A 72,089-nucleotide genomic window follows, 5' to 3' on the forward strand; every position below is an offset into this window, starting at 1 on the left:
GTGTCCCGATGAAAATGGTACCTCACATGTGTGGGTGTACCTACCTGGCCGCCAAGGGGAAAGCCGAAAGCACAAGTAACCCCAAGTCGGTTTTCAGACTGGAATTTGAGACGCTCTGCTGACCGGCACAACATACAGATATGGGCCTGGGTGTCCAAGCCACCGGGTAAAACAGGGAACCCCATGCATTTACGAAAAGAGGACACCAGTGGGAATCCGCAGAGGTAGGATATGCCCAAATCGCCCCAGAATGTATTACCCAGACACCCCCTCAAAGTCCGAAATGTGGTGAAAAAAATGCATTTTCTGCACATTTTGCACGGCTCACCCATCGAAACACGCCCCCAACAACACATCGCCCACTGTCCCACGTTCCCACACGTGTCCAGATGAAAACAGTTCCTCACATATGTGGGTGCACCTACCTGGCCGCCAAAGGGAAAGCCTAAAACACAAGTAACCCCAAGTCTGTTTTCAGACAGGAATTTGAGACGCTCTGCCGACCGGCACAACATACAGATATGGGCCTCGGGTGTCCAAGCCACAGGAGAAAACAGGGAACCCTATGCATTTCCGAAAAGAGGACACCAGTGGGAATCTGCAGAGGTATGATATGACCAAATCGCCCCAGAATGTATTACCCAGACACCCCCGCAAAGTCCGAAATGTGGTGAAAAAACACATTTTCTGCACATTTCGCTCAGCTTACCCATCGAAACATGCCCCCCCACAACACATGGCCTACCGTCCCGTGTTACCACGGGTGTCCCGATGAAAACAGTACCTCACATGTGTGGGTGCACTGACCTGGCCGCCAAGGGGAAAGCCTAAAACACAAGTAACCCCAAGTCTGTTTTCAGACCGGAATTTGAGACGCTCTGCCGATCGGCACAACATACAGATATGGGCCTGGGTGTCCAAGCCACCGGGTAAAACAGGGAACCCTATGCATTTCTGAAAAGAGGACACCCGTGGGAATCTGCAGAGGTATGATATGCCAAATCGCCCCAGAATTTATTACCCAGACTCCCCCGCAAAGTCCGAAATGTGGGGAAAAAAGTGAATTTTCTGCACATTTCGCTCGGCTCACCCATCGAAACATGCCCCCAACAACACATGGCCTACCGTCCTGCGTACCCACAGGTGTCCCGATGAAAATGGTACCTCACATGTGTGGGTGTACCTACCTGGCCGCCAAGGGGAAAGCCGAAAACACAAGTAACCCCAAGTCTGTTTTCAGACTGGAATTTGAGACGCTCTGTTGACCGGCACAACATACAGATATGGGCCTGGGTGTCCAAGCCACCGGGTAAAACAGGGAACCCCATGCATTTACGAAAAGAGGACACCAGTGGGAATCCGCAGAGGTATGATATGCCCAATCGCCCCAGAATTTATTACCCAGACACCCCCTCAAAGTCCGAAATGTGGTGAAAAAAACGCATTTTCTGCACATTTTGCTCGGCTCACCCATCGAAACACGCCCCCAACAACACATGGCCCACTGTCCCACGTTCCCACACGTGTCCAGATGAAAACAGTTCCTCACATATGTGGGTGCACCTACCTGGCCGCCAAAGGGAAAGCCTAAAACACAAGTAACCCCAAGTCTGTTTTCAGACCGGAATTTGAGACACTCTGCCGACCGGCACAACATACAGATATGGGTCTCGGGTGTCCAAGCCACAGGAGAAACCAGGGAACCCTATGCATTTCCGAAAAGAGGACACCAGTGGGAATCTGCAGAGGTATGATATGCCCAAATCAGCCCAGAATTTATTACCCAGACACCCCCTCAAAGTCCGAAATGTGGGAAAAAATGCATTTTACGCACATTTTGCTCGGCTCACCCATCGAAACACGCCCCCAACAACACATGGCCTACCGTCCCGTGTTCCCACAGGTGTCCCGATGAAAATGGTACCTCTGATGTGTGGGTGCACCTAGCTAGCCGCCAAGGGGAAAGCCTAAAACACAAGTAACCCCAAGTCTGTTTTCAGACCAGAATTTGAGACGCTATGCCGACCGGCACAACTTACAGATATGGGCCTCAGGAGTCCAAGCTACCGTGGAAAACAGGGAACCCCATGCATTTCCAAAAAGAGGACACCCGTGGGAATCCGCAGAGGTATGATATGCCCAAATTACCCCAGAATTTATTACCCAGACACCCCCTCAAAAACCGAAATTTGGAAAAAAACGCATTTTCTGCACATTTTGCTCAGCTCACCCATAGAAACACACCCCCAACAACACATGGCCCACCGTCCCGCGTTCCCACAGGTGTCCCGATGAAAACAGTACCTCACATGTGTGGGTGCACCTAGCTGGCCACCAAGGGGAAAGCCTAAAACACAAGTAACCCCAAGTCTGTTTTCAGACCGGAATTTGAGAAGCTCTGCGGACCGGCACAACATACAAATATGGGCCTCAGGTGTCCAAGCCACCGGGGAAAACAGGGAACCCCATGCATTTCCGAAAAGAGGACACCAGTGGGAATCTGCAGAGGTATGATATGCCCAAATTGCCCCAGAATTTATTACCCAGACACCCCCGCAAAGTCCGAAATGTGGTGAAAAAACACATTTTCTGCACATTTCGCTCGGCTTACCCATCGAAACACGCCCCCAGCAACACGTGGCCTACCGTCCAGCGTTCCCACAGGTGTCCCGATGAAAACGTTACCTCACATGTGTGGGTGCACCTACCTGGCCCCCATGAGGAAAGCCTAAAACACAAGTAACCCCAAGTCTGTTTTCAGACCGGAATTTGAGACGCTCTGCCGACCAGCACAACATACAGATATGCGCCTCGGGTCTCCAAGCCACCGGGTAAAACAGGGAATCCCATGCATTTCTGAAAAGAGGACACCCGTGAAAATCGGCAGAGGTATGATATGCCCAAATCACCCCAGATTTTATTACCAAGACACCCCCTCAAATTCCGAAATGTGGGAAAAAAACGCATTTTACGCACATTTCGCTCGGCTCACCCATCGAAACATGCCCCCAACAACACATGGCCTACCGTCCCGCGTTCACACAAGTGTCCCGATGAAAACGGTACCTCACATGTGTGGGTGCACCTACCTGGCCGCCAAGGGGAAAGCCTAAAACACAAGTAACCCCAAGTCTGTTTTCAGACCGGAATTTGAGACGCTCTGCTCACTGGCACAACATACAGATATGGGCCTGGGTGTCCAAGCCACCGGGTAAAACAGGAAACCCCATGCATTTCTGAAAAGAGGACACCCGTGGGAATCTGCAGAGGTATGATATGCCCAAATCAACCCAGAATTTATTACCCATTTCCCTCAAAGTCCGAAATGTGGGAAAAAACGCATTTTACGCACATTTCGCTCGGCTCACCCATCGAAACATGCCCCCAACAACACATGGCCTACCGTCCCGTGTTCCCACAGGTGTCCCGATGAAAATGGTACCTCTGATGTGTGGGTGCACCTAGCTGGCCGCCAAGGGGAAAGCCTAAAACACAAGTAACCCCAAGTCTGTTTTCAGACCAGAATTTGCGACGCTATGCCGACCGGCACAACATACAGATATGGGCCTCAGGTGTCCAAGCTACCGGGGAAAACAGGGAACCCCATGCATTTCCAAAAAGAGGACACCCGTGGGAATCCGCAGAGGTATGATATGCCCAAATTGCCCCAGAATCTATTACCCAGACACCCCTGCAAAGTCCGAAATGTGGGGAAAAAACGCATTTTCCGCACATTTCGCTCGGCTCACCCATCGAAACACGCCCCCAGCAACACGTGGCCTACCGTCCAGCGTTCCCAAAGGTGTCCCGATGAAAACGTTACCTCACATGTGTGGGTGCACCTACCTGGCCCCCAAGAGGAAAGCCTAAAACACAAGTAACCCCAAGTCTGTTTTCAGACCGGAATTTGAGACGCTCTGCCGACCAGCACAACATACAGATATGGGCCTCGGGTCTCCAAGCCACCGGGTAAAACAGGGAATCCCATGCATTTCTGAAAAGAGGACACCCGTGAGAATCGGCAGAGGTATGATATGCCCAAATCACCCCAGAATTTATTACCCAGACACCCCCTCAAATTCCGAAATGTGGGAAAAAAACACATTTTACGCACATTTCGCTCGGCTCACCCATCGAAACACGCCCCCAACAACACATGGCCTACCGTCCCGCGTTCCCACAGGTGTCCCAATGAAAATGGCACCTCACATGTATGGGTGCACCTACCTGGCCGCCAAGGGGAAAGCCTAAAACACAAGTAACCCCAAGTCTGTTTTCCGTCCGGAATGTGAGACGCTCTGCCGACCGGCACAACATACAGATATGGGCCTCGGGTGTCCAAGCCACCGGGGAAAACAGGGAACCCCATGCATTTCCGAAAAGAGAACACTCGTGGGAATCCACAGAGGTATGATAGGACCAAATTTCCCCAGAATGTATTACCCAGACACCCCCGCAAAGTCCGAAATGTGGGGAAAAAAATGCATTTTCCGCACATTTTGCTCGGCTCACCCATCGAAACACGCCCCCAACAACACATGTCCTACCGTCCCGCGTTCCCACAGGTGTCCCGATGAAAATGGTACCTCACATGTGTGGGTGCACCTACCTGGCTGCCAAGGGGAAGGCCTAAAACACAAATAACCCCAAGTCTGTTTTCAGACCGGAATTTGAGACGCTCTGCCGACCGGCACAACATAGAGATATGGACCTCGGGTGTCCAAGCCACCGGGTAAAACAGGGAACCCTATGCATTTCTGAAAAGAGGACACCCGTGGGAATCTGCAGAGGTATGATATGCCAAATCGCCCCAGAATTTATTACCCAGACTCCCCCGCAAAGTCGGAAATGTGGGGAAAAAAGTGAATTTTCTGCACATTTCGCTCGGCTCACCCATCGAAACATGCCCCCAACAACACATGGACTACCGTCCTGCGTTCCCACAGGTGTCCCGATGAAAATGGTACCTCACATGTGTGGGTGTACCTACCTGGCCGCCAAGGGGAAAGCCGAAAGCACAAGTAACCCCAAGTCGGTTTTCAGACTGGAATTTGAGACGCTCTGCTGACCGGCACAACATACAGATATGGGCCTGGGTGTCCAAGCCACCGGGTAAAACAGGGAACCCCATGCATTTACGAAAAGAGGACACCAGTGGGAATCCGCAGAGGTAGGATATGCCCAAATCGCCCCAGAATGTATTACCCAGACACCCCCTCAAAGTCCGAAATGTGGTGAAAAAAATGCATTTTCTGCACATTTTGCACGGCTCACCCATCGAAACACGCCCCCAACAACACATCGCCCACTGTCCCACGTTCCCACACGTGTCCAGATGAAAACAGTTCCTCACATATGTGGGTGCACCTACCTGGCCGCCAAAGGGAAAGCCTAAAACACAAGTAACCCCAAGTCTGTTTTCAGACAGGAATTTGAGACGCTCTGCCGACCGGCACAACATACAGATATGGGCCTCGGGTGTCCAAGCCACAGGAGAAAACAGGGAACCCTATGCATTTCCGAAAAGAGGACACCAGTGGGAATCTGCAGAGGTATGATATGACCAAATCGCCCCAGAATGTATTACCCAGACACCCCCGCAAAGTCCGAAATGTGGTGAAAAAAAACATTTTCTGCACATTTCGCTCGGCTTACCCATCGAAACATGCCCCCCACAACACATGGCCTACCGTCCCGTGTTCCCACGGGTGTCCCAATGAAAACAGTACCTCACATGTGTGGGTGCACTGACCTGGCCGCCAAGGGGAAAGCCTAAAACACAAGAAACCCCAAGTCTGTTTTCAGACCGGAATTTGAGACGCTCTGCCGATCGGCACAACATACAGATATGGGCCTGGGTGTCCAAGCCACCGGGTAAAACAGGGAACCCTATGCATTTCTGAAAAGAGGACACCCGTGGGAATCTGCAGAGGTATGATATGCCAAATCGCCCCAGAATTTATTACCCAGACTCCCCCGCAAAGTCCGAAATGTGGGGAAAAAAGTGAATTTTCTGCACATTTCGCTCGGCTCACCCATCGAAACATGCCCCCAACAACACATGGCCTACCGTCCTGCGTACCCACAGGTGTCCCGATGAAAATGGTACCTCACATGTGTGGGTGTACCTACCTGGCCGCCAAGGGGAAAGCCGAAAACACAAGTAACCCCAAGTCTGTTTTCAGACTGGAATTTGAGACGCTCTGTTGACCGGCACAACATACAGATATGGGCCTGGGTGTCCAAGCCACCGGGTAAAACAGGGAACCCCATGCATTTACGAAAAGAGGACACCAGTGGGAATCCGCAGAGGTATGATATGCCCAATCGCCCCAGAATTTATTACCCAGACACCCCCTCAAAGTCCGAAATGTGGTGAAAAAAACGCATTTTCTGCACATTTTGCTCGGCTCACCCATCGAAACACGCCCCCAACAACACATGGCCCACTGTCCCACGTTCCCACACGTGTCCAGATGAAAACAGTTCCTCACATATGTGGGTGCACCTACCTGGCCGCCAAAGGGAAAGCCTAAAACACAAGTAACCCCAAGTCTGTTTTCAGACCGGAATTTGAGACACTCTGCCGACCGGCACAACATACAGATATGGGTCTCGGGTGTCCAAGCCACAGGAGAAACCAGGGAACCCTATGCATTTCCGAAAAGAGGACACCAGTGGGAATCTGCAGAGGTATGATATGCCCAAATCAGCCCAGAATTTATTACCCAGACACCCCCTCAAAGTCCGAAATGTGGGAAAAAACGCATTTTACGCACATTTTGCTCAGCTCACCCATCGAAACACGCCCCCAACAACACATGGCCTACCGTCCCGTGTTCCCACAGGTGTCCCGATGAAAATGGTACCTCTGATGTGTGGGTGCACCTAGCTAGCCGCCAAGGGGAAAGCCTAAAACACAAGTAACCCCAAGTCTGTTTTCAGACCAGAATTTGAGACGCTATGCCGACCGGCACAACTTACAGATATGGGCCTCAGGAGTCCAAGCTACCGTGGAAAACAGGGAACCCCATGCATTTCCAAAAAGAGGACACCCGTGGGAATCCGCAGAGATATGATATGCCCAAATTACCCCAGAATTTATTACCCAGACACCCCCTCAAAATCCGAAATTTGGAAAAAAACGCATTTTCTGCACATTTTGCTCAGCTCACCCATAGAAACACACCCCCAACAACACATGGCCCACCGTCCCGCGTTCCCACAGGTGTCCCGATGAAAACAGTACCTCACATGTGTGGGTGCACCTAGCTGGCCACCAAGGGGAAAGCCTAAAACACAAGTAACCCCAAGTCTGTTTTCAGACCGGAATTTGAGAAGCTCTGCGGACCGGCACAACATACAAATATGGGCCTCAGGTGTCCAAGCCACCGGGGAAAACAGGGAACCCCATGCATTTCCGAAAAGAGGACACCAGTGGGAATCCGCAGAGGTATGATATGCCCAAATTGCCCCAGAATTTATTACCCAGACACCCCCGCAAAGTCCGAAATGTGGTGAAAAAACACATTTTCTGCACATTTCGCTCGGCTTACCCATCGAAACACGCCCCCAGCAACACGTGGCCTACCGTCCAGCGTTCCCACAGGTGTCCCGATGAAAACGTTACCTCACATGTGTGGGTGCACCTACCTGGCCCCCATGAGGAAAGCCTAAAACACAAGTAACCCCAAGTCTGTTTTCAGACCGGAATTTGAGACGCTCTGCCGACCAGCACAACATACAGATATGTGCCTCGGGTCTCCAAGCCACCGGGTAAAACAGGGAATCCCATGCATTTCTGAAAAGAGGACACCCGTGAAAATCGGCAGAGGTATGATATGCCCAAATCACCCCAGATTTTATTACCAAGACACCCCCTCAAATTCCGAAATGTGGGAAAAAAACGCATTTTACGCACATTTCGCTCGGCTCACCCATCGAAACATGCCCCCAACAACACATGGCCTACCGTCCCGCGTTCACACAAGTGTCCCGATGAAAACGGTACCTCACATGTGTGGGTGCACCTACCTGGCCGCCAAGGGGAAAGCCTAAAACACAAGTAACCCCAAGTCTGTTTTCAGACCGGAATTTGAGACGCTCTGCTCACTGGCACAACATACAGATATGGGCCTGGGTGTCCAAGCCACCGGGTAAAACAGGAAACCCCATGCATTTCTGAAAAGAGGACACCCGTGGGAATCCGCAGAGGTATGATATGCCCAAATCGCCCCAGAATGTATTACCCAGACACCCCCGCAAAGTCCTAAATGTGGGGAAAAAAGCGCATTTTCCGCACATTTCACTCGGCTCACCCATCGAAACACGCCCCCACCAACACATGGCCTACCGTCCCGTGTTCCCACGGGTGTCCCGATGAAAACAGTACCTTACATGTGTGGGTGCACCGACCTGGCCGCCAAGGGGAAAGACTAAAACACAAGTAACCCCAAGTCTGTTTTCAGATCGGAATTTGAGACGCTCTGCTGACCGGCACAACATACAGATATGGGTCTCGGGTGTCCAAGCCACAGGAGAAACCAGGGAACCCTATGCATTTCCGAAAAGAGGACACCAGTGGGAATCTGCAGAGGTATGATATGCCCAAATCGCCCCAGAATTTATTACCCAGACACCCCTGCAAAGTCCGAAATGTGGGGAAAAAACGCATTTTCCGCACATTTCGCTCGGCTCACCCATCGAAACACGCCCCCAGCAACACGTGGCCTACCGTCCAGCGTTCCCAAAGGTGTCCCGATGAAAACGTTACCTCACATGTGTGGGTGCACCTACCTGGCCCCCAAGAGGAAAGCCTAAAACACAAGTAACCCCAAGTCTGTTTTCAGACCGGAATTTGAGACGCTCTGCCGACCAGCACAACATACAGATATGGGCCTCGGGTCTCCAAGCCACCGGGTAAAACAGGGAATCCCATGCATTTCTGAAAAGAGGACACCCGTGAGAATCGGCAGAGGTATGATATGCCCAAATCACCCCAGAATTTATTACCCAGACACCCCCTCAAATTCCGAAATGTGGGAAAAAAACGCATTTTACGCACATTTCGCTCGGCTCACCCATCGAAACACGCCCCCAACAACACATGGCCTACCGTCCCGCGTTCCCACAGGTGTCCCAATGAAAATGGCACCTCACATGTATGGGTGCACCTACCTGGCCGCCAAGGGGAAAGCCTAAAACACAAGTAACCCCAAGTCTGTTTTCAGTCCGGAATTTGAGACGCTCTGCCGACCGGCACAACATACAGATATGGGCCTCGGGTGTCCAAGCCACCGGGGAAAACAGGGAACCCCATGCATTTCCGAAAAGAGGACACTCGTGGGAATCCGCAGAGGTATGATAGGAACAAATTTCCCCAGAATTTATTACCCAGACACCCCCGCAAAGTCCGAAATGTGGGGAAAAAAATGCATTTTCCGCACATTTTGCTCGGCTCTTCCATCGAAACACGCCCCCAACAACACATGTCCTACCGTCCCGCGTTCCCACAGGTGTCCCGATGAAAATGGTACCTCACATGTGTGGGTGTACCTACCTGGCCACCAAGGGGAAAGCCGAAAACACAAGTAACCCCAAGTCTGTTTTCAGACTGGAATTTGAGACGCTCTGCCGATCGGCACAACATACAGATATGGGCCTGGGTGTCCAAGCCACCGGGTAAAACAGGGAACCCTATGCATTTCTGAAAAGAAGACACCCGTGGGAATCTGCAGAGGTATGATATGCCAAATCGCCCCAGAATTTATTACCCAGACTCCCCCGCAAAGTCCGAAATGTGGTGAAAAAAACGCATTTTCTGCACATTTTGCTCGGCTCACCCATCGAAACACGCCCCCAACAACACATGGCCCACTGTCCCACGTTCCCACACGTGTCCAGATGAAAACAGTTCCTTACATATGTGGGTGCACCTACCTGGCAGCCAAAAGGAAAGCCTAAAACACAAATAACCCCAAGTCTGTTTTCAGACCGGAATTTGAGACGCTCTGCCGACCGGCACAACATACAGATATGGGCCTCGGGTGTCCAAGCCACAGGAGAAAACAGGGAACTCTATGCATTTCCGAAAAGAGGACACCAGTGGGAATCTGCAGAGGTATGATATGACCAAATCGCCCCAGAATGTATTACCCAGACACCCCCGCAAAGTCCGAAATGTGGTGAAAAAACACATTTTCTGCACATTTCGCTCGGCTTACCCATCGAAACATGCCCCCAACAACACATGGCCTACCGTCCCATGTTCCCACGGGTGTCCCGATGAAAACAGTAGCTCACATGTGTGGGTGCACCGACCTGGCCGCCAAGGGGAAAGACTAAAACACAAGCAACCCCAAGTCTGTTTTCAGACCGGAATTTGAGACGCTCTGCCGACCGGCACAACATACAGATATGGGCCTCGGGTGTCCAAGCCACCGGGGAAAACAGGAAACCCCATGCATTTCTGAAAAGAGGACACCCGTGGGAATCCGCAGAGATATGATATGCCAAATCGCCCCTGAATTTATTACCCAGACACCCCTGCAAAGTCCGAAATGTGGGGAAAAAAACGCATTTTCCACACATTTCACTCGGCTCACCCATCGAAACACGCCCCCAGCAACTCGTGGCCTACCGTCCAGTGTTCCCACAGGTGTCCCGATGAAAACGGTACCTCACATGTGTGGGTGCACCTACCTGGCCCCCAAGGGGAAAGCCTAAAACACAAGTAACCCCAAGTCTGTTTTCAGACTGGAATTTGAGACGCTCTGCCGACCAGCACAACATACAGATATGGGCCTCGGGTGTCCAAGCCACCGGGTAAAACAGGGAATCCCATGCATTTCTGAAAAGAGGACACCCGTGGGAATCGGCAGAGGTATGATATGCCCAAATCACCCCAGAATTTATTACCCGGACACCCCCTCAAAATCCAAAATGTGGAAAAAAACGCATTTTCTGCATATTTTGCTCAGCTCACCCATCGAAACACGCCCCCAACAACACATGGCCCACCGTCCCGCGTTCCCACAGGTGTCCCGATGAAAACAGTACCTCACATGTGTGGGTGAACCTACCTGGCCGCCAAGGGGAAAGCCTAAAACACAAGTAACCCCAAGTCTGTTTTCAGACCGGAATTTGAGACGCTCTGCCGACCGGCACAACATACAGATATGGGCCTCGGGTGTCCAAGCCACAGGAGAAAACAGGGAACCCTATGCATTTCCAAAAAGAGGACACCAGTGGGAATCTGCAGAGGTATGATATGCCCAAATCGCCCCAGAATTATTACCCAGACACCCCCGCAAAGTCTGAAACTTGGTGAAAAAACACATTTTCTGCACATTTCACTTGGCTTACCCATCGAAACACGCCCCCAACAACACATGGCCTACCGTCCCGCGATCCCACAGGTGTCCCTATGAAAATGGTACCTCACATGTGTGGGTGCACCTAGCTGGCCACCAAGGGGAAAGCCTAAAACACAAGTAACCCCAAGTCTGTTTTCAGACCGGAATTTGAGAAGCTCTGCGGACCGGCACAACATACAAATATGGGCCTCAGGTGTCCAAGCCACCGGGGAAAACAGGGAACCCCATGCATTTCCGAAAAGAGGACACCAGTGGGAATCCGCAGAGGTATGATATGCCCAAATTGCCCCAGAATTTATTACCCAGACACCCCCGCAAAGTATGAAATGTGGGGAAAAAATGCATTTTCCGCACATTTCGCTCAGCTCACCCATCGAAACACGCCCCCAGCAACACGTGGCCTACCGTCCAGCGTTCCCACAGGTGTCCCGATGAAAACGTTACCTCACATGTGTGGGTGCACCTACCTGGCCCCCATGAGGAAAGCCTAAAACACAAGTAACCCCAAGTCTGTTTTCAGACCAGAATTTGAGACGCTCTGCCGACCAGCACAACATACAGATATGCGCCTCGGGTGTCCAAGCCACCGGGGAAAACAGGGAACCCCATGCATTTCCGAAAAGAGGACACTCGTGGGAATCCGCAGAGGTATGATAGGAACAAATTTCCCCAGAATTTATTACCCAGACACCCCCGCAAAGTCCGAAATGTGGGGAAAAAAATGCATTTTCCGCACATTTTGCTCGGCTCTTCCATCGAAACACGCCCCCAACAACACATGTCCTACCGTCCCGCGTTCCCACAGGTGTCCCGATGAAAATGGTACCTCACATGTGTGGGTGTACCTACCTGGCCACCAAGGGGAAAGCCGAAAACACAAGTAACCCCAAGTCTGTTTTCAGACTGGAATTTGAGACGCTCTGCCGATCGGCACAACATACAGATATGGGCCTGGGTGTCCAAGCCACCGGGTAAAACAGGGAACCCTATGCATTTCTGAAAAGAAGACACCCGTGGGAATCTGCAGAGGTGTGATATGCCAAATCGCCCCAGAATTTATTACCCAGACTCCCCCGCAAAGTCCGAAATGTGGTGAAAAAAACGCATTTTCTGCACATTTTGCTCGGCTCACCCATCGAAACACGCCCCCAACAACACATGGCCCACTGTCCCACGTTCCCACACGTGTCCAGATGAAAACAGTTCCTTACATATGTGGGTGCACCTACCTGGCCGCCAAAGGGAAAGCCTAAAACACAAATAACCCCAAGTCTGTTTTCAGACCGGAATTTGAGACGCTCTGCCGACCGGCACAACATACAGATATGGGCCTCGGGTGTCCAAGCCACAGGAGAAAACAGGGAACTCTATGCATTTCCGAAAAGAGGACACCAGTGGGAATCTGCAGAGGTATGATATGACCAAATCGCCCCAGAATGTATTACCCAGACACCCCCGCAAAGTCCGAAATGTGGTGAAAAAACACATTTTCTGCACATTTCGCTCGGCTTACCCATCGAAACATGCCCCCAACAACACATGGCCTACCGTCCCATGTTCCCACGGGTGTCCCGATGAAAACAGTACCTCACATGTGTGGGTGCACCGACCTGGCCGCCAAGGGGAAAGACTAAAACACAAGCAACCCCAAGTCTGTTTTCAGACCGGAATTTGAGACGCTCTGCCGACCGGCACAACATATAGATATGGGCCTCGGGTGTCCAAGCCACCGGGGAAAACAGGAAACCCCATGCATTTCTGAAAAGAGGACACCCGTGGGAATCCGCAGAGATATGATATGCCAAATCGCCCCTGAATTTATTACCCAGACACCCCTGCAAAGTCCAAAATGTGGGGAAAAAAACGCATTTTCCACACATTTCGCTCGGCTCACCCATCGAAACACGCCCCCAGCAACTCGTGGCCTACCGTCCAGTGTTCCCACAGGTGTCCCGATGAAAACGGTACCTCACATGTGTGGGTGCACCTACCTGGCCCCCAAGGGGAAAGCCTAAAACACAAGTAACCCCAAGTCTGTTTTCAGACTGGAATTTGAGACGCTCTGCCGACCAGCACAACATACAGATATGGGCCTCGGGTGTCCAAGCCACCGGGTAAAACAGGGAATCCCATGCATTTCTGAAAAGAGGACACCCGTGGGAATCGGCAGAGGTATGATATGCCCAAATCACCCCAGAATTTATTACCCGGACACCCCCTCAAAATCCGAAATGTGGAAAAAAACGCATTTTCTGCATATTTTGCTCAGCTCACCCATCGAAACACGCCCCCAACAACACATGGCCCACCGTCCCGCGTTCCCACAGGTGTCCCGATGAAAACAGTACCTCACATGTGTGGGTGAACCTACCTGGCCGCCAAGGGGAAAGCCTAAAACACAAGTAACCCCAAGTCTGTTTTCAGACCGGAATTTGAGACGCTCTGCCGACCGGCACAACATACAGATATGGGCCTCGGGTGTCCAAGCCACAGGAGAAAACAGGGAACCCTATGCATTTCCAAAAAGAGGACACCAGTGGGAATCTGCAGAGGTATGATATGCCCAAATCGCCCCAGAATTATTACCCAGACACCCCCGCAAAGTCTGAAACTTGGTGAAAAAACACATTTTCTGCACATTTCACTTGGCTTACCCATCGAAACACGCCCCCAACAACACATGGCCTACCGTCCCGCGATCCCACAGGTGTCCCTATGAAAATGGTACCTCACATGTGTGGGTGCACCTAGCTGGCCACCAAGGGGAAAGCCTAAAACACAAGTAACCCCAAGTCTGTTTTCAGACCGGAATTTGAGAAGCTCTGCGGACCGGCACAACATACAAATATGGGCCTCAGGTGTCCAAGCCACCGAGGAAAACAGGGAACCCCATGCATTTCCGAAAAGAGGACACCAGTGGGAATCCGCAGAGGTATGATATGCCCAAATTGCCCCAGAATTTATTACCCAGACACCCCCGCAAAGTATGAAATGTGGGGAAAAAATGCATTTTCCGCACATTTCGCTCAGCTCACCCATCGAAACACGCCCCCAGCAACACGTGGCCTACCGTCCAGCGTTCCCACAGGTGTCCCGATGAAAACGTTACCTCACATGTGTGGGTGCACCTACCTGGCCCCCATGAGGAAAGCCTAAAACACAAGTAACCCCAAGTCTGTTTTCAGACCAGAATTTGAGACGCTCTGCCGACCAGCACAACATACAGATATGCGCCTCGGGTGTCCAAGCCACCGGGGAAAACAGGGAACCCCATGCATTTCCGAAAAGAGGACACTCGTGGGAATCCGCAGAGGTATGATAGGAACAAATTTCCCCAGAATTTATTACCCAGACACCCCCGCAAAGTCCGAAATGTGGGGAAAAAAATGCATTTTCCGCACATTTTGCTCGGCTCTTCCATCGAAACACGCCCCCAACAACACATGTCCTACCGTCCCGCGTTCCCACAGGTGTCCCGATGAAAATGGTACCTCACATGTGTGGGTGTACCTACCTGGCCACCAAGGGGAAAGCCGAAAACACAAGTAACCCCAAGTCTGTTTTCAGACTGGAATTTGAGACGCTCTGCCGATCGGCACAACATACAGATATGGGCCTGGGTGTCCAAGCCACCGGGTAAAACAGGGAACCCTATGCATTTCTGAAAAGAAGACACCCGTGGGAATCTGCAGAGGTATGATATGCCAAATCGCCCCAGAATTTATTACCCAGACTCCCCCGCAAAGTCCGAAATGTGGTGAAAAAAACGCATTTTCTGCACATTTTGCTCGGCTCACCCATCGAAACACGCCCCCAACAACACATGGCCCACTGTCCCACGTTCCCACACGTGTCCAGATGAAAACAGTTCCTTACATATGTGGGTGCACCTACCTGGCCGCCAAAGGGAAAGCCTAAAACACAAATAACCCCAAGTCTGTTTTCAGACCGGAATTTGAGACGCTCTGCCGACCGGCACAACATACAGATATGGGCCTCGGGTGTCCAAGCCACAGGAGAAAACAGGGAACTCTATGCATTTCCGAAAAGAGGACACCAGTGGGAATCTGCAGAGGTATGATATGACCAAATCGCCCCAGAATGTATTACCCAGACACCCCCGCAAAGTCCGAAATGTGGTGAAAAAACACATTTTCTGCACATTTCGCTCGGCTTACCCATCGAAACATGCCCCCAACAACACATGGCCTACCGTCCCATGTTCCCACGGGTGTCCCGATGAAAACAGTACCTCACATGTGTGGGTGCACCGACCTGGCCGCCAAGGGGAAAGACTAAAACACAAGCAACCCCAAGTCTGTTTTCAGACCGGAATTTGAGACGCTCTGCCGACCGGCACAACATACAGATATGGGCCTCGGGTGTCCAAGCCACCGGGGAAAACAGGGAACCCCATGCATTTCTGAAAAGAGGACACCCGTGGGAATCCGCAGAGATATGATATGCCAAATCGCCCCTGAATTTATTACCCAGACACCCCTGCAAAGTCCAAAATGTGGGGAAAAAAACGCATTTTCCACACATTTCGCTCGGCTCACCCATCGAAACACGCCCCCAGCAACTCGTGGCCTACCGTCCAGTGTTCCCACAGGTGTCCCGATGAAAACGGTACCTCACATGTGTGGGTGCACCTACCTGGCCCCCAAGGGGAAAGCCTAAAACACAAGTAACCCCAAGTCTGTTTTCAGACTGGAATTTGAGACGCTCTGCCGACCAGCACAACATACAGATATGGGCCTCGGGTGTCCAAGCCACCGGGTAAAACAGGGAATCCCATGCATTTCTGAAAAGAGGACACCCGTGGGAATCGGCAGAGGTATGATATGCCCAAATCACCCCAGAATTTATTACCCGGACACCCCCTCAAAATCCGAAATGTGGAAAAAAACGCATTTTCTGCATATTTTGCTCAGCTCACCCATCGAAACACGCCCCCAACAACACATGGCCCACCGTCCCGCGTTCCCACAGGTGTCCCGATGAAAACAGTACCTCACATGTGTGGGTGAACCTACCTGGCCGCCAAGGGGAAAGCCTAAAACACAAGTAACCCCAAGTCTGTTTTCAGACCGGAATTTGAGACGCTCTGCCGACCGGCACAACATACAGATATGGGCCTCGGGTGTCCAAGCCACAGGAGAAAACAGGGAACCCTATGCATTTCCAAAAAGAGGACACCAGTGGGAATCTGCAGAGGTATGATATGCCCAAATCGCCCCAGAATTATTACCCAGACACCCCCGCAAAGTCTGAAACTTGGTGAAAAAACACATTTTCTGCACATTTCACTTGGCTTACCCATCGAAACACGCCTCCAACAACACATGGCCTACCGTCCCGCGATCCCACAGGTGTCCCTATGAAAATGGTACCTCACATGTGTGGGTGCACCTAGCTCGCCACCAAGGGGAAAGCCTAAAACACAAGTAACCCCAAGTCTGTTTTCAGACCGGAATTTGAGAAGCTCTGCGGACCGGCACAACATACAAATATGGGCCTCAGGTGTCCAAGCCACCGGGGAAAACAGGGAACCCCATGCATTTCCGAAAAGAGGACACCAGTGGGAATCCGCAGAGGTATGATATGCCCAAATTGCCCCAGAATTTATTACCCAGACACCCCCGCAAAATATGAAATATGGGGAAAAAATGCATTTTCCGCACATTTCGCTCAGCTCACCCATCGAAACACGCCCCCAGCAACACGTGGCCTACCGTCCAGCGTTCCCACAGGTGTCCCGATGAAAACGTTACCTCACATGTGTGGGTGCACCTACCTGGCCCCCATGAGGAAAGCCTAAAACACAAGTAACCCCAAGTCTGTTTTCAGACCAGAATTTGAGACGCTCTGCCGACCAGCACAACATACAGATATGCGCCTCGGGTCTCCAAGCCACCGGGTAAAACAGGGAATCCCATGCATTTCTGAAAAGAGGACACCCGTGAGAATCGGCAGAGGTATGATATGCCCAAATCACCCCAGACTTTATTACCAAGACACCCCCTCAAATTCCGAAATGTGGGAAAAAAACGCATTTTACGCACATTTCGCTCGGCTCACCCATCGAAACATGCCCCCAACAACACATGGCCTACCGTCCCGCATTTACACAGGTGTCCCGATGAAAACGGTACCTCACATGTGTGGGTGCACCTACCTGGCCGCCAAGGGGAAAGCCTAAAACACAAGTAACCCCAAGTCTGTTTTCAGACCGGAATTTGAGACGCTCTGCCGACCGGCACAACATACAGATATGGGCCTCGGGTGTCCAAGCCACAGGAGAAAACAGGGAACCCTATGCATTTCCGAAAAGAGGACACCAGTGGGAATCTGCAGAGGTATGATATGACCAAATCGCCCCAGAATGTATTACCCAGACACCCCCGCAAAGTCCGAAATGTGTGGAAAAAAGCGCATTTTCCGCACATTTCACTCGGCTCACCCATCGAAACACGCCCCCACCAACACATGGCCTACCGTCCCGTGTTCCCACGGGTGTCCCGATGAAAACAGTACCTTACATGTGCGGGTGCACCGACCTGGCCGCCAAGGGGAAAGACTAAAACACAAGTAACCCCAAGTCTGTTTTCAGACCGGAATTTGAGACGCTCTGCTGACCGGCACAACATACAGATATGGGCCTCGGGTGTCCAAGCCACAGGAGAAACCAGGGAACCCTATGCATTTCCGAAAAGAGGACACCAGTGAGAATCTGCAGAGGTATGATATGCCCAAATCACCCCAGAATTTATTACCCAGACACCCCCTCAAAGTCCGAAATGTGGGAAAAAAACACATTTTACGCACATTTCGCTCGGCTCACCCATCGAAACACGCCCCCAACAACACATGGCCTACCGTCCCGTGTTCCCACAGGTGTCCCGATGAAAATGGTACCTCTGATGTGTGGGTGCACCTAGCTGGCCGCCAAGGGGAAAGCCTAAAACACAAGTAACCCCAAGTCTGTTTTCAGACCAGAATTTGAGACTCTCTGCCGACCGGCACAACATACAGATATGGGCCTCAGGTGTCCAAGCTACCGGGGAAAACAGGGAACCCCATGCATTTCCAAAAAGAGGACACCGGTAAGGAATCCGCAGAGGTATGATATGCCCAAATTGCCCCTGAATTTTTTACCCAGACACTCCCGCAAAGTCCGAAATGTGGGGAAAAAACGCATTTTCCGCACATTTCGCTCAGCTCACCCATCGAAACACGCCCCCAGCAACACGTGGCCTACCGTCCAGCATTCCCAAAGGTGTCTCGATGAAAACGTTACCTCACATGTGTGGGTGCACCTACCTGGCCCCCAAGAGGAAAGCCTAAAACACAAGTAACCCCAAGTCTGTTTTCAGACCGGAATTTGAGACGCTCTGCCGACCAGCACAACATACAGATATGGGCCTCGGGTCTCCAAGCCACCGGGTAAAACAGGGAATCCCATGCATTTCTGAAAAGAGGACACCCGTGAGAATCGGCAGAGGTATGATATGCCCAAATCACCCCAGACTTTATTACCAAGACACCCCCTCAAATTCCGAAATGTGGGAAAAAAACGCATTTTACGCACATTTCGCTCGGCTCACCCATCGAAACATGCCCCCAACAACACATGGCCTACCGTCCCGCATTTACACAGGTGTCCCGATGAAAACGGTACCTCACATGTGTGGGTGCACCTACCTGGCCGCCAAGGGGAAAGCCTAAAACACAAGTAACCCCAAGTCTGTTTTCAGACCGGAATTTGAGACGCTCTGCCGACCGGCACAACATACAGATATGGGCCTCGGGTGTCCAAGCCACAGGAGAAAACAGGGAACCCTATGCATTTCCGAAAAGAGGACACCAGTGGGAATCTGCAGAGGTATGATATGACCAAATCGCCCCAGAATGTATTACCCAGACACCCCCGCAAAGTCCGAAATGTGTGGAAAAAAGCGCATTTTCCGCACATTTCACTCGGCTCACCCATCGAAACACGCCCCCACCAACACATGGCCTACCGTCCCGTGTTCCCACGGGTGTCCCGATGAAAACAGTACCTTACATGTGCGGGTGCACCGACCTGGCCGCCAAGGGGAAAGACTAAAACACAAGTAACCCCAAGTCTGTTTTCAGACCGGAATTTGAGACGCTCTGCTGACCGGCACAACATACAGATATGGGCCTCGGGTGTCCAAGCCACAGGAGAAACCAGGGAACCCTATGCATTTCCGAAAAGAGGACACCAGTGAGAATCTGCAGAGGTATGATATGCCCAAATCACCCCAGAATTTATTACCCAGACACCCCCTCAAAGTCCGAAATGTGGGAAAAAAACACATTTTACGCACATTTCGCTCGGCTCACCCATCGAAACACGCCCCCAACAACACATGGCCTACCGTCCCGTGTTCCCACAGGTGTCCCGATGAAAATGGTACCTCTGATGTGTGGGTGCACCTAGCTGGCCGCCAAGGGGAAAGCCTAAAACACAAGTAACCCCAAGTCTGTTTTCAGACCAGAATTTGAGACTCTCTGCCGACCGGCACAACATACAGATATGGGCCTCAGGTGTCCAAGCTACCGGGGAAAACAGGGAACCCCATGCATTTCCAAAAAGAGGACACCGGTAAGGAATCCGCAGAGGTATGATATGCCCAAATTGCCCCTGAATTTTTTACCCAGACACTCCCGCAAAGTCCGAAATGTGGGGAAAAAACGCATTTTCCGCACATTTCGCTCAGCTCACCCATCGAAACACGCCCCCAGCAACACGTGGCCTACCGTCCAGCATTCCCAAAGGTGTCTCGATGAAAACGTTACCTCACATGTGTGGGTGCACCTACCTGGCCCCCAAGAGGAAAGCCTAAAACACAAGTAACCCCAAGTCTGTTTTCAGACCGGAATTTGAGACGCTCTGCCGACCAGCACAACATACAGATATGGGCCTCGGGTCTCCAAGCCACCGGGTAAAACAGGGAATCCCATGCATTTCTGAAAAGAGGACACCCGTGAGAATCGGCAGAGGTATGATATGCCCAAATCACCCCAGAATTTATTACCCAGACACCCCCTCAAATTCCGAAATGTGGGAAAAAAACGCATTTTACGCACATTTCGCTCGGCTCACCCATCGAAACACGCCCCCAACAACACATGGCCTACCGTCCCGCGTTCCCACAGGTGTCCCAATGAAAATGGCACCTCACATGTAAGGGTGCACCTACCTGGCCGCCAAGAGGAAAGCCTAAAACACAAGTAACCCCAAGTCTGTTTTCAGACCGGAATTTGAGACGCTCTGCCGACCGGCACAACATACAGATATGGGCCTCGGGTGGCCAAGCCACAGGAGAAAACAGGGAACCCTATGCATTTCCGAAAAGAGGACACCAGTGGGAATCTGCAGAGGTATGATATGCCCAAATCGCCCCAGAATAATAACCCAGACACCCCCGCAAAGTCTGAAATGTGGTGAAAAAACACATTTTCTGCACATTTCGCTTGGCTTACCCATTGAAACACGCCCCCAACAACACATGGCCTACCGTCCCGCGTTCCCACAGGTGTCCCTATGAAAATGGTACCTCACATGTGTGGGTGCACCTAGCTGGCCACCAAGGGGAAAGCCTAAAACACAAGTAACCCCAAGTCTGTTTTCAGACCGGAATTTGAGAAGCTCTGCGGACCGGCACAACATACAAAAATGGGCCTCAGGTGTCCAAGCCACCGGGGAAAACAGGGAACCCCATGCATTTCCGAAAAGAGGACACCAGTGGGAATCCGCAGAGGTATGATATGCCCAAATTGCCCCAGAATTTATTACCCAGACACCCCCGCAAAGTCTGAAATGTGGGGAAAAAACGCATTTTCCGCACATTTCGCTCAGCTCACCCATCGAAACACGCCCCCAGCAACATGTGGCCTACCGTCCAGCGTTCCCACAGGTGTCCCGATGAAAACGTTACCTCACATGTGTGGGTGCACCTACCTGGCCCCCATGAGGAAAGCCTAAAACACAAGTAACCCCAAGTCTGTTTTCAGACCGGAATTCGAGACGCTCTGCCGACCAGCACAACATACAGATATGCGCCTCGGGTGCCCAAGCCACCGGGGAAAACAGGGAACCCCATGCATTTCCGAAAAGAGGACACTCGTGGGAATCCGCAGAGGTATGATAGGACCAAATTGCCCCAGAATTTATTACCCAGACATCCCCGCAAAGTCCGAAATGTGGGGAAAAAAATGCATTTTCCGCATATTTTGCTCGGCTCACCCATCGAAACAAGCCCCCAACAACACATGGCCTACCGTCCCGCGTTCCCACAGGTGTCCCGATGAAAATGGTACCTCACATGTGTGGGTGCACCTACCTGGCTGCCAAGGGGAAGGCCTAAAACACAAGTAACCCCAAGTCTGTTTTCAGACCGGAATTTGAGACGCTCTGCCGACCGGCACAGCATACAGATATGGGCCTCGGGTGTCCAAGCCACAGGAGAAAACAGGGAACCCTATGCATTTCCGAAAAGAGGACACCAGTGGGAATCTGCAGAGGTATGATATGCCCAAATCGCCCCAGAATTATAACCCAGACACCCCCGCAAAGTCTGAAATGTGGTGGAAAAACACATTTTCTGCACATTTCGCTTGGCTTACCCATCGAAACACGCCCCCAACAACACATGGTCTACCGTCCCGCGTTCCCACAGGTGTCCCTATGAAAATGGTACCTCACATGTGTGGGTGCACCTAGCTGGCCACCAAGGGGAAAGCCTAAAACACAAGTAACCCCAAGTCTGTTTTCAGACCGGAATTTGAGAAGCTCTGCGGACCGGCACAACATACAAATATGGGCCTCAGGTGTCCAAGCCACTGGGGAAAACAGGGAGCCCCATGCATTTCCGAAAAGAGGACACCAGTGGGAATCCGCAGAGGTATGATATGCCCAAATTGCCCCAGAATTTATTACCCAGACACCCCCGCAAAGTCTGAAATGTGGGGAAAAAACGCATTTTCCGCACATTTCGCTCAGCTCACCCATCGAAACACGCCCCCAGCAACACGTGGCCTACCGTCCCGCGTTCCCACAGGTGTCCCGATGAAAACGTTACCTCACATGTGTGGGTGCACCTACCTGGCCCCCATGAGGAAAGCCTAAAACACAAGTAACCCCAAGTCTGTTTTCAGACCGGAATTCGAGACGCTCTGCCGACCAGCACAACATACAGATATGCGCCTCGGGTGTCCAAGCCACCGGGGAAAACAGGGAACCCCATGCATTTCTGAAAAGAGGACACTCGTGGGAATCCGCAGAGGTATGATAGGACCAAATTGCCCCAGAATTTATTACCCAGACATCCCCGCAAAGTCCGAAATGTGGGGAAAAAAATGCATTTTCCGCATATTTTGCTCGGCTCACCCATCGAAACACGCCCCCAACAACACATGGCCTACCGTCCCGCATTCCCACAGGTGTCCCGATGAAAATGGTACCTCACATGTGTGGGTGCACCTACCTGGCTGCCAAGGGGAAGGCCTAAAACACAAGTAACCCCAAGTCTGTTTTCAGACCGGAATTTGAGACGCTCTGCCGACCGGCACAACATAGAGATATGGACCTCGGGTGTCCAAGCTACCGGGGAGAACAGGGAACCCTATGCATTTCCAAAAAGAGGACACTCGTGGGAATCTGCAGAGGTATGATATGCCCAAATCGCCCCAGAATTTATTACCCAAACACCCCCGCAAAGTCCGAAATGTGGTGAAAAAAACACATTTTCTGCACATTTTGCTCGGCTCACCCATCGAAACACGCCCCCAACAACACATGGCCTACCGTCCCGTGTTCCCACAGGTGTCCCGATGAAAACAGTACCTCACATGTGTGGTTGCACTGACCTGGCCGCCAAGGGGAAAGCCTAAAACACAAGTAACCCCAAGTCTGTTTTCAGACCGGAATTTGAGACGCTCTGCCGATCGGCACAACATACAGATATGGGCCTGGGTGTCCAAGCCACTGGGTAAAACAGGGAACCCTATGCATTTCTGAAAAGAGGACACCCGTGGGAATCTGCAGAGGTATGATATGTCCAATCTCCCCAGAATGTATTACCCAGACACCCCCTCAAAGTCCGAAATGTGGTGAAAAAAACGCATTTTCTGCACATTTCGCTCGGCTCACCCATCGAAACATGCCCCCAACAACACATGGCCTACCGTCCTGCGTTCCCACAGGTGTCCCGATGAAAATGGTACCTCACATGCGTGGGTGTACCTACCTTGCCGCCAAGGGGAAAGCCGAAAACACAAGTAACCCCAAGTCTGTTTTCAGACTGGAATTTGAGACGCTCTGCTGACCGGCACAACATACAGATATGGGCCTGGGTGTCCAAGCCACCGGGTAAAACAGGGAACCCCATGCATTTACGAAAAGAGGACACCAGTGGGAATCCGCAGAGGTATGATATGTCCAATCTCCCCAGAATGTATTACCCAGACACCCCCTCAAAGTCCGAAATGTGGTGAAAAAAACGCATTTTCTGCACATTTTGCTCGGCTCACCCATCGAAACACGCCCCCAACAACACATGGCCCACTGTCCCACGTTCCCACACGTGTCCAGATGAAAACAGTTCCTCACATATGTGGGTGCACCTACCTGGCCGCCAAAGGGAAAGCCTAAAACACAAGTAACCCCAAGTCTGTTTTCAGACCGGAATTTGAGACGCTCTGCCGACCGGCACAACATACAGATATGGGCCTCGGGTGTCCAAGCCACAGGAGAAAACAGGGAACCCTATGCATTTCCGAAAAGAGGACACCAGTGGGAATCTGCAGAGGTATGATATGACCAAACGCCCCAGAATGTATTACCCAGACACCCCCGCAAAGTCCGAAATGTGGTGAAAAAACACATTTTCTGCACATTTCGCTCGGCTTACCCATCGAAACATGCCCCCAACAACACATGGCCTACCGTCCCGTGTTCCCACGGGTGTCCAGATGAAAACAGTTCCTCACATATGTGGGACCACCTACCTGGCCGCCAAAGGGAAAGCCTAAAACACAAGCAACCCCAAGTCTGTTTTCAGACCGGAATTTGAGACGCTCTGCCGACCGGCACAACATACAGATATGGGCCTCGGGTGTCCAAGCCACCGGGGAAAACAGGAAACCCCATGCATTTCTGAAAAGAGGACACCCGTGGGAATCGGCAGAGGTATGATATGCCCAAATCACCCCAGAATTTATTACCCGGACACCCCCTCAAAATCCGAAATGTGGAAAGAAACGCATTTTCTGCACATTTTGCTCAGCTCACCCATCGAAACATGCCCCCAACAACACATGGCCCACCGTCCCGCGTTCCCACAGGTGTCCCGATGAAAACAGTACCTCACATGTGTGGGTGAACCTACCTGGCCGCCAAGGGGAAAGCCTAAAACACAAGTAACCCCAAGTCTGTTTTCAGACCGGAATTTGAGAGCTCTGCCGACCGGCACAACATACAGATATGGGCCTCGGGTGTCCAAGCCACAGGAGAAAACAGGGAACCCTATGCATTTCCAAAAAGAGGACACCAGTGGGAATCTGCAGAGGTATGATATGCCCAAATCGCCCCAGAATTATTACCCAGACACCCCCGCAAAGTCTGAAATGTGGTGAAAAAACAAATTTTCTGCACATTTCGCTTGGCTTATCCATCGAAACACGCCCCCAACAACACATGGCCTACCGTCCCGCGTTCCCATAGGTGTCCCTATGAAAATGGTACCTCACATGTGTGGGTGCACCTAGCTGGCCACCAAGGGGAAAGCCTAAAACACAAGTAACCCCAAGTCTGTTTTCAGACCGGAATTTGAGAAGCTCTGCGGACCGGCACAACATACAAATATGGGCCTCAGGTGTCCAAGCCACCGGGGAAAACAGGGAACCCCATGCATTTCTGAAAAGAGGACACCAGTGGGAATCCGCAGAGGTATGATATGCCCAAATTGCCCCAGAATTTATTACCCAGACACCCCCGCAAAGTATGAAATGTGGGGAAAAAACACATTTTCCGCACATTTCGCTCAGCTCACCCATCGAAACACGCCCCCAGCAACACGTGGCCTACCGTCCAGCGTTCCCACAGGTGTCCCGATGAAAACGTTACCTCACATGTGTGGGTGCACCTACCTGGCCCCCATGAGGAAAGCCTAAAACACAAGTAACCCCAAGTCTGTTTTCAGACCAGAATTTGAGACGCTCTGCCGACCAGCACAACATACAGATATGCGCCTCGGGTCTCCAAGCCACCGGGTAAAACAGGGAATCCCATGCATTTCTGAAAAGAGGACACCCGTGAAAATCGGCAGAGGTATGATATGCCCAAATCACCCCAGACTTTATTACCAAGACACCCCCTCAAATTCCGAAATGTGGTGAAAAAACACTTTTTCCTCACATTTCGCTCGGCTTACCCATCGAAACATGCCCCCAACAACACATGGCCTACCGTCCCGTGTTCCCACGGGTGTCCAGATGAAAACAGTTCCTCATATATGTGGGTGCACCTACCTGGCCGCCAAAGGGAAAGCCTAAAACACAAGCAACCCCAAGTCTGTTTTCAGACCGGAATTTGAGACGCTCTGCCGACCGGCACAACATACAGATATGGGCCTCGGGTGTCCAAGCCACCGGGGAAAACAGGAAACCCCATGCATTTCTGAAAAGAGGACACCCGTGGGAATCCGCAGAGATATGATGTGCCAAATCGCCCCTGAATTTATTACCCAGACACCCCTGCAAAGTCCGAAATGTGGGGAAAAAAAACTCATTTTCCGCACATTTCGCTCGGCTCACCCATCGAAACACGCCCCCAGCAACTCGTGGCCTACCGTCCAGTGTTCCCACAGGTGTCCCGATGAAAACAGTACCTCACATGTGTGGGTGCACCTACCTGGCCCCCAAGGGGAAAGCCTAAAACACAAGTAACCCCAAGTCTGTTTTCAGACTGGAATTTGAGACGCTCTGCCGACCAGCACAACATACAGATATGGGCCTCGGGTGTCCAAGCCACCGGGTAAAACAGGGAATCCCATGCATTTCTGAAAAGAGGACACCCGTGGGAATCGGCAGAGGTATGATATGCCCAAATCACCCCAGAATTTATTACCCGCACACCCCCTCAAAATCCGAAATGTGGAAAGAAACGCATTTTCTGCACATTTTGCTCAGCTCACCCATCGAAACACGCCCCCAACAACACATGGCCCACCGTCCCGCGTTCCCACAGGTGTCCCGATGAAAACAGTACCTCACATGTGTGGGTGAACCTACCTGGCCGCCAAGGGGAAAGCCTAAAACACAAGTAACCCCAAGTCTGTTTTCAGACCGGAATTTGAGACGCTCTGCCGACCGGCACAACATACAGATATGGGCCTCGGGTGTCCAAGCCACAGGAGAAAACAGGGAACCCTATGCATTTCCAAAAAGAGGACACCAGTGGGAATCTGCAGAGGTATGATATGCCCAAATCGCCCCAGAATTATTACCCAGTCACCCCCGCAAAGTCTGAAACGTGGTGAAAAAACACATTTTCTGCACCTTTCACTTGGCTTACCCATCGAAACACGCCCCCAACAACACATGGCCTACCGTCCCGCGTTCCCACAGGTGTCCCTATGAAAATGGTACCTCACATGTGTGGGTGCACCTAGCTGGCCACCAAGGGGAAAGCCTAAAACACAAGTAACCCCAAGTCTGTTTTCAGACCGGAATTTGAGAAGCTCTGCGGACCGGCACAACATACAAATATGGGCCTCAGGTGTCCAAGCCACCGGGGAAAACAGGGAACCCCATGCATTTCCGAAAAGAGGACACCAGTGGGAATCCGCAGAGGTATGATATGCCCAAATTGCCCCAGAATTTATTACCCAGACACCCCCGCAAAGTATGAAATGTGGGGGAAAAACGCATTTTCCGTACATTTCGCTCAGCTCACCCATCGAAACACGCCCCCAGCAACACGTGGCCTACTGTCCAGCGTTCCCACAGGTGTCCCGATGAAAACGTTACCTCACATGTGTGGGTGCACCTACCTGGCCCCCAAGAGGAAAGCCTAAAACACAAGTAACCCCAAGTCTGTTTTCAGACCGGAATTTGAGACGCTCTGCCGACCAGCACAACATACAGATATGCGCCTCGGGTCTCCAAGCCACCGGGTAAAACAGGGAATCCCATGCATTTCTGAAAAGAGGACACCCGTGAGAATCGGCAGAGGTATGATATGCCCAAATCACCCCAGACTTTATTACCAAGACACCCCCTCAAATTCCGAAATGTGGGAAAAAAACGCATTTTACGCACATTTCGCTCGGCTCACCCATCGAAACATGCCCCCAACAACACATGGCTTACTGTCCCGCGTTCACACAGGTGTCCCGATGAAAACGGTACCTCACATGTGTGGGTGCACCTACCTGGCCGCCAAGGGGAAAGCCTAAAACACAAGTAACCCCAAGTCTGTTTTCAGACCGGAATTTGAGACGCTCTGCCGACCGGCACAACATACAGATATGGGCCTCGGGTGTCCAAGCCACAGGAGAAAACAGGGAACCCTATGCATTTCCGAAAAGAGGACACCAGTGGGAATCTGCAGAGGTATGATATGACCAAATCGCCCCAGAATGTATTACCCAGACACCCCCGCAAAGTCCGAAACGTGTGGAAAAAAGCGCATTTTCCGCACATTTCACTCGGCTCACCCATCGAAACACGCCCCCACCAACACATGGCCTACCGTACCGTGTTCCCACGGGTGTCCCAATGAAAACAGTACCTTACAAGTGTGGGTGCACCGACCTGGCCGCCAAGGGGAAAGACTTAAACACAAGTAACCCCAAGTCTGTTTTCAGACCGGAATTTGAGACGCTCTGCTGACCGGCACAACATACAGATATGGGCCTCGGGTGTCCAAGCCACAGGAGAAACCAGGGAACCCTATGCATTTCCGAAAAGAGGACACCAGTGAGAATCTGCAGAGGTATGATATGCCCAAATCACTCCAGAATTTATTACCCAGACACCCCCTCAAAGTCCGAAATGTGGGAAAAAAACACATTTTACGCACATTTCGCTCGGCTCACCCATCGAAACACGCCCCCAACAACACATGGCCTACCGTCCCGTGTTCCCACAGGTGTCCCGATGAAAATGGTACCTCTGATGTGTGGGTGCACCTAGCTGGCCGCCAAGGGGAAAGCCTAAAACACAAGTAACCCCAAGTCTGTTTTCAGACCAGAATTTGAGACGCTCTGCCGACCGGCACAACATACAGATATGGGCCTCAGGTGTCCAAGCTACCGGGGAAAACAGGGAACCCCATGCATTTCCAAAAAGAGGACACCCGTAAGGAATCCGCAGAGGTATGATATGCCCAAATTGCCCCAGAATTTTTTACCCAGACACCCCCGCAAAGTCCGAAATGTGGGGAAAAAACGCATTTTCCGCACATTTCGCTCAGCTCACCCATCGAAACACGCCCCCAGCAACACGTGGCCTACCGTCCAACGTTCCCAAAGGTGTCTCGATGAATATGTTACCTCACATGTGTGGGTGCACCTACCTGGCCCCCAAGAGGAAAGCCTAAAACACTAGTAACCCCAAGTCTGTTTTCAGACCGGAATTTGAGACGCTCTGCCGACCAGCACAACATACAGATATGGGCCTCGGGTCTCCAAGCCACCGGGTAAAACAGGGAATCCCATGCATTTCTGAAAAGAGGACACCCGTGAGAATCGGCAGAGGTATGATATGCCCAAATCACCCCAGAATTTATTACCCAGACACCCCCTCAAATTCCGAAATGTGGGAAAAAAACGCATTTTACGCACATTTCGCTCGGCTCACCCATCGAAACACGCCCCCAACAACACATGGCCTACCGTCCCGCGTTCCCACAGGTGTCCCAATGAAAATGACACCTCACATGTATGGGTGCACCTACCTGGCCGCCAAGGGGAAAGCCTAAAACACAAGTAACCCCAAGTCTGTTTTCAGACCGGAATTTGAGACGCTCTGCCGACCGGCACAACATACAGATATGGGCCTCGGGTGTCCAAGCCACCGGGGAAAACAGGGAACCCCATGCATTTCTGAAAAGAGGACACCCGAGGAAATCCGCAGAGGTATGATATGCCCAAATTGCCCCAGAATCTATTACCCAGACACCTCCGCAAAGTCCGAAATGTGGGGAAAAAACGCATTTTCCGCACATTTCGCTCGGCTCACCCATCGAAACACGCCCCCAGCAACACGTGGCCTACCGTCCAGCGTTCCCACAGGTGTCCCAATGAAAATGGTACCTCACATGTGTGGGTGCACCTACCTGGCCGCCAAGGGGAAAGCCTAAAACACGAGTAACCCCAAGTCTGTTTTCAGACCGGAATTTGAGACGCTCTGCCGACCGGCCCAACGTACAGATATGGGCCTCGGGTGTCCAAGCCACCGGGTAAAACAGGGAATCCCATGCATTTCTGAAAAGAGGACACCCATGAGAATCGGCAGAGGTATGATATGCCCAAATCACCCCAGAATTTATTACCCAGACACCCCCTCAAATTCCGAAATGTGGGAAAAAAATGCATTTTACGCACATTTCGCTCGGCTCACCCATCGAAACATGCCCCCAACAACACATGGCCTACCGTCCCGCGTTCACACAGGTGTCCCAATGAAAACTGTACCTCACATGTGTGGGTGCACCTACCTGGCCGCCAAGGGGAAAGCCTAAAACACAAGTAACCCCAAGTCTGTTTTCAGACTGGAATTTGAGACGCTCTGCTGACTGGCACAACATACAGCTATTGGCCTGGGTGTCCAAGCCACCAGGTAAAACAGGGAACCCCATGCATTTCCGAAAAGAGGACACCCCTGGGAATCTGCAGAGGTATGATATGTCCAAATTGCCCCAGAATTTGTTACCCAGACACCCCCGAAAAGTCCGAAATGTAGTGAAAAAACACATTTTCTGCATATTTCGCTTGGGTCACCCATCGAAACAGGCCCCCAACAACACATGGCCTACCGTCCCGTGTTCCCACAGGTGTCCCGATGAAAATGGCACCTCACATGTGTGGGTGCACCTACCTGGCCATCAAGGGGAAAGCCTAAAACACAAGTAAAACCAAGTCTGTTTTCAGACCGGAATTTGAGACGCTCTGCCGACCAACACAACATACAGATATGGGCCTCGGGTGTCCAAGCCACCGGGGAAAACAGGGAACCACATGCATTTCTGAAAAGAGGACAACTGTGGGAATCTGCAGAGGTATGATATGCCAAATCGCCCCAGAATGTATTACCCAGACTTCACCGCAAAATCCGAAATGTGGGGAAAAAACGCATTTTCCGCACATTTTGCTCGGCTTACCCATCGAACCACGCCCCCAACAACACATGGCCTACCGTCCTGCGTTCCCACAGGTGTCCCGATGAAAATGGTACCTCACATGTGTGGTTGCACCTACCTGACTGCCAAGGGGAAGGCCTAAAACACAAGTAACCCCAAGTCTGTTTTCAGACCGGAATTTGAGACGCTCTGCCGACCGGCACAACATACAGATATGGAACTCGGGTGTCCAAGCCACCGGGGAAAACAGGGAACCCTATGCATTTCCAAAAAGAGGACACACGTGGGAATCGGCAGAGGTATGATATGCCCAAATTGCCCCAGAATTTATTACCCAGACACCCCCGCAAAGTCCTAAATGTGGGGAAAAAAATGCATTTTCCGCACATTTTGCTCGGCTCACCCATCAAAACACGCCCCCAGCAACAAGTGGCCTACCGTCCCGCGTTCCCACAGGTGTCCCTATGAAAATGGTACCTCACATGTGTGGGTGCACCTAGCTGGCCACCAAGGGGAAAGCCTAAAACACAAGTAATCCCAAGTCTGTTTTCAGACCGGAATTTGAGAAGCTCTGCGGACCGGCACAACATACAAATATGGGCCTCAGGTGTCCAAGCCACCGGGGAAAACAGGGAACCCCATGCATTTCCGAAAAGAGGACACCCGTGGGAATCGGCAGTGGTATGATATGCCCAAATCGCCCCAGAATTTATTACCCAGACACCCCTGCAAAGTCCGAAATGTGGTGAAAAAACACATTTTCTGCACATTTCGCTCGGCTCACCCATCAAAACACGCCCCCAGCAACACGTGGCCTACCTTCCCATGTTCCCACGGGTGTCCCGATGAAAACAGTACCTCACATGTGTGGGTGCACCAACCTGGCCACCAAGGGGAAAGACTAAAACACAAGTAACCCCAAGTCTGTTTTCAGACTGGAATTTGAGAAGCTCTGCCAACTGGCACAATATACAGATATGGACCTCGGGTGTCAAAGCCACTGGGGAAAACAGGGAACCCCATGCATTTCCGAAAAGAGGACACCCATGGGAATCTGCAGAGGTATTATATGCCCAAATTGCCCCAGAATTTATTACCGAGACATGCCCGCAAAGATCGAAATGTGGGAAAAAAACTGAATTTTCCGCACATTTCACTCGGCTCACCCATCGAAACACGCCCCCAGCAACACATGGCCTACCGTCCCGCGTTCCCACAGATATCCCTATGAAAATGGTACCTCACATGTGTGGGTGCACCTACCTGGCCGCCAAGGGGAAAGCCTAAAACACAAGTAACCCCAAGTGTGTTTTCAGACCGGAATTTGAGACGCTCTGCCGACCGGCACAACATACAGATATGGGCCTCGAGTGTCCAAGCCACCGAGGAAAACAGAGAACCCCATGCATTTATGAAAAGAAGACACCCGTGGGAATCCGCAGAGGTATGATATGCCCAAATCAACCTATGAATTTATTACCCAGACACCCCCGCAAACTCGGAAATGTGGAAAAAAACACATTTTCCGCACATTTTGCTCGGCTCACCCATTGAAACACACTCCCAACAACACATGGCCTACCGTCCCGCGTTCCCAAAGGTGTCCCGATGAAAATGGTACCTCAAATGTGTGGGTGCACCTACCTGGCCGCCAAGGGGTCAAGCCTAAAACACAAGTAACCCCAAGTCTGTTTTCAGACCGGAATTTGAGACGCTCTGCCGACCGGCACAACATACAGATGTGGGCCTTGGGTGTCCAAGCCACAGGGGAAAACAGGGAACCCTATGCATTTCCGAAAAGAGGACACCCGTGGGAATCTGCAGAGGTATGATATGCCCAAACCGCCCCAGAATTTATTACCCTAACACCCCCGCAAATTCCAAAATGTGGTGAAAAAAACACATTTCGCTCGGCTCACCCATCGAAACACGCCCCCAACAACACATGGCCTACCGTCCCGTGTTCCCACAGGTGTCCCGATGAAAACAGTACCTCACATGTGTGGGTGCACTGACCTGGCCGCCAAGGGGAAAACCTAAAACACAAGTAACCTCAAGTCTGTTTTCAGACTGGAATTTGAGACGATCTGCCGACCGGCACAACATATAGATATGGGCCTGGGTGTCCAAGCCACCGGGTAAAACAGGGAACCCCATGCATTTCCAAAAAGAGGACACCCCTGGGAATCCGCAGAGGTATGATATGTCCAAATTGTCCCAGAATTTATTACCCAGACACCCCCGCAAAGTCCAAAATGTGGGAAAAAAAAGCATTTTCCGCACATTTCACTCGGCTCACCTATCATAACACGCCCCCAGCAAATCATGGCCTACCGTCCCGTGTTCCCACAGGTGTCCCGATGAAAATGGTACCTCACATGTGTGGGTGCACCTACCTGGCCGCCAAGGGTAAAGCCTAAAACACAAGTAACCCCAAGTCTGTTTTCAGACCGGAATTTGAGACGCTCTGCCGACCGGCCCAACATACAGATATGGGACTCGGGTGTCCAAGCCACCGGGGAATGCAGAGAACCCCATGCATTTCTGAAAAGAGGACACCCGTGGGAATCCGCAGAGGTATGATATGCCCAAATCGCCCCAGAATGTATTACCCAGACACCCCCGCAAAGTCCGAAATGTAGTGAAAAAACACATTGTCTGCATATTTTACTCGGCTTACCCATCGAAACACACCCCCAACAACACATGGCCTACTGTCCCGTGTTCCCACGGGTGTCCTGATGAAAACGGTACCTCACATGTGTGGGTGCACCTACCTGGCCCCAAGGGGAAAGCCTAAAAGACAAGTAACCCCAAGTCTGTTTTCAGACTGGAATTTGAGACGCTCTGCCGACCAGCACAACATACAGATATGGGCCTCGGGTGTCCAAGCCACCGGGTAAAACAGGGAATCCCATGCATTTCTGAAAAGAGGACAGCTGTGGGAATCAGCAGAGATATGATATGCCCAAATCACCCCAGAATTTATGACCCAGGCACCCCTTCAAAGTCCGAATAATGTGGAAAAAAACGCATTTTCTGCACATTTCACTCGGCTCACCCTGCGAAACATGCCCCCAACAACACATGGCCCACCGTCCTGCGTTCCCACAGGTGTCCCGGTGAAAATGGTACCTCACATGTGTGGGTGTACCTACCTGGCCGCCAAGGGGAAAGCCGAAAACACAAGTAACCCGAAGTCTGTTTTCAGACTGGAATTTGAGACGCTCTGCTGACCGGCACAACATACAGATATGGGCCTGGGTGTCCAAGCCACAGGAGAAAACAGGGAACCCTATGCATTTACGAAAAGAGGACACCAGTGGGAATCCGCAGAGGTATGATATGCCCAAATCGCCCCAGAATTTATTACCCAGACATCCCCGCAAAGTCCGAAATGTGATGAAAAAACACATTTTCTGCACATTTCGCTCGGCTTACCCATCGAAACATGCCCCCAACAACACATGGCCTACCGTCCCGTGTTCCCACGGGTGTCCCGATGAAAACAGTACCTCACATGTGTGGGTGCACCGACCTGGCCGCCAAGGGGAAAGACTAAAACACAAGCAACCCCAAGTCTGTTTTCAGACCGGAATTTGAGACGCTCTGCCGACCGGCACAACATACAGATATGGGCCTCGAGTGTCCAAGCCACCGGGGAAAACAGGAAACCCCATGCATTTCTGAAAAAAGGACACCCGTGGGAATCCGCAGAGATATGATATGCCAAATCGCCCCTGAATTTATTACCCAGACACCCCTGCAAAGTCCGAAATGTGGGGAAAAAAACGCATTTTCCGCACATTTCGCTTGGCTCACCCATCGAAACATGCCCCCAGCAACACGTGGCCTACCGTCCAGTTTTCCCACAGGTGTCCTGATGAAAACGGTACCTCACATGTGTGGGTGCACCTACCTGGCCCCCAAGGGGAAAGCCTAAAACACAAGTAACCCCAAGTCTGTTTTCAGACTGGAATTTGAGATGCTCTGCCGACCAGCACAATATACAGATATGGGCCTCGGGTGTCCAAGCCACCGGGTAAAACAGGGAATCCCATGCATTTCTGAAAAGAGGACACCCGTGGGAATCGGCAGAGGTATGATATGCCCAAATCACCCCAGAATTTATTACCCAGACACCCCCTCAAAATCCGAAATGTGGAAAAAAACGCATTTTCTGCACATTTTGCTCAGCTCACCCATCGAAACACGCCCACAACAACACATGGCCCAGCGTCCCGCGTTCCCACAGGTGTCCCAATGAAAACAGTACCTCACATGTGTGGGTGAACCTACCTGGCCGCCAAGGGGAAAGCCTAAAACACAAGTAACCCCAAGTCTGTTTTCAGACCGGAATTTGAGACGCTCTGCCGACCGGCACAACATACAGATATGGGCCTCGGGTGTCCAAGCCACAGGAGAAAACAGGGAACCCTATGCATTTCCAAAAAGAGGACACCAAGGGGAATCTGCAGAGGTATGATATGCCCAAATCGCCTCAGAATTATTACCCAGACACCCCCGCAAAGTCCGAAATGTGGTGAAAAAACACATTTTCTGCACATTTCGCTTGGTTTACCCATCGAAACACGCCCCCAACAACACATGGCCTACTGTCCCGGGTTCCCACAGGTGTCCCTATGAAAATGGTACCTCACATGTGTGGGTGCACCTAGCTGGCCACCAAGGGGAAAGCCTAAAACACAAGTAACCCCAACTCTGTTTTCAGACCGGAATTTGAGAAGCTCTGCGGACCGGTACAACATACAAATATGGGCCTCAGGTGTCCAAGCCACCGGGGAAAACAGGGAACCCCATGCATTTCCGAAAAGAGGACACCCGTGGGAATCCGCAGAGGTATGATATGCCCAAATTGCCCCAGAATTTATTACCCAGACACCCCCGCAAAGTCTGAAATGTGGGGAAAAAACGCATTTTCCGCACATTTCGCTCGGCTCACCCATCGAAACACGCCCCCAGCAACACGTGGCGTACCGTCCAGCGTTCCCACAGGTGTCCCGATGAAAACGTTACCTCACATGTGTGGGTGCACCTACCTGGCCCCCAAGAGGAAAGCCTAAAACACAAGTAACCCCAAGTCTGTTTTCAGACCGGAATTTGAGACGCTCTGCCGACCAGCACAACATACAGATATGGGCCTCGGGTCTCCAAGCCACCGGGTAAAACAGGGAATCCAATGCATTTCTGAAAAGAGGACACCCGTGGGAATCTGCAGAGGTATGATATGCCAAATCGCCCCAGAATGTATTACCCAGACACTCCCGCAAAGTCCGAAATGTGGTGAAAAAACGCATTTTCCGCACATTTCGCTCGGCACACCCATCGAAACACGCCCCCAGCAACACGTGGCCTACCGTCCAGCGTTCCCACAGGTGTCCCGATGAAAACAGTACCTCACATGTGTGGGTGCACCTACCTGGCCGCCAAGGGGAAAGCCTAAAACACAAGTAACCCCAAGTCTGTTTTCAGACCGGAATTTGAGACGCTCTGCCGACCGGCACAGCATACAGATATGGGCCTCGGGTGTCCAAGCCACAGGAGAAAACAGGGAACCCTATGCATTTCCGAAAAGAGGACACCAGTGGGAATCTGCAGAGGTATGATATGCCCAAATCGCCCCAGAATTATAACCCGGACACCCCCGCAAAGTCTGAAATGTGGTGAAAAAACACATTTTCTGCACATTTCGCTTGGCTTACCCATCGAAACACGCCCCCAACAACACATGGCCTACCGTCCCGCGTTCCCACAGGTGTCCCTATGAAAATGGTACCTCACATGTGTGGGTGCACCTAGCTGGCCACCAAGGGGAAAGCCTAAAACACAAGTAACCCCAAGTCTGTTTTCAGACCGGAATTTGAGAAGCTCTGCGGACCGGCACAACATACAAATATGGGCCTCAGGTGTCCAAGCCACCGGGGAAAACAGGGAACCCCATGCATTTCCGAAAAGAGGACACCAGTGGGAATCCGCAGAGGTATGATATGCCCAAATTGCCCCAGAATTTATTACCCAGACACCCCCGCAAAGTCTGAAATGTGGGGAAAAAACGCATTTTCCGCACATTTCGCTCAGCTCACCCATCGAAACACGCCCCCAGCAACACGTGGCCTACCGTCCAGCGTTCCCACAGGTGTCCCGATGAAAACGTTACCTCACATGTGTGGGTGCACCTACCTGGCCCCCATGAGGAAAGCCTAAAACACAAGTAACCCCAAGTCTGTTTTCAGACCGGAATTCGAGACGCTCTGCCGACCAGCACAACATACAGATATGCGCCTCGGGTGTCCAAGCCACCGGGGAAAACAGGGAACCCCATGCATTTCCGAAAAGAGGACACTCGTGGGAATCCGCAGAGGTATGATAGGACCAAATTGCCCCAGAATTTATTACCCAGACATCCCCGCAAAGTCCGAAATGTGGGGAAAAAAATGCATTTTCCGCATATTTTGCTCGGCTCACCCATCGAAACACGCCCCCAACAACACATGGCCTACCGTCCCGCGTTCCCACAGGTGTCCCGATGAAAATGGTACCTCACATGTGTGGGTGCACCTACCTGGCTGCCAAGGGGAAGGCCTAAAACACAAGTAACCCCAAGTCTGTTTTCAGACCGGAATTTGAGACGCTCTGCCGACCGGCACAACATAGAGATATGGACCTCGGGTGTCCAAGCCACCGGGGAGAACAGGGAACCCTATGCATTTCCAAAAAGAGGACACTCGTGGGAATCTGCAGAGGTATGATATGCCCAAATCGCCCCAGAATTTATTACCCAAACACCCCCGCAAAGTCCGAAATGTGGTGAAAAAAACACATTTTCTGCACATTTCGCTCGGCTCACCCATCGAAACATGCCCCCAACAACACATGGCCTACCGTCCTGTGTTCCCACAGGTGTCCCGATGAAAATGGTACCTCACATGTGTGGGTGTACCTACCTTGCCGCCAAGGGGAAAGCCGAAAACACAAGTAACCCCAAGTCTGTTTTCAGACTGGAATTTGAGACGCTCTGCTGACCGGCACAACATACAGATATGGGCCTGGGTGTCCAAGCCACCGGGTAAAACAGGGAACCCCATGCATTTACGAAAAGAGGACACCAGTGGGAATCCGCAGAGGTATGATATGCCCAATCTCCCCAGAATTTATTACCCAGACACCCCCTCAAAGTCCGAAATGTGGTGAAAAAAACGCATTTTCTGCACATTTTGCTCGGCTCACCCATCGAAACACGCCCCCAACAACACATGGCCTACCGTCCTGCGTTCCCACAGGTGTCCTGATGAAAATGGTACCTCACATGTGTGGGTGTACCTACCTGGCCGCCAAGGGGAAAGCCGAAAACACAAGTAACCCCAAGTCTGTTTTCAGACTGGAATTTGAGACGCTCTGCTGACCGGCACAACATACAGATATGGGCCTGGGTGTCCAAGCCACCGGGTAAAACAGGGAACCCCATGCATTTACGAAAAGAGGACACCAGTGGGAATCCGCAGAGGTATTATATGCCCAATCTCCCCAGAATTTATTACCCAGACACCCCCTCAAAGTCCGAAATGTGGTGAAAAAAACGCATTTTCTGCACATTTTGCTCGGCTCACCCATCGAAACACGCCCCCAACAACACATGGCCCACTGTCCCACGTTCCCACACGTGTCCAGATGAAAACAGTTCCTCACATATGTGGGTGCACCTACCTGGCCGCCAAAGGGAAAGCCTAAAACACAAGTAACCCCAAGTCTGTTTTCAGACCGGAATTTGAGACGCTCTGCCGACCGGCACAACATACAGATATGGGCCTCGGGTGTCCAAGCCACAGGAGAAAACAGGGAACCCTATGCATTTCCGAAAAGAGGACACCAGTGGGAATCTGCAGAGGTATGATATGACCAAACGCCCCAGAATGTATTACCCAGACACCCCCGCAAAGTCCGAAATGTGGTGAAAAAACACATTTTCTGCACATTTCGCTCGGCTTACCCATCGAAACATGCCCCCAACAACACATGGCCTACCGTCCCGTGTTCCCACGGGTCTCCAGATGAAAACAGTTGCTCACATATGTGGGTGCACCTACCTGGCCGCCAAAGGGAAAGCCTAAAACACAAGCAACCCCAAGTCTGTTTTCAGACCGGAATTTGAGACGCTCTGCCGACCGGCACAACATACAGATATGGGCCTCGGGTGTCCAAGCCACCGGGGAAAACAGGAAACCCCATGCATTTCTGAAAAGAGGACACCCGTGGGAATCGGCAGAGGTATGATATGCCCAAATCACCCCAGAATTTATTACCCGGACACCCCCTCAAAATCCGAAATGTGGAAAGAAACGCATTTTCTGCACATTTTGCTCAGCTCACCCATCGAAACATGCCCCCAACAACACATGGCCCACCGTCCCGCGTTCCCACAGGTGTCCCGATGAAAACAATACCTCACATGTGTGGGTGAACCTACCTGGCCGCCAAGGGGAAAGCCTAAAACACAAGTAACCCCAAGTCTGTTTTCAGACCGGAATTTGAGACGCTCTGCCGACCGGCACAACCTACAGATATGGGCCTCGGGTGTCCAAGCCACAGGAGAAAACAGGGAACCCTATGCATTTCCAAAAAGAGGACACCAGTGGGAATCCGCAGAGGTATGATATGCCCAAATTGCCCCAGAATTATTACCCAGACACCCCCGCAAAGTCTGGTGAAAAAACACATTTTCTGCACATTTCGCTTGGCTTACCCATCGAAACACGCCCCCAACAACACATGGCCTACCGTCCCGCGTTCCCATAGGTGTCCCTATGAAAATGGTACCTCCCATGTGTGGGTGCACCTAGCTGGCCACCAAGGGGAAAGCCTAAAACACAAGTAACCCCAAGTCTGTTTTCAGACCGGAATTTGAGAAGCTCTGCGGACCGGCACAACATACAAATATGGGCCTCAGGTGTCCAAGCCACCGGGGAAAACAGGGAACCCCATGCATTTCCGAAAAGAGGACACCAGTGGGAATCCGCAGAGGTATGATATGCCCAAATTGCCCCAGAATTTATTACCCAGACACCCCCGCAAAGTATGAAATGTGGGGAAAAAACGCATTTTCCGCACATTTCGCTCAGCTCACCCATCGAAACACGCCCCCAGCAACACGTGGCCTACCGTCCAGCGTTCCCACAGGTGTCCCGATGAAAACGTTACCTCACATGTGTGGGTGCACCTACCTGGCCCCCATGAGGAAAGCCTAAAACACAAGTAACCCCAAGTCTGTTTTCAGACCAGAATTTGAGACGCTCTGCCGACCAGCACAACATACAGATATGCGCCTCGGGTCTCCAAGCCACCGGGTAAAACAGGGAATCCCATGCATTTCTGAAAAGAGGACACCCGTGAGAATCGGCAGAGGTATGATATGCCCAAATCACCCCAGACTTTATTACCAAGACACCCCCTCAAATTCCGAAATGTGGGGAAAAAAACTCATTTTCCGCACATTTCGCTCGGCTCACCCATCGAAACACGCCCCCAGCAACTCGTGGCCTACCGTCCAGTGTTCCCACAGGTGTCCCGATGAAAACAGTACCTCACATGTGTGGGTGCACCTACCTGGCCCCCAAGGGGAAAGCCTAAAACACAAGTAACCCCAAGTCTGTTTTCAGACTGGAATTTGAGACGCTCTGCCGACCAGCACAACATACAGATATGGGCCTCGGGTGTCCAAGCCACCGGGTAAAACAGGGAATCCCATGCATTTCTGAAAAGAAGACACCCGTGGGAATCGGCAGAGGTATGATATGCCCAAATCACCCCAGAATTTATTACCCGAACACCCCCTCAAAATCCGAAATGTGGAAAGAAACGCATTTTCTGCACATTTTGCTCAGCTCACCCATCGAAACACGCCCCCAACAACACATGGCCCACCGTCCCGCGTTCCCACAGGTGTCCCGATGAAAACAGTACCTCACATGTGTGGGTGAACCTACCTGGCCGCCAAGGGGAAAGCCTAAAACACAAGTAACCCCAAGTCTGTTTTCAGACCGGAATTTGAGACGCTCTGCCGACCGGCACAACATACAGATATGGGCCTCGGGTGTCCAAGCCACAGGAGAAAACAGGGAACCCTATGCATTTCCAAAAAGAGGACACCAGTGGGAATCTGCAGAGGTATGATATGCCCAAATCGCCCCAGAATTATTACCCAGTCACCCCCGCAAAGTCTGAAACGTGGTGAAAAAACACATTTTCTGCACATTTCACTTGGCTTACCCATCGAAACACGCCCCCAACAACACATGGCCTACCGTCCCGCGTTCCCACAGGTGTCCCTATGAAAATGGTACCTCACATGTGTGGGTGCACCTAGCTGGCCACCAAGGGGAAAGCCTAAAACACAAGTAACCCCAAGTCTGTTTTCAGACCGGAATTCGAGACGCTCTGCCGACCAGCACAACATACAGATATGCGCCTCGGGTGTCCAAGCCACCGGGGAAAACAGGGAACCCCATGCATTTCTGAAAAGAGGACACTCGTGGGAATCCGCAGAGGTATGATAGGACCAAATTGCCCCAGAATTTATTACCCAGACATCCCCGCAAAGTCCGAAATGTGGGGAAAAAAATGCATTTTCCGCATATTTTGCTCGGCTCACCCATCGAAACACACCCCCAACAACACATGGCCTACCGTCCCGCATTCCCACAGGTGTCCCGATGAAAATGGTACCTCACATGTGTGGGTGCACCTACCTGGCTGCCAAGGGGAAGGCCTAAAACACAAGTAACCCCAAGTCTGTTTTCAGACCGGAATTTGAGACGCTCTGCCGACCGGCACAACATAGAGATATGGACCTCGGGTGTCCAAGCCACCGGGGAGAACAGGGAACCCTATGCATTTCCAAAAAGAGGACACTCGTGGGAATCTGCAGAGGTATGATATGCCCAAATCGCCCCAGAATTTATTACCCAAACACCCCCGCAAAGTCCGAAATGTGGTGAAAAAAACACATTTTCTGCACATTTTGCTCGGCTCACCCATCGAAACACGCCCCCAACAACACATGGCCTACCGTCCCGTGTTCCCACAGGTGTCCCGATGAAAACAGTACCTCACATGTGTGGTTGCACTGACCTGGCCGCCAAGGGGAAAGCCTAAAACACAAGTAACCCCAAGTCTGTTTTCAGACCGGAATTTGAGACGCTCTGCCGATCGGCACAACATACAGATATGGGCCTGGGTGTCCAAGCCACTGGGTAAAACAGGGAACCCTATGCATTTCTGAAAAGAGGACACCCGTGGGAATCTGCAGAGGTATGATATGTCCAATCTCCCCAGAATGTATTACCCAGACACCCCCTCAAAGTCCGAAATGTGGTGAAAAAAACGCATTTTCTGCACATTTCGCTCGGCTCACCCATCGAAACATGCCCCCAACAACACATGGCCTACCGTCCTGCGTTCCCACAGGTGTCCCGATGAAAATGGTACCTCACATGCGTGGGTGTACCTACCTTGCCGCCAGGGGGAAAGCCGAAAACACAAGTAACCCCAAGTCTGTTTTCAGACTGGAATTTGAGACGCTCTGCTGACCGGCACAACATACAGATATGGGCCTGGGTGTCCAAGCCACCGGGTAAAACAGGGAACCCCATGCATTTACGAAAAGAGGACACCAGTGGGAATCCGCAGAGGTATGATATGTCCAATCTCCCCAGAATGTATTACCCAGACACCCCCTCAAAGTCCGAAATGTGGTGAAAAAAACGCATTTTCTGCACATTTTGCTCGGCTCACCCATCGAAACACGCCCCCAACAACACATGGCCCACTGTCCCACGTTCCCACACGTGTCCAGATGAAAACAGTTCCTCACATATGTGGGTGCACCTACCTGGCCGCCAAAGGGAAAGCCTAAAACACAAGTAACCCCAAGTCTGTTTTCAGACCGGAATTTGAGACGCTCTGCCGACCGGCACAACATACAGATATGGGCCTCGGGTGTCCAAGCCACAGGAGAAAACAGGGAACCCTATGCATTTCCGAAAAGAGGACACCAGTGGGAATCTGCAGAGGTATGATATGACCAAACGCCCCAGAATGTATTACCCAGACACCCCCGCAAAGTCCGAAATGTGGTGAAAAAACACATTTTCTGCACATTTCGCTCGGCTTACCCATCGAAACATGCCCCCAACAACACATGGCCTACCGTCCCGTGTTCCCACGGGTGTCCAGATGAAAACAGTTCCTCACATATGTGGGACCACCTACCTGGCCGCCAAAGGGAAAGCCTAAAACACAAGCAACCCCAAGTCTGTTTTCAGACCGGAATTTGAGACGCTCTGCCGACCGGCACAACATACAGATATGGGCCTCGGGTGTCCAAGCCACCGGGGAAAACAGGAAACCCCATGCATTTCTGAAAAGAGGACACCCGTGGGAATCGGCAGAGGTATGATATGCCCAAATCACCCCAGAATTTATTACCCGGACACCCCCTCAAAATCCGAAATGTGGAAAGAAACGCATTTTCTGCACATTTTGCTCAGCTCACCCATCGAAACATGCCCCCAACAACACATGGCCCACCGTCCCGCGTTCCCACAGGTGTCCCGATGAAAACAGTACCTCACATGTGTGGGTGAACCTACCTGGCCGCCAAGGGGAAAGCCTAAAACACAAGTAACCCCAAGTCTGTTTTCAGACCGGAATTTGAGACGCTCTGCCGACCGGCACAACATACAGATATGGGCCTCGGGTGTCCAAGCCACAGGAGAAAACAGGGAACCCTATGCATTTCCAAAAAGAGGACACCAGTGGGAATCTGCAGAGGTATGATATGCCCAAATCGCCCCAGAATTATTACCCAGACACCCCCGCAAAGTCTGAAATGTGGTGAAAAAACACATTTTCTGCACATTTCGCTTGGCTTATCCATCGAAACACGCCCCCAACAACACATGGCCTACCGTCCCGCGTTCCCATAGGTGTCCCTATGAAAATGGTACCTCACATGTGTGGGTGCACCTAGCTGGCCACCAAGGGGAAAGCCTAAAACACAAGTAACCCCAAGTCTGTTTTCAGACCGGAATTTGAGAAGCTCTGCGGACCGGCACAACATACAAATATGGGCCTCAGGTGTCCAAGCCACCGGGGAAAACAGGGAACCCCATGCATTTCTGAAAAGAGGACACCAGTGGGAATCCGCAGAGGTATGATATGCCCAAATTGCCCCAGAATTTATTACCCAGACACCCCCGCAAAGTATGAAATGTGGGGAAAAAACACATTTTCCGCACATTTCGCTCAGCTCACCCATCGAAACACGCCCCCAGCAACACGTGGCCTACCGTCCAGCGTTCCCACAGGTGTCCCGATGAAAACGTTACCTCACATGTGTGGGTGCACCTACCTGGCCCCCATGAGGAAAGCCTAAAACACAAGTAACCCCAAGTCTGTTTTCAGACCAGAATTTGAGACGCTCTGCCGACCAGCACAACATACAGATATGCGCCTCGGGTCTCCAAGCCACCGGGTAAAACAGGGAATCCCATGCATTTCTGAAAAGAGGACACCCGTGAAAATCGGCAGAGGTATGATATGCCCAAATCACCCCAGACTTTATTACCAAGACACCCCCTCAAATTCCGAAATGTGGTGAAAAAACACTTTTTCTGCACATTTCGCTCGGCTTACCCATCGAAACATGCCCCCAACAACACATGGCCTACCGTCCCGTGTTCCCACGGGTGTCCAGATGAAAACAGTTCCTCATATATGTGGGTGCACCTACCTGGCCGCCAAAGGGAAAGCCTAAAACACAAGCAACCCCAAGTCTGTTTTCAGACCGGAATTTGAGACGCTCTGCCGACCGGCACAACATACAGATATGGGCCTCGGGTGTCCAAGCCACCGGGGAAAACAGGAAACCCCATGCATTTCTGAAAAGAGGACACCCGTGGGAATCCGCAGAGATATGATGTGCCAAATCGCCCCTGAATGTATTACCCAGACACCCCCTCAAAGTCCGAAATGTGGTGAAAAAAACGCATTTTCTGCACATTTTGCTCGGCTCACCCATCGAAACACGCCCCCAACAACACATGGCCCACTGTCCCACGTTCCCACACGTGTCCAGATGAAAACAGTTCCTCACATATGTGGGTGCACCTACCTGGCCGCCAAAGGGAAAGCCTAAAACACAAGTAACCCCAAGTCTGTTTTCAGACCGGAATTTGAGACGCTCTGCCGACCGGCACAACATACAGATATGGGCCTCGGGTGTCCAAGCCACAGGAGAAAACAGGGAACCCTATGCATTTCCGAAAAGAGGACACCAGTGGGAATCTGCAGAGGTATGATATGACCAAACGCCCCAGAATGTATTACCCAGACACCCCCGCAAAATCCGAAATGTGGTGAAAAAACACATTTTCTGCACATTTCGCTCGGCTTACCCATCGAAACATGCCCCCAACAACACATGGCCTACCGTCCCGTGTTCCCACGGGTGTCTAGATGAAAACAGTTCCTCACATATGTGGGACCACCTACCTGGCCGCCAAAGGGAAAGCCTAAAACACAAGCAACCCCAAGTCTGTTTTCAGACCGGAATTTGAGACGCTCTGCCGACCGGCACAACATACAGATATGGGCCTCGGGTGTCCAAGCCACCGGGGAAAACAGGAAACCCCATGCATTTCTGAAAAGAGGACACCCGTGGGAATCGGCAGAGGTATGATATGCCCAAATCACCCCAGAATTTATTACCCGGACACCCCCTCAAAATCCGAAATGTGGAAAGAAACGCATTTTCTGCACATTTTGCTCAGCTCACCCATCGAAACATGCCCCCAACAACACATGGCCCACCGTCCCGCGTTCCCACAGGTGTCCCGATGAAAACAGTACCTCACATGTGTGGGTGAACCTACCTGGCCGCCAAGGGGAAAGCCTAAAACACAAGTAACCCCAAGTCTGTTTTCAGACCGGAATTTGAGACGCTCTGCCGACCGGCACAACATACAGATATGGGCCTCGGGTGTCCAAGCCACAGGAGAAAACAGGGAACCCTATGCATTTCCAAAAAGAGGACACCAGTGGGAATCTGTAGAGGTATGATATGCCCAAATCGCCCCAGAATTATTACCCAGACACCCCCGCAAAGTCTGAAATGTGGTGAAAAAACACATTTTCTGCACATTTCGCTTGGCTTATCCATCGAAACACGCCCCCAACAACACATGGCCTACCGTCCCGCGTTCCCATAGGTGTCCCTATGAAAATGGTACCTCACATGTGTGGGTGCACCTAGCTGGCCACCAAGGGGAAAGCCTAAAACACAAGTAACCCCAAGTCTGTTTTCAGACCGGAATTTGAGAAGCTCTGCGGACCGGCACAACATACAAATATGGGCCTCAGGTGTCCAAGCCACCGGGGAAAACAGGGAACCCCATGCATTTCTGAAAAGAGGACACCAGTGGGAATCCGCAGAGGTATGATATGCCCAAATTGCCCCAGAATTTATTACCCAGACACCCCCGCAAAGTATGAAATGTGGGGAAAAAACACATTTTCCGCACATTTCGCTCAGCTCACCCATCGAAACACGCCCCCAGCAACACGTGGCCTACCGTCCAGCGTTCCCACAGGTGTCCCGATGAAAACGTTACCTCACATGTGTGGGTGCACCTACCTGGCCCCCATGAGGAAAGCCTAAAACACAAGTAACCCCAAGTCTGTTTTCAGACCAGAATTTGAGACGCTCTGCCGACCAGCACAACATACAGATATGCGCCTCGGGTCTCCAAGCCACCGGGTAAAACAGGGAATCCCATGCATTTCTGAAAAGAGGACACCCGTGAAAATCGGCAGAGGTATGATATGCCCAAATCACCCCAGACTTTATTACCAAGACACCCCCTCAAATTCCGAAATGTGGTGAAAAAACACTTTTTCTGCACATTTCGCTCGGCTTACCCATCGAAACATGCCCCCAACAACACATGGCCTACCGTCCCGTGTTCCCACGGGTGTCCAGATGAAAACAGTTCCTCATATATGTGGGTGCACCTACCTGGCCGCCAAAGGGAAAGCCTAAAACACAAGCAACCCCAAGTCTGTTTTCAGACCGGAATTTGAGACGCTCTGCCGACCGGCACAACATACAGATATGGGCCTCGGGTGTCCAAGCCACCGGGGAAAACAGGAAACCCCATGCATTTCTGAAAAGAGGACACCCGTGGGAATCCGCAGAGATATGATGTGCCAAATCGCCCCTGAATTTATTACCCAGACACCCCTGCAAAGTCCGAAATGTGGGGAAAAAAAACTCATTTTCCGCACATTTCGCTCGGCTCACCCATCGAAACACGCCCCCAGCAACTCGTGGCCTACCGTCCAGTGTTCCCACAGGTGTCCCGATGAAAACAGTACCTCACATGTGTGGGTGCACCTACCTGGCCCCCAAGGGGAAAGCCTAAAACACAAGTAACCCCAAGTCTGTTTTCAGACTGGAATTTGAGACGCTCTGCCGACCAGCACAACATACAGATATGGGCCTCGGGTGTCCAAGCCACCGGGTAAAACAGGGAATCCCATGCATTTCTGAAAAGAGGACACCCGTGGGAATCGGCAGAGGTATGATATGCCCAAATCACCCCAGAATTTATTACCCGCACACCCCCTCAAAATCCGAAATGTGGAAAGAAACGCATTTTCTGCACATTTTGCTCAGCTCACCCATCGAAACACGCCCCCAACAACACATGGCCCACCGTCCCGCGTTCCCACAGGTGTCCCGATGAAAACAGTACCTCACATGTGTGGGTGAACCTACCTGGCCGCCAAGGGGAAAGCCTAAAACACAAGTAACCCCAAGTCTGTTTTCAGACCGGAATTTGAGACGCTCTGCCGACCGGCACAACATACAGATATGGGCCTCGGGTGTCCAAGCCACAGGAGAAAACAGGGAACCCTATGCATTTCCAAAAAGAGGACACCAGTGGGAATCTGCAGAGGTATGATATGCCCAAATCGCCCCAGAATTATTACCCAGTCACCCCCGCAAAGTCTGAAACGTGGTGAAAAAACACATTTTCTGCACCTTTCACTTGGCTTACCCATCGAAACACGCCCCCAACAACACATGGCCTACCGTCCCGCGTTCCCACAGGTGTCCCTATGAAAATGGTACCTCACATGTGTGGGTGCACCTAGCTGGCCACCAAGGGGAAAGCCTAAAACACAAGTAACCCCAAGTCTGTTTTCAGACCGGAATTTGAGAAGCTCTGCGGACCGGCACAACATACAAATATGGGCCTCAGGTGTCCAAGCCACCGGGGAAAACAGGGAACCCCATGCATTTCCGAAAAGAGGACACCAGTGGGAATCCGCAGAGGTATGATATGCCCAAATTGCCCCAGAATTTATTACCCAGACACCCCCGCAAAGTATGAAATGTGGGGGAAAAACGCATTTTCCGTACATTTCGCTCAGCTCACCCATCGAAACACGCCCCCAGCAACACGTGGCCTACTGTCCAGCGTTCCCACAGGTGTCCCGATGAAAACGTTACCTCACATGTGTGGGTGCACCTACCTGGCCCCCAAGAGGAAAGCCTAAAACACAAGTAACCCCAAGTCTGTTTTCAGACCGGAATTTGAGACGCTCTGCCGACCAGCACAACATACAGATATGCGCCTCGGGTCTCCAAGCCACCGGGTAAAACAGGGAATCCCATGCATTTCTGAAAAGAGGACACCCGTGAGAATCGGCAGAGGTATGATATGCCCAAATCACCCCAGACTTTATTACCAAGACACCCCCTCAAATTCCGAAATGTGGGAAAAAAACGCATTTTACGCACATTTCGCTCGGCTCACCCATCGAAACATGCCCCCAACAACACATGGCTTACTGTCCCGCGTTCACACAGGTGTCCCGATGAAAACGGTACCTCACATGTGTGGGTGCACCTACCTGGCCGCCAAGGGGAAAGCCTAAAACACAAGTAACCCCAAGTCTGTTTTCAGACCGGAATTTGAGACGCTCTGCCGACCGGCACAACATACAGATATGGGCCTCGGGTGTCCAAGCCACAGGAGAAAACAGGGAACCCTATGCATTTCCGAAAAGAGGACACCAGTGGGAATCTGCAGAGGTATGATATGACCAAATCGCCCCAGAATGTATTACCCAGACACCCCCGCAAAGTCCGAAACGTGTGGAAAAAAGCGCATTTTCCGCACATTTCACTCGGCTCACCCATCGAAACACGCCCCCACCAACACATGGCCTACCGTACCGTGTTCCCACGGGTGTCCCAATGAAAACAGTACCTTACAAGTGTGGGTGCACCGACCTGGCCGCCAAGGGGAAAGACTTAAACACAAGTAACCCCAAGTCTGTTTTCAGACCGGAATTTGAGACGCTCTGCTGACCGGCACAACATACAGATATGGGCCTCGGGTGTCCAAGCCACAGGAGAAACCAGGGAACCCTATGCATTTCCGAAAAGAGGACACCAGTGAGAATCTGCAGAGGTATGATATGCCCAAATCACTCCAGAATTTATTACCCAGACACCCCCTCAAAGTCCGAAATGTGGGAAAAAAACACATTTTACGCACATTTCGCTCGGCTCACCCATCGAAACACGCCCCCAACAACACATGGCCTACCGTCCCGTGTTCCCACAGGTGTCCCGATGAAAATGGTACCTCTGATGTGTGGGTGCACCTAGCTGGCCGCCAAGGGGAAAGCCTAAAACACAAGTAACCCCAAGTCTGTTTTCAGACCAGAATTTGAGACGCTCTGCCGACCGGCACAACATACAGATATGGGCCTCAGGTGTCCAAGCTACCGGGGAAAACAGGGAACCCCATGCATTTCCAAAAAGAGGACACCCGTAAGGAATCCGCAGAGGTATGATATGCCCAAATTGCCCCAGAATTTTTTACCCAGACACCCCCGCAAAGTCCGAAATGTGGGGAAAAAACGCATTTTCCGCACATTTCGCTCAGCTCACCCATCGAAACACGCCCCCAGCAACACGTGGCCTACCGTCCAACGTTCCCAAAGGTGTCTCGATGAATATGTTACCTCACATGTGTGGGTGCACCTACCTGGCCCCCAAGAGGAAAGCCTAAAACACTAGTAACCCCAAGTCTGTTTTCAGACCGGAATTTGAGACGCTCTGCCGACCAGCACAACATACAGATATGGGCCTCGGGTCTCCAAGCCACCGGGTAAAACAGGGAATCCCATGCATTTCTGAAAAGAGGACACCCGTGAGAATCGGCAGAGGTATGATATGCCCAAATCACCCCAGAATTTATTACCCAGACACCCCCTCAAATTCCGAAATGTGGGAAAAAAACGCATTTTACGCACATTTCGCTCGGCTCACCCATCGAAACACGCCCCCAACAACACATGGCCTACCGTCCCGCGTTCCCACAGGTGTCCCAATGAAAATGACACCTCACATGTATGGGTGCACCTACCTGGCCGCCAAGGGGAAAGCCTAAAACACAAGTAACCCCAAGTCTGTTTTCAGACCGGAATTTGAGACGCTCTGCCGACCGGCACAACATACAGATATGGGCCTCGGGTGTCCAAGCCACCGGGGAAAACAGGGAACCCCATGCATTTCTGAAAAGAGGACACCCGAGGAAATCCGCAGAGGTATGATATGCCCAAATTGCCCCAGAATCTATTACCCAGACACCTCCGCAAAGTCCGAAATGTGGGGAAAAAACGCATTTTCCGCACATTTCGCTCGGCTCACCCATCGAAACACGCCCCCAGCAACACGTGGCCTACCGTCCAGCGTTCCCACAGGTGTCCCAATGAAAATGGTACCTCACATGTGTGGGTGCACCTACCTGGCCGCCAAGGGGAAAGCCTAAAACACAAGTAACCCCAAGTCTGTTTTCAGACTGGAATTTGAGACGCTCTGCTGACTGGCACAACATACAGCTATTGGCCTGGGTGTCCAAGCCACCAGGTAAAACAGGGAACCCCATGCATTTCCGAAAAGAGGACACCCCTGGGAATCTGCAGAGGTATGATATGTCCAAATTGCCCCAGAATTTGTTACCCAGACACCCCCGAAAAGTCCGAAATGTAGTGAAAAAACACATTTTCTGCATATTTCGCTTGGGTCACCCATCGAAACAGGCCCCCAACAACACATGGCCTACCGTCCCGTGTTCCCACAGGTGTCCCGATGAAAATGGCACCTCACATGTGTGGATGCACCTACCTGGCCATCAAGGGGAAAGCCTAAAACACAAGTAAAACCAAGTCTGTTTTCAGACCGGAATTTGAGACGCTCTGCCGACCGACACAACATACAGATATGGGCCTCGGGTGTCCAAGCCACCGGGGAAAACAGGGAACCACATGCATTTCTGAAAAGAGGACAACTGTGGGAATCTGCAGAGGTATGATATGCCAAATCGCCCCAGAATGTATTACCCAGACACCCCCGCAAAGTCCGAAATGTGGTGAAAAAACACATTTTCGGCACATTTCGCTCGGCTTACCCATCGAAACATGCCCCCAACAACACATGGCCTACCGTCCCGTGTTCCCACGGGTGTCCAGATGAAAACAGTTCCTCACATATGTGGGACCACCTACCTGGCCGCCAAAGGGAAAGCCTAAAACACAAGCAACCCCAAGTCTGTTTTCAGACCGGAATTTGAGACGCTCTGCCGACCGGCACAACATACAGATATGGGCCTCGGGTGTCCAAGCCACCGGGGAAAACAGGAAACCCCATGCATTTCTGAAAAGAGGACACCCGTGGGAATCGGCAGAGGTATGATATGCCCAAATCACCCCAGAATTTATTACCCGGACACCCCCTCAAAATCCGAAATGTGGAAAGAAACGCATTTTCTGCACATTTTGCTCAGCTCACCCATCGAAACATGCCCCCAACAACACATGGCCCACCGTCCCGCGTTCCCACAGGTGTCCCGATGAAAACAGTACCTCACATGTGTGGGTGAACCTACCTGGCCGCCAAGGGGAAAGCCTAAAACACAAGTAACCCCAAGTCTGTTTTCAGACCGGAATTTGAGACGCTCTGCCGACCGGCACAACATACAGATATGGGCCTCGGGTGTCCAAGCCACAGGAGAAAACAGGGAACCCTATGCATTTCCAAAAAGAGGACACCAGTGGGAATCTGCAGAGGTATGATATGCCCAAATCGCCCCAGAATTATTACCCAGACACCCCCGCAAAGTCTGAAATGTGGTGAAAAAACACATTTTCTGCACATTTCGCTTGGCTTATCCATCGAAACACGCCCCCAACAACACATGGCCTACCGTCCCGCGTTCCCATAGGTGTCCCTATGAAAATGGTACCTCACATGTGTGGGTGCACCTAGCTGGCCACCAAGGGGAAAGCCTAAAACACAAGTAACCCCAAGTCTGTTTTCAGACCGGAATTTGAGAAGCTCTGCGGACCGGCACAACATACAAATATGGGCCTCAGGTGTCCAAGCCACCGGGGAAAACAGGGAACCCCATGCATTTCTGAAAAGAGGACACCAGTGGGAATCCGCAGAGGTATGATATGCCCAAATTGCCCCAGAATTTATTACCCAGACACCCCCGCAAAGTATGAAATGTGGGGAAAAAACACATTTTCCGCACATTTCGCTCAGCTCACCCATCGAAACACGCCCCCAGCAACACGTGGCCTACCGTCCAGCGTTCCCACAGGTGTCCCGATGAAAACGTTACCTCACATGTGTGGGTGCACCTACCTGGCCCCCATGAGGAAAGCCTAAAACACAAGTAACCCCAAGTCTGTTTTCAGACCAGAATTTGAGACGCTCTGCCGACCAGCACAACATACAGATATGCGCCTCGGGTCTCCAAGCCACCGGGTAAAACAGGGAATCCCATGCATTTCTGAAAAGAGGACACCCGTGAAAATCGGCAGAGGTATGATATGCCCAAATCACCCCAGACTTTATTACCAAGACACCCCCTCAAATTCCGAAATGTGGTGAAAAAACACTTTTTCTGCACATTTCGCTCGGCTTACCCATCGAAACATGCCCCCAACAACACATGGCCTACCGTCCCGTGTTCCCACGGGTGTCCAGATGAAAACAGTTCCTCATATATGTGGGTGCACCTACCTGGCCGCCAAAGGGAAAGCCTAAAACACAAGCAACCCCAAGTCTGTTTTCAGACCGGAATTTGAGACGCTCTGCCGACCGGCACAACATACAGATATGGGCCTCGGGTGTCCAAGCCACCGGGGAAAACAGGAAACCCCATGCATTTCTGAAAAGAGGACACCCGTGGGAATCCGCAGAGATATGATGTGCCAAATCGCCCCTGAATGTATTACCCAGACACCCCCTCAAAGTCCGAAATGTGGTGAAAAAAACGCATTTTCTGCACATTTTGCTCGGCTCACCCATCGAAACACGCCCCCAACAACACATGGCCCACTGTCCCACGTTCCCACACGTGTCCAGATGAAAACAGTTCCTCACATATGTGGGTGCACCTACCTGGCCGCCAAAGGGAAAGCCTAAAACACAAGTAACCCCAAGTCTGTTTTCAGACCGGAATTTGAGACGCTCTGCCGACCGGCACAACATACAGATATGGGCCTCGGGTGTCCAAGCCACAGAAGAAAACAGGGAACCCTATGCATTTCCGAAAAGAGGACACCAGTGGGAATCTGCAGAGGTATGATATGACCAAACGCCCCAGAATGTATTACCCAGACACCCCCGCAAAGTCCGAAATGTGGTGAAAAAACACATTTTCTGCACATTTCGCTCGGCTTACCCATCGAAACATGCCCCCAACAACACATGGCCTACCGTCCCGTGTTCCCACGGGTGTCCAGATGAAAACAGTTCCTCACATATGTGGGACCACCTACCTGGCCGCCAAAGGGAAAGCCTAAAACACAAGCAACCCCAAGTCTGTTTTCAGACCGGAATTTGAGACGCTCTGCCGACCGGCACAACATACAGATATGGGCCTCGGGTGTCCAAGCCACCGGGGAAAACAGGAAACCCCATGCATTTCTGAAAAGAGGACACCCGTGGGAATCGGCAGAGGTATGATATGCCCAAATCACCCCAGAATTTATTACCCGGACACCCCCTCAAAATCCGAAATGTGGAAAGAAACGCATTTTCTGCACATTTTGCTCAGCTCACCCATCGAAACATGCCCCCAACAACACATGGCCCACCGTCCCGCGTTCCCACAGGTGTCCCGATGAAAACAGTACCTCACATGTGTGGGTGAACCTACCTGGCCGCCAAGGGGAAAGCCTAAAACACAAGTAACCCCAAGTCTGTTTTCAGACCGGAATTTGAGACGCTCTGCCGACCGGCACAACATACAGATATGGGCCTCGGGTGTCCAAGCCACAGGAGAAAACAGGGAACCCTATGCATTTCCAAAAAGAGGACACCAGTGGGAATCTGTAGAGGTATGATATGCCCAAATCGCCCCAGAATTATTACCCAGACACCCCCGCAAAGTCTGAAATGTGGTGAAAAAACACATTTTCTGCACATTTCGCTTGGCTTATCCATCGAAACACGCCCCCAACAACACATGGCCTACCGTCCCGCGTTCCCATAGGTGTCCCTATGAAAATGGTACCTCACATGTGTGGGTGCACCTAGCTGGCCACCAAGGGGAAAGCCTAAAACACAAGTAACCCCAAGTCTGTTTTCAGACCGGAATTTGAGAAGCTCTGCGGACCGGCACAACATACAAATATGGGCCTCAGGTGTCCAAGCCACCGGGGAAAACAGGGAACCCCATGCATTTCTGAAAAGAGGACACCAGTGGGAATCCGCAGAGGTATGATATGCCCAAATTGCCCCAGAATTTATTACCCAGACACCCCCGCAAAGTATGAAATGTGGGGAAAAAACACATTTTCCGCACATTTCGCTCAGCTCACCCATCGAAACACGCCCCCAGCAACACGTGGCCTACCGTCCAGCGTTCCCACAGGTGTCCCGATGAAAACGTTACCTCACATGTGTGGGTGCACCTACCTGGCCCCCATGAGGAAAGCCTAAAACACAAGTAACCCCAAGTCTGTTTTCAGACCAGAATTTGAGACGCTCTGCCGACCAGCACAACATACAGATATGCGCCTCGGGTCTCCAAGCCACCGGGTAAAACAGGGAATCCCATGCATTTCTGAAAAGAGGACACCCGTGAAAATCGGCAGAGGTATGATATGCCCAAATCACCCCAGACTTTATTACCAAGACACCCCCTCAAATTCCGAAATGTGGTGAAAAAACACTTTTTCTGCACATTTCGCTCGGCTTACCCATCGAAACATGCCCCCAACAACACATGGCCTACCGTCCCGTGTTCCCACGGGTGTCCAGATGAAAACAGTTCCTCATATATGTGGGTGCACCTACCTGGCCGCCAAAGGGAAAGCCTAAAACACAAGCAACCCCAAGTCTGTTTTCAGACCGGAATTTGAGACGCTCTGCCGACCGGCACAACATACAGATATGGGCCTCGGGTGTCCAAGCCACCGGGGAAAACAGGAAACCCCATGCATTTCTGAAAAGAGGACACCCGTGGGAATCCGCAGAGATATGATGTGCCAAATCGCCCCTGAATTTATTACCCAGACACCCCTGCAAAGTCCGAAATGTGGGGAAAAAAAACTCATTTTCCGCACATTTCGCTCGGCTCACCCATCGAAACACGCCCCCAGCAACTCGTGGCCTACCGTCCAGTGTTCCCACAGGTGTCCCGATGAAAACAGTACCTCACATGTGTGGGTGCACCTACCTGGCCCCCAAGGGGAAAGCCTAAAACACAAGTAACCCCAAGTCTGTTTTCAGACTGGAATTTGAGACGCTCTGCCGACCAGCACAACATACAGATATGGGCCTCGGGTGTCCAAGCCACCGGGTAAAACAGGGAATCCCATGCATTTCTGAAAAGAGGACACCCGTGGGAATCGGCAGAGGTATGATATGCCCAAATCACCCCAGAATTTATTACCCGCACACCCCCTCAAAATCCGAAATGTGGAAAGAAACGCATTTTCTGCACATTTTGCTCAGCTCACCCATCGAAACACGCCCCCAACAACACATGGCCCACCGTCCCGCGTTCCCACAGGTGTCCCGATGAAAACAGTACCTCACATGTGTGGGTGAACCTACCTGGCCGCCAAGGGGAAAGCCTAAAACACAAGTAACCCCAAGTCTGTTTTCAGACCGGAATTTGAGACGCTCTGCCGACCGGCACAACATACAGATATGGGCCTCGGGTGTCCAAGCCACAGGAGAAAACAGGGAACCCTATGCATTTCCAAAAAGAGGACACCAGTGGGAATCTGCAGAGGTATGATATGCCCAAATCGCCCCAGAATTATTACCCAGTCACCCCCGCAAAGTCTGAAACGTGGTGAAAAAACACATTTTCTGCACCTTTCACTTGGCTTACCCATCGAAACACGCCCCCAACAACACATGGCCTACCGTCCCGCGTTCCCACAGGTGTCCCTATGAAAATGGTACCTCACATGTGTGGGTGCACCTAGCTGGCCACCAAGGGGAAAGCCTAAAACACAAGTAACCCCAAGTCTGTTTTCAGACCGGAATTTGAGAAGCTCTGCGGACCGGCACAACATACAAATATGGGCCTCAGGTGTCCAAGCCACCGGGGAAAACAGGGAACCCCATGCATTTCCGAAAAGAGGACACCAGTGGGAATCCGCAGAGGTATGATATGCCCAAATTGCCCCAGAATTTATTACCCAGACACCCCCGCAAAGTATGAAATGTGGGGGAAAAACGCATTTTCCGTACATTTCGCTCAGCTCACCCATCGAAACACGCCCCCAGCAACACGTGGCCTACTGTCCAGCGTTCCCACAGGTGTCCCGATGAAAACGTTACCTCACATGTGTGGGTGCACCTACCTGGCCCCCAAGAGGAAAGCCTAAAACACAAGTAACCCCAAGTCTGTTTTCAGACCGGAATTTGAGACGCTCTGCCGACCAGCACAACATACAGATATGCGCCTCGGGTCTCCAAGCCACCGGGTAAAACAGGGAATCCCATGCATTTCTGAAAAGAGGACACCCGTGAGAATCGGCAGAGGTATGATATGCCCAAATCACCCCAGACTTTATTACCAAGACACCCCCTCAAATTCCGAAATGTGGGAAAAAAACGCATTTTACGCACATTTCGCTCGGCTCACCCATCGAAACATGCCCCCAACAACACATGGCTTACTGTCCCGCGTTCACACAGGTGTCCCGATGAAAACGGTACCTCACATGTGTGGGTGCACCTACCTGGCCGCCAAGGGGAAAGCCTAAAACACAAGTAACCCCAAGTCTGTTTTCAGACCGGAATTTGAGACGCTCTGCCGACCGGCACAACATACAGATATGGGCCTCGGGTGTCCAAGCCACAGGAGAAAACAGGGAACCCTATGCATTTCCGAAAAGAGGACACCAGTGGGAATCTGCAGAGGTATGATATGACCAAATCGCCCCAGAATGTATTACCCAGACACCCCCGCAAAGTCCGAAACGTGTGGAAAAAAGCGCATTTTCCGCACATTTCACTCGGCTCACCCATCGAAACACGCCCCCACCAACACATGGCCTACCGTACCGTGTTCCCACGGGTGTCCCAATGAAAACAGTACCTTACAAGTGTGGGTGCACCGACCTGGCCGCCAAGGGGAAAGACTTAAACACAAGTAACCCCAAGTCTGTTTTCAGACCGGAATTTGAGACGCTCTGCTGACCGGCACAACATACAGATATGGGCCTCGGGTGTCCAAGCCACAGGAGAAACCAGGGAACCCTATGCATTTCCGAAAAGAGGACACCAGTGAGAATCTGCAGAGGTATGATATGCCCAAATCACTCCAGAATTTATTACCCAGACACCCCCTCAAAGTCCGAAATGTGGGAAAAAAACACATTTTACGCACATTTCGCTCGGCTCACCCATCGAAACACGCCCCCAACAACACATGGCCTACCGTCCCGTGTTCCCACAGGTGTCCCGATGAAAATGGTACCTCTGATGTGTGGGTGCACCTAGCTGGCCGCCAAGGGGAAAGCCTAAAACACAAGTAACCCCAAGTCTGTTTTCAGACCAGAATTTGAGACGCTCTGCCGACCGGCACAACATACAGATATGGGCCTCAGGTGTCCAAGCTACCGGGGAAAACAGGGAACCCCATGCATTTCCAAAAAGAGGACACCCGTAAGGAATCCGCAGAGGTATGATATGCCCAAATTGCCCCAGAATTTTTTACCCAGACACCCCCGCAAAGTCCGAAATGTGGGGAAAAAACGCATTTTCCGCACATTTCGCTCAGCTCACCCATCGAAACACGCCCCCAGCAACACGTGGCCTACCGTCCAACGTTCCCAAAGGTGTCTCGATGAATATGTTACCTCACATGTGTGGGTGCACCTACCTGGCCCCCAAGAGGAAAGCCTAAAACACTAGTAACCCCAAGTCTGTTTTCAGACCGGAATTTGAGACGCTCTGCCGACCAGCACAACATACAGATATGGGCCTCGGGTCTCCAAGCCACCGGGTAAAACAGGGAATCCCATGCATTTCTGAAAAGAGGACACCCGTGAGAATCGGCAGAGGTATGATATGCCCAAATCACCCCAGAATTTATTACCCAGACACCCCCTCAAATTCCGAAATGTGGGAAAAAAACGCATTTTACGCACATTTCGCTCGGCTCACCCATCGAAACACGCCCCCAACAACACATGGCCTACCGTCCCGCGTTCCCACAGGTGTCCCAATGAAAATGACACCTCACATGTATGGGTGCACCTACCTGGCCGCCAAGGGGAAAGCCTAAAACACAAGTAACCCCAAGTCTGTTTTCAGACCGGAATTTGAGACGCTCTGCCGACCGGCACAACATACAGATATGGGCCTCGGGTGTCCAAGCCACCGGGGAAAACAGGGAACCCCATGCATTTCTGAAAAGAGGACACCCGAGGAAATCCGCAGAGGTATGATATGCCCAAATTGCCCCAGAATCTATTACCCAGACACCTCCGCAAAGTCCGAAATGTGGGGAAAAAACGCATTTTCCGCACATTTCGCTCGGCTCACCCATCGAAACACGCCCCCAGCAACACGTGGCCTACCGTCCAGCGTTCCCACAGGTGTCCCAATGAAAATGGTACCTCACATGTGTGGGTGCACCTACCTGGCCGCCAAGGGGAAAGCCTAAAACACAAGTAACCCCAAGTCTGTTTTCAGACTGGAATTTGAGACGCTCTGCTGACTGGCACAACATACAGCTATTGGCCTGGGTGTCCAAGCCACCAGGTAAAACAGGGAACCCCATGCATTTCCGAAAAGAGGACACCCCTGGGAATCTGCAGAGGTATGATATGTCCAAATTGCCCCAGAATTTGTTACCCAGACACCCCCGAAAAGTCCGAAATGTAGTGAAAAAACACATTTTCTGCATATTTCGCTTGGGTCACCCATCGAAACAGGCCCCCAACAACACATGGCCTACCGTCCCGTGTTCCCACAGGTGTCCCGATGAAAATGGCACCTCACATGTGTGGGTGCACCTACCTGGCCATCAAGGGGAAAGCCTAAAACACAAGTAAAACCAAGTCTGTTTTCAGACCGGAATTTGAGACGCTCTGCCGACCGACACAACATACAGATATGGGCCTCGGGTGTCCAAGCCACCGGGGAAAACAGGGAACCACATGCATTTCTGAAAAGAGGACAACTGTGGGAATCTGCAGAGGTATGATATGCCAAATCGCCCCAGAATGTATTACCCAGACACCCCCGCAAAGTCCGAAATGTGGTGAAAAAACACATTTTCTGCACATTTCGCTCGGCTTACCCATCGAAACATGCCCCCAACAACACATGGCCTACCGTCCCGTGTTCCCACGGGTGTCCAGATGAAAACAGTTCCTCACATATGTGGGACCACCTACCTGGCCGCCAAAGGGAAAGCCTAAAACACAAGCAACCCCAAGTCTGTTTTCAGACCGGAATTTGAGACGCTCTGCCGACCGGCACAACATACAGATATGGGCCTCGGGTGTCCAAGCCACCGGGGAAAACAGGAAACCCCATGCATTTCTGAAAAGAGGACACCCGTGGGAATCGGCAGAGGTATGATATGCCCAAATCACCCCAGAATTTATTACCCGGACACCCCCTCAAAATCCGAAATGTGGAAAGAAACGCATTTTCTGCACATTTTGCTCAGCTCACCCATCGAAACATGCCCCCAACAACACATGGCCCACCGTCCCGCGTTCCCACAGGTGTCCCGATGAAAACAGTACCTCACATGTGTGGGTGAACCTACCTGGCCGCCAAGGGGAAAGCCTAAAACACAAGTAACCCCAAGTCTGTTTTCAGACCGGAATTTGAGACGCTCTGCCGACCGGCACAACATACAGATATGGGCCTCGGGTGTCCAAGCCACAGGAGAAAACAGGGAACCCTATGCATTTCCAAAAAGAGGACACCAGTGGGAATCTGCAGAGGTATGATATGCCCAAATCGCCCCAGAATTATTACCCAGACACCCCCGCAAAGTCTGAAATGTGGTGAAAAAACACATTTTCTGCACATTTCGCTTGGCTTATCCATCGAAACACGCCCCCAACAACACATGGCCTACCGTCCCGCGTTCCCATAGGTGTCCCTATGAAAATGGTACCTCACATGTGTGGGTGCACCTAGCTGGCCACCAAGGGGAAAGCCTAAAACACAAGTAACCCCAAGTCTGTTTTCAGACCGGAATTTGAGAAGCTCTGCGGACCGGCACAACATACAAATATGGGCCTCAGGTGTCCAAGCCACCGGGGAAAACAGGGAACCCCATGCATTTCTGAAAAGAGGACACCAGTGGGAATCCGCAGAGGTATGATATGCCCAAATTGCCCCAGAATTTATTACCCAGACACCCCCGCAAAGTATGAAATGTGGGGAAAAAACACATTTTCCGCACATTTCGCTCAGCTCACCCATCGAAACACGCCCCCAGCAACACGTGGCCTACCGTCCAGCGTTCCCACAGGTGTCCCGATGAAAACGTTACCTCACATGTGTGGGTGCACCTACCTGGCCCCCATGAGGAAAGCCTAAAACACAAGTAACCCCAAGTCTGTTTTCAGACCAGAATTTGAGACGCTCTGCCGACCAGCACAACATACAGATATGCGCCTCGGGTCTCCAAGCCACCGGGTAAAACAGGGAATCCCATGCATTTCTGAAAAGAGGACACCCGTGAAAATCGGCAGAGGTATGATATGCCCAAATCACCCCAGACTTTATTACCAAGACACCCCCTCAAATTCCGAAATGTGGTGAAAAAACACTTTTTCTGCACATTTCGCTCGGCTTACCCATCGAAACATGCCCCCAACAACACATGGCCTACCGTCCCGTGTTCCCACGGGTGTCCAGATGAAAACAGTTCCTCATATATGTGGGTGCACCTACCTGGCCGCCAAAGGGAAAGCCTAAAACACAAGCAACCCCAAGTCTGTTTTCAGACCGGAATTTGAGACGCTCTGCCGACCGGCACAACATACAGATATGGGCCTCGGGTGTCCAAGCCACCGGGGAAAACAGGAAACCCCATGCATTTCTGAAAAGAGGACACCCGTGGGAATCCGCAGAGATATGATGTGCCAAATCGCCCCTGAATGTATTACCCAGACACCCCCTCAAAGTCCGAAATGTGGTGAAAAAAACGCATTTTCTGCACATTTTGCTCGGCTCACCCATCGAAACACGCCCCCAACAACACATGGCCCACTGTCCCACGTTCCCACACGTGTCCAGATGAAAACAGTTCCTCACATATGTGGGTGCACCTACCTGGCCGCCAAAGGGAAAGCCTAAAACACAAGTAACCCCAAGTCTGTTTTCAGACCGGAATTTGAGACGCTCTGCCGACCGGCACAACATACAGATATGGGCCTCGGGTGTCCAAGCCACAGGAGAAAACAGGGAACCCTATGCATTTCCGAAAAGAGGACACCAGTGGGAATCTGCAGAGGTATGATATGACCAAACGCCCCAGAATGTATTACCCAGACACCCCCGCAAAGTCCGAAATGTGGTGAAAAAACACATTTTCTGCACATTTCGCTCGGCTTACCCATCGAAACATGCCCCCAACAACACATGGCCTACCGTCCCGTGTTCCCACGGGTGTCCAGATGAAAACAGTTCCTCACATATGTGGGACCACCTACCTGGCCGCCAAAGGGAAAGCCTAAAACACAAGCAACCCCAAGTCTGTTTTCAGACCGGAATTTGAGACGCTCTGCCGACCGGCACAACATACAGATATGGGCCTCGGGTGTCCAAGCCACCGGGGAAAACAGGAAACCCCATGCATTTCTGAAAAGAGGACACCCGTGGGAATCGGCAGAGGTATGATATGCCCAAATCACCCCAGAATTTATTACCCGGACACCCCCTCAAAATCCGAAATGTGGAAAGAAACGCATTTTCTGCACATTTTGCTCAGCTCACCCATCGAAACATGCCCCCAACAACACATGGCCCACCGTCCCGCGTTCCCACAGGTGTCCCGATGAAAACAGTACCTCACATGTGTGGGTGAACCTACCTGGCCGCCAAGGGGAAAGCCTAAAACACAAGTAACCCCAAGTCTGTTTTCAGACCGGAATTTGAGACGCTCTGCCGACCGGCACAACATACAGATATGGGCCTCGGGTGTCCAAGCCACAGGAGAAAACAGGGAACCCTATGCATTTCCAAAAAGAGGACACCAGTGGGAATCTGTAGAGGTATGATATGCCCAAATCGCCCCAGAATTATTACCCAGACACCCCCGCAAAGTCTGAAATGTGGTGAAAAAACACATTTTCTGCACATTTCGCTTGGCTTATCCATCGAAACACGCCCCCAACAACACATGGCCTACCGTCCCGCGTTCCCATAGGTGTCCCTATGAAAATGGTACCTCACATGTGTGGGTGCACCTAGCTGGCCACCAAGGGGAAAGCCTAAAACACAAGTAACCCCAAGTCTGTTTTCAGACCGGAATTTGAGAAGCTCTGCGGACCGGCACAACATACAAATATGGGCCTCAGGTGTCCAAGCCACCGGGGAAAACAGGGAACCCCATGCATTTCTGAAAAGAGGACACCAGTGGGAATCCGCAGAGGTATGATATGCCCAAATTGCCCCAGAATTTATTACCCAGACACCCCCGCAAAGTATGAAATGTGGGGAAAAAACACATTTTCCGCACATTTCGCTCAGCTCACCCATCGAAACACGCCCCCAGCAACACGTGGCCTACCGTCCAGCGTTCCCACAGGTGTCCCGATGAAAACGTTACCTCACATGTGTGGGTGCACCTACCTGGCCCCCATGAGGAAAGCCTAAAACACAAGTAACCCCAAGTCTGTTTTCAGACCAGAATTTGAGACGCTCTGCCGACCAGCACAACATACAGATATGCGCCTCGGGTCTCCAAGCCACCGGGTAAAACAGGGAATCCCATGCATTTCTGAAAAGAGGACACCCGTGAAAATCGGCAGAGGTATGATATGCCCAAATCACCCCAGACTTTATTACCAAGACACCCCCTCAAATTCCGAAATGTGGTGAAAAAACACTTTTTCTGCACATTTCGCTCGGCTTACCCATCGAAACATGCCCCCAACAACACATGGCCTACCGTCCCGTGTTCCCACGGGTGTCCAGATGAAAACAGTTCCTCATATATGTGGGTGCACCTACCTGGCCGCCAAAGGGAAAGCCTAAAACACAAGCAACCCCAAGTCTGTTTTCAGACCGGAATTTGAGACGCTCTGCCGACCGGCACAACATACAGATATGGGCCTCGGGTGTCCAAGCCACCGGGGAAAACAGGAAACCCCATGCATTTCTGAAAAGAGGACACCCGTGGGAATCCGCAGAGATATGATGTGCCAAATCGCCCCTGAATTTATTACCCAGACACCCCTGCAAAGTCCGAAATGTGGGGAAAAAAAACTCATTTTCCGCACATTTCGCTCGGCTCACCCATCGAAACACGCCCCCAGCAACTCGTGGCCTACCGTCCAGTGTTCCCACAGGTGTCCCGATGAAAACAGTACCTCACATGTGTGGGTGCACCTACCTGGCCCCCAAGGGGAAAGCCTAAAACACAAGTAACCCCAAGTCTGTTTTCAGACTGGAATTTGAGACGCTCTGCCGACCAGCACAACATACAGATATGGGCCTCGGGTGTCCAAGCCACCGGGTAAAACAGGGAATCCCATGCATTTCTGAAAAGAGGACACCCGTGGGAATCGGCAGAGGTATGATATGCCCAAATCACCCCAGAATTTATTACCCGCACACCCCCTCAAAATCCGAAATGTGGAAAGAAACGCATTTTCTGCACATTTTGCTCAGCTCACCCATCGAAACACGCCCCCAACAACACATGGCCCACCGTCCCGCGTTCCCACAGGTGTCCCGATGAAAACAGTACCTCACATGTGTGGGTGAACCTACCTGGCCGCCAAGGGGAAAGCCTAAAACACAAGTAACCCCAAGTCTGTTTTCAGACCGGAATTTGAGACGCTCTGCCGACCGGCACAACATACAGATATGGGCCTCGGGTGTCCAAGCCACAGGAGAAAACAGGGAACCCTATGCATTTCCAAAAAGAGGACACCAGTGGGAATCTGCAGAGGTATGATATGCCCAAATCGCCCCAGAATTATTACCCAGTCACCCCCGCAAAGTCTGAAACGTGGTGAAAAAACACATTTTCTGCACCTTTCACTTGGCTTACCCATCGAAACACGCCCCCAACAACACATGGCCTACCGTCCCGCGTTCCCACAGGTGTCCCTATGAAAATGGTACCTCACATGTGTGGGTGCACCTAGCTGGCCACCAAGGGGAAAGCCTAAAACACAAGTAACCCCAAGTCTGTTTTCAGACCGGAATTTGAGAAGCTCTGCGGACCGGCACAACATACAAATATGGGCCTCAGGTGTCCAAGCCACCGGGGAAAACAGGGAACCCCATGCATTTCCGAAAAGAGGACACCAGTGGGAATCCGCAGAGGTATGATATGCCCAAATTGCCCCAGAATTTATTACCCAGACACCCCCGCAAAGTATGAAATGTGGGGGAAAAACGCATTTTCCGTACATTTCGCTCAGCTCACCCATCGAAACACGCCCCCAGCAACACGTGGCCTACTGTCCAGCGTTCCCACAGGTGTCCCGATGAAAACGTTACCTCACATGTGTGGGTGCACCTACCTGGCCCCCAAGAGGAAAGCCTAAAACACAAGTAACCCCAAGTCTGTTTTCAGACCGGAATTTGAGACGCTCTGCCGACCAGCACAACATACAGATATGCGCCTCGGGTCTCCAAGCCACCGGGTAAAACAGGGAATCCCATGCATTTCTGAAAAGAGGACACCCGTGAGAATCGGCAGAGGTATGATATGCCCAAATCACCCCAGACTTTATTACCAAGACACCCCCTCAAATTCCGAAATGTGGGAAAAAAACGCATTTTACGCACATTTCGCTCGGCTCACCCATCGAAACATGCCCCCAACAACACATGGCTTACTGTCCCGCGTTCACACAGGTGTCCCGATGAAAACGGTACCTCACATGTGTGGGTGCACCTACCTGGCCGCCAAGGGGAAAGCCTAAAACACAAGTAACCCCAAGTCTGTTTTCAGACCGGAATTTGAGACGCTCTGCCGACCGGCACAACATACAGATATGGGCCTCGGGTGTCCAAGCCACAGGAGAAAACAGGGAACCCTATGCATTTCCGAAAAGAGGACACCAGTGGGAATCTGCAGAGGTATGATATGACCAAATCGCCCCAGAATGTATTACCCAGACACCCCCGCAAAGTCCGAAACGTGTGGAAAAAAGCGCATTTTCCGCACATTTCACTCGGCTCACCCATCGAAACACGCCCCCACCAACACATGGCCTACCGTACCGTGTTCCCACGGGTGTCCCAATGAAAACAGTACCTTACAAGTGTGGGTGCACCGACCTGGCCGCCAAGGGGAAAGACTTAAACACAAGTAACCCCAAGTCTGTTTTCAGACCGGAATTTGAGACGCTCTGCTGACCGGCACAACATACAGATATGGGCCTCGGGTGTCCAAGCCACAGGAGAAACCAGGGAACCCTATGCATTTCCGAAAAGAGGACACCAGTGAGAATCTGCAGAGGTATGATATGCCCAAATCACTCCAGAATTTATTACCCAGACACCCCCTCAAAGTCCGAAATGTGGGAAAAAAACACATTTTACGCACATTTCGCTCGGCTCACCCATCGAAACACGCCCCCAACAACACATGGCCTACCGTCCCGTGTTCCCACAGGTGTCCCGATGAAAATGGTACCTCTGATGTGTGGGTGCACCTAGCTGGCCGCCAAGGGGAAAGCCTAAAACACAAGTAACCCCAAGTCTGTTTTCAGACCAGAATTTGAGACGCTCTGCCGACCGGCACAACATACAGATATGGGCCTCAGGTGTCCAAGCTACCGGGGAAAACAGGGAACCCCATGCATTTCCAAAAAGAGGACACCCGTAAGGAATCCGCAGAGGTATGATATGCCCAAATTGCCCCAGAATTTTTTACCCAGACACCCCCGCAAAGTCCGAAATGTGGGGAAAAAACGCATTTTCCGCACATTTCGCTCAGCTCACCCATCGAAACACGCCCCCAGCAACACGTGGCCTACCGTCCAACGTTCCCAAAGGTGTCTCGATGAATATGTTACCTCACATGTGTGGGTGCACCTACCTGGCCCCCAAGAGGAAAGCCTAAAACACTAGTAACCCCAAGTCTGTTTTCAGACCGGAATTTGAGACGCTCTGCCGACCAGCACAACATACAGATATGGGCCTCGGGTCTCCAAGCCACCGGGTAAAACAGGGAATCCCATGCATTTCTGAAAAGAGGACACCCGTGAGAATCGGCAGAGGTATGATATGCCCAAATCACCCCAGAATTTATTACCCAGACACCCCCTCAAATTCCGAAATGTGGGAAAAAAACGCATTTTACGCACATTTCGCTCGGCTCACCCATCGAAACACGCCCCCAACAACACATGGCCTACCGTCCCGCGTTCCCACAGGTGTCCCAATGAAAATGACACCTCACATGTATGGGTGCACCTACCTGGCCGCCAAGGGGAAAGCCTAAAACACAAGTAACCCCAAGTCTGTTTTCAGACCGGAATTTGAGACGCTCTGCCGACCGGCACAACATACAGATATGGGCCTCGGGTGTCCAAGCCACCGGGGAAAACAGGGAACCCCATGCATTTCTGAAAAGAGGACACCCGAGGAAATCCGCAGAGGTATGATATGCCCAAATTGCCCCAGAATCTATTACCCAGACACCTCCGCAAAGTCCGAAATGTGGGGAAAAAACGCATTTTCCGCACATTTCGCTCGGCTCACCCATCGAAACACGCCCCCAGCAACACGTGGCCTACCGTCCAGCGTTCCCACAGGTGTCCCAATGAAAATGGTACCTCACATGTGTGGGTGCACCTACCTGGCCGCCAAGGGGAAAGCCTAAAACACAAGTAACCCCAAGTCTGTTTTCAGACTGGAATTTGAGACGCTCTGCTGACTGGCACAACATACAGCTATTGGCCTGGGTGTCCAAGCCACCAGGTAAAACAGGGAACCCCATGCATTTCCGAAAAGAGGACACCCCTGGGAATCTGCAGAGGTATGATATGTCCAAATTGCCCCAGAATTTGTTACCCAGACACCCCCGAAAAGTCCGAAATGTAGTGAAAAAACACATTTTCTGCATATTTCGCTTGGGTCACCCATCGAAACAGGCCCCCAACAACACATGGCCTACCGTCCCGTGTTCCCACAGGTGTCCCGATGAAAATGGCACCTCACATGTGTGGGTGCACCTACCTGGCCATCAAGGGGAAAGCCTAAAACACAAGTAAAACCAAGTCTGTTTTCAGACCGGAATTTGAGACGCTCTGCCGACCGACACAACATACAGATATGGGCCTCGGGTGTCCAAGCCACCGGGGAAAACAGGGAACCACATGCATTTCTGAAAAGAGGACAACTGTGGGAATCTGCAGAGGTATGATATGCCAAATCGCCCCAGAATGTATTACCCAGACTTCACCGCAAAATCCGAAATGTGGGGAAAAAACGCATTTTCCGCACATTTTGCTCGGCTTACCCATCGAACCACGCCCCCAACAACACATGGCCTACCGTCCTGCGTTCCCACAGGTGTCCCGATGAAAATGGTACCTCACATGTGTGGTTGCACCTACCTGACTGCCAAGGGGAAGGCCTAAAACACAAGTAACCCCAAGTCTGTTTTCAGACCGGAATTTGAGACGCTCTGCCGACCGGCACAACATACAGATATGGAACTCGGGTGTCCAAGCCACCGGGGAAAACAGGGAACCCTATGCATTTCCAAAAAGAGGACACACGTGGGAATCGGCAGAGGTATGATATGCCCAAATTGCCCCAGAATTTATTACCCAGACACCCCCGCAAAGTCCGAAATGTGGGGAAAAAAATGCATTTTCCGCACATTTTGCTCGGCTCACCCATCAAAACACGCCCCCAGCAACAAGTGGCCTACCGTCCCGCGTTCCCACAGGTGTCCCTATGAAAATGGTACCTCACATGTGTGGGTGCACCTAGCTGGCCACCAAGGGGAAAGCCTAAAACACAAGTAATCCCAAGTCTGTTTTCAGACCGGAATTTGAGAAGCTCTGCGGACCGGCACAACATACAAATATGGGCCTCAGGTGTCCAAGCCACCGGGGAAAACAGGGAACCCCATGCATTTCCGAAAAGAGGACACCCGTGGGAATCGGCAGTGGTATGATATGCCCAAATCGCCCCAGAATTTATTACCCAGACACCCCTGCAAAGTCCGAAATGTGGTGAAAAAACACATTTTCTGCACATTTCGCTCGGCTCACCCATCAAAACACGCCCCCAGCAACACGTGGCCTACCTTCCCATGTTCCCACGGGTGTCCCGATGAAAACAGTACCTCACATGTGTGGGTACACCAACCTGGCCACCAAGGGGAAAGACTAAAACACAAGTAACCCCAAGTCTGTTTTCAGACTGGAATTTGAGAAGCTCTGCCAACTGGCACAATATACAGATATGGACCTCGGGTGTCAAAGCCACTGGGGAAAACAGGGAACCCCATGCATTTCCGAAAAGAGGACACCCATGGGAATCTGCAGAGGTATTATATGCCCAAATTGCCCCAGAATTTATTACCGAGACATGCCCGCAAAGATCGAAATGTGGGAAAAAAACTGAATTTTCCGCACATTTCACTCGGCTCACCCATCGAAACACGCCCCCAGCAACACATGGCCTACCGTCCCGCGTTCCCACAGATATCCCTATGAAAATGGTACCTCACATGTGTGGGTGCACCTACCTGGCCGCCAAGGGGAAAGCCTAAAACACAAGTAACCCCAAGTGTGTTTTCAGACCAGAATTTGAGACGCTCTGCCGACCGGCACAACATACAGATATGGGCCTCGAGTGTCCAAGCCACCGAGGAAAACAGAGAACCCCATGCATTTATGAAAAGAAGACACCCGTGGGAATCCGCAGAGGTATGATATGCCCAAATCAACCTATGAATTTATTACCCAGACACCCCCGCAAACTCGGAAATGTGGAAAAAAACACATTTTCCGCACATTTTGCTCGGCTCACCCATTGAAACACACTCCCAACAACACATGGCCTACCGTCCCGCGTTCCCAAAGGTGTCCCGATGAAAATGGTACCTCAAATGTGTGGGTGCACCTACCTGGCCGCCAAGGGGTCAAGCCTAAAACACAAGTAACCCCAAGTCTGTTTTCAGACCGGAATTTGAGACGCTCTGCCGACCGGCACAACATACAGATGTGGGCCTTGGGTGTCCAAGCCACAGGGGAAAACAGGGAACCCTATGCATTTCCGAAAAGAGGACACCCGTGGGAATCTGCAGAGGTATGATATGCCCAAACCGCCCCAGAATTTATTACCCTAACACCCCCGCAAATTCCAAAATGTGGTGAAAAAAACACATTTCGCTCGGCTCACCCATCGAAACACGCCCCCAACAACACATGGCCTACCGTCCCGTGTTCCCACAGGTGTCCCGATGAAAACAGTACCTCACATGTGTGGGTGCACTGACCTGGCCGCCAAGGGGAAAACCTAAAACACAAGTAACCTCAAGTCTGTTTTCAGACTGGAATTTGAGACGATCTGCCGACCGGCACAACATATAGATATGGGCCTGGGTGTCCAAGCCACCGGGTAAAACAGGGAACCCCATGCATTTCCAAAAAGAGGACACCCCTGGGAATCCGCAGAGGTATGATATGTCCAAATTGTCCCAGAATTTATTACCCAGACACCCCCGCAAAGTCCAAAATGTGGGAAAAAAAAAGCATTTTCCGCACATTTCACTCGGCTCACCTATCATAACACGCCCCCAGCAAATCATGGCCTACCGTCCCGTGTTCCCACAGGTGTCCCGATGAAAATGGTACCTCACATGTGTGGGTGCACCTACCTGGCCGCCAAGGGTAAAGCCTAAAACACAAGTAACCCCAAGTCTGTTTTCAGACCGGAATTTGAGACGCTCTGCCGACCGGCCCAACATACAGATATGGGACTCGGGTGTCCAAGCCACCGGGGAATGCAGAGAACCCCATGCATTTCTGAAAAGAGGACACCCGTGGGAATCCGCAGAGGTATGATATGCCCAAATCGCCCCAGAATTTATTACCCAGACACCCCCGCAAAGTCCGAAATGTAGTGAAAAAACACATTGTCTGCATATTTTACTCGGCTTACCCATCGAAACACACCCCCAACAACACATGGCCTACTGTCCCGTGTTCCCACGGGTGTCCTGATGAAAACGGTACCTCACATGTGTGGGTGCACCTACCTGGCCCCAAGGGGAAAGCCTAAAAGACAAGTAACCCCAAGTCTGTTTTCAGACTGGAATTTGAGACGCTCTGCCGACCAGCACAACATACAGATATGGGCCTCGGGTGTCCAAGCCACCGGGTAAAACAGGGAATCCCATGCATTTCTGAAAAGAGGACAGCTGTGGGAATCAGCAGAGATATGATATGCCCAAATCACCCCAGAATTTATGACCCAGACACCCCTTCAAAGTCCGAATAATGTGGAAAAAAACGCATTTTCTGCACATTTCACTCGGCTCACCCTGCGAAACATGCCCCCAACAACACATGGCCCACCGTCCTGCGTTCCCACAGGTGTCCCGGTGAAAATGGTACCTCACATGTGTGGGTGTACCTACCTGGCCGCCAAGGGGAAAGCCGAAAACACAAGTAACCCGAAGTCTGTTTTCAGACTGGAATTTGAGACGCTCTGCTGACCGGCACAACATACAGATATGGGCCTGGGTGTCCAAGCCACAGGAGAAAACAGGGAACCCTATGCATTTACGAAAAGAGGACACCAGTGGGAATCCGCAGAGGTATGATATGCCCAAATCGCCCCAGAATTTATTACCCAGACATCCCCGCAAAGTCCGAAATGTGGTGAAAAAACACATTTTCTGCACATTTCGCTCGGCTTACCCATCGAAACATGCCCCCAACAACACATGGCCTACCGTCCCGTGTTCCCACGGGTGTCCCGATGAAAACAGTACCTCACATGTGTGGGTGCACCGACCTGGCCGCCAAGGGGAAAGACTAAAACACAAGCAACCCCAAGTCTGTTTTCAGACCGGAATTTGAGACGCTCTGCCGACCGGCACAACATACAGATATGGGCCTCGAGTGTCCAAGCCACCGGGGAAAACAGGAAACCCCATGCATTTCTGAAAAAAGGACACCCGTGGGAATCCGCAGAGATGTGATATGCCAAATCGCCCCTGAATTTATTACCCAGACACCCCTGCAAAGTCCGAAATGTGGGGAAAAAAACGCATTTTCCGCACATTTCGCTTGGCTCACCCATCGAAACATGCCCCCAGCAACACGTGGCCTACCGTCCAGTTTTCCCACAGGTGTCCTGATGAAAACGGTACCTCACATGTGTGGGTGCACCTACCTGGCCCCCAAGGGGAAAGCCTAAAACACAAGTAACCCCAAGTCTGTTTTCAGACTGGAATTTGAGATGCTCTGCCGACCAGCACAATATACAGATATGGGCCTCG

The sequence above is a fragment of the Ambystoma mexicanum genome, chromosome 6p, assembly GCF_040938575.1.
Source record: "Ambystoma mexicanum isolate Mex_15411 chromosome 6p, UKY_AmexF1_1, whole genome shotgun sequence".
Lineage (NCBI taxonomy): Eukaryota > Metazoa > Chordata > Amphibia > Caudata > Ambystomatidae > Ambystoma > Ambystoma mexicanum.